Raw genomic sequence first — 72,089 nt, 5'->3', positions numbered from 1 at the left:
TTGGCTTTGTATATAATTGTTGAATAACTCAAAATATGACGCTATATTTTCGATGCACAAGAAGTAGAAACTCTCTTTTTATTATATCCTTTCCTAATATTGTATAATACCAGGAACTTCTAATCCTTTTAGTTGCAAACAAGTGCAAGTATGAACAGTTACAACCAAAAGACAAGCCTCGATAACATTTTCAACAATGTTACCATTCTATCACTGACTGTTACCTGTTCCTCTATACTTATATCTAATAGCCCAAAACAAGTAATGCAGAAAATTCAACCCACTAAGCACACACATAACCCAATAAAACCTCTCTAAATGATAATGGTTAAGGTTAGAACCAGATAACCAAGCTTTATGAGAGGAATTACCAGTAACACTATTAACTATAGATATAATCACTGAACTTAAGTAATAACCTATCGCCAAGGATGTCCAAGTAAGCGACGTTGCCCATGATCGCATTTTAACGGGCGCTTCCGTGAAGAAAAACTCCAACAAACCAGCCATGGTGAAAAGATCGGCTGAACCGAGGAACAGAAACTGAAAAGCGATCCAGAAGAATGATATCGGTATTGGTTTTGTGTGATCGTCTAAGAGATTTGAATCTGTTGCTACTCGTTTTCGTTTCACTTCGACTAATGCTGCGACTGCCATTGAGATTATTGATAGGATTAGTCCGAATCCGATTCTTTGGAGATGAGTTATTCCCATTTCTGATTTTGTGTACTTTCTTGCGAAGGGGATTATAATGTGGTCGTAAATCGGTGCGAGGATCATTATGAAGATGATTGGGAAGATTGGTAATGAGGCGGGTGGGACTTTTAGTGAGCCGATTTTTGTGTTCATTGTTGCGGCTTGTTCGACCGAGAATGTTGAGAGCTGGGCTAAGCAACAGTTTAGGACAATTGTGCAGCAGAATATTGGGAGGATTTTTAGGACTATTTTTACGTCTTCGAGTTCTTCGACCGAGCATTTTATTGATTCGTTTTCGATTGCGCTGTTGAGGAATTTAAGTGTGGTGGATGGAGTTTGAGTTTCTTTGATTTCCTTGATTTCTTTGGATGATGATGATTCTTCTTGTTTTCGGATCGAGTTTGGATTTAATGGACTTGATGTCATGTTTACTACAGCACTGCTGGAGTTTCTGGAGACGAATTTGTTCATTGCTGCAGCAGCCAAAACCTGATCATTCAAAAACTTGTGTTAGTCAAAGATTTCTCATTTTATTTAATGATCTTTTGTTTTTATCGAAAGACGAAATGGTAATACCCATGGTTTTAAATTACGATCGGCAGTCGCACTATGGCCGTGCCACAATATTGTTGATGCAGCAGCCACAATATTACCAATGCGGTAGTCTCAATTACTATGATTTAAAATCACGCATCTTTCACTATTAGAAAGCGTATCAGATAACATCTTAACATAACAATATAGTTCAAACTTTTCTATTACCCGCAGCCGCAATGCGTATCGCAGCAACTACAATGACAACGCAACCGCAACCACAATTTAAAGATAATAACTAATAACTAGTAATTATTAAAAAAACTCAGACACACAATCGTTAGACTCAGAGTTCGAACCGTGATGATATTACCTTCAAAATGGTTGTAAGAGGGCTTCCAGAAGGGATCTTATTCTTGTATCTAGTCGAACCAGCCAAGAAAACAGGAATAGAGAGAAACATGCTAATAGTAGCAATTCCAAAACCCCATTTCCAACCAATATTATCTTCAATCCAAACAACAAAAGTAACTGCAATAAGGCCACCACATGATAAGCAAAAGACAAAGTAGTTGAAGAATGTTGATATATGCTTTCTTCCAGATACACTGTTCTCATCAAATTGTTCAGCACCATGTGGTGCTAATGATCCCTTAATCCCACCAGCTCCAAGAGCAACTAGGTATAGTCCAGCAAATAGCATTAATGCTTTTGCACCATTCACTTCTTCGCATTCTGTTGTTGGGTCACATGTTGGTGGCTGAAGTGAAGTCACACTTGCTTGTGTTGTAAGTATAATCAGTCCCTGCACATATTCAAAACTCTTTTAGTGCATCTTTCTTCTAATACAAGATATCGAATCGAATCGTTTTATAAGTATCAACAATTTATTCACATTATACATCATTCCAAAGCCGAAGCTAAACCCAGACCAAAATCATGAACTCATTTTAAAGTCAAACTAATAATCAAAGTATTCAAATAATTAATGGTGAAGATAACAACTATTAATGTGAAAGCGACGTAAAAAATTATTGATCAAGATTCTCATGTGAGATGAGATTGCAATTTGCAATGCATGTGAATACATTTATTATTGTTGTATTAGTCGTACCATTGATCTTTATTATGCCTCTATTTCTGTCCAACAAGTGAAATATCACATCATCTTAATAACAAAGACTACCAAATGTCTTATACCATTCTTAAAATGTGATCAAGTAACGACACGTCCATATCTCTAGATAAAGGACTAGTACTATAAATGTAAAAAAATTGGAGCGTATTATTATTATTATTATGCCTGGGCATAGCCCTGAGAAAAACTTGACCATAATCATACTCTCTCACATGAGTAATTCATTTGATAATTTTACCTAAATTAAAAAAATAAATAAACAAAATAAGAGAAAGATATTTATATTAAAATATATATTATTAAATATTAGAAATGATAAAAATAATATTCTCTCATCCTTATTGTAAATGAATTAGTTGATTATTTCACACATATTAAAAGAAATAATAAATAAAATATAGAATAATATTTTTATTAAAATATTTTTTCCATTTTTTAAGTGTTATTTTTTATTTTTTACATCTATTAAAACAACTAATAATTATTGTTTTTTTTTTAAATAATGATTATGTTTTTGTCTATAATTCCCTTAATTTCTTTTTGTTTCTCTTTGTAATAATTGACTAGAAATAATTTGACAATAGTATAATTAATACTTTATTAAACTTTAAAATGATAATTAAAAAAGAATAATTTTTTCTAAAAGATAAGACTTAAAAAAGAACAAAATCAACTATCAATTATAAGAAAAATGAATAAATCAAAGAGAGAATTATATTTTTACTAAAATGTCCTTATCATATATTGAAAATAATGAAAGTAATAGGAATATTATCTTCGTCTCATAATAAGTTTCTTATTTATGTTTTTGCGTGATTCTTACAAAAATGATTAGATGTGTTATTTTAATGATAAAATTAATATTATTTACTAAAATATTTTTATTTATTATAGTTAGTTGAATAGTTAAAAAGAGTGAAAGTTAATGAATAGAAGTGTATTAGTGAAAAAAAAATAGTCAATATTATATTGATATTCTAAAAAGACATTTATTTTGAAATATATAAAAAATATAAATAAGATATTTTTTATGAATCGAAAGGAGTATTAATTAAATGATAAAATTGAAACAAATACATTGAAAATTGAAATGTGTCATTAATTTTGAGACATTTTTTTTTATTTCAAAGAGATCGATGAAGTATTATTTAGAGAGTAAAATTAGAAAAAGGGTATTAAAAATTAAAATGAGCTATTGAATGATACAAAGTTATTCATTACAAAACTACATAGTATTATTATTACTCTCTCCGTTCCACAATGAGAGTCACTCATTTGTAATAAAAGATTGATTTTAATTTTTAATAAACTTTTTTTAATTTTATTATCTATTTAATATTATTTTCATCATTCTCAATAATTGATAAAGACACTTTAATAAAAATATCATTCTTTCTTTCATTTATTCTTGTTTCTTAATCTATGTGAAATAGCCAACTGAACGGAAAAAGTATTATTTAGTATACATAAGTAAAATGAATGACTTATTTTAATTTCTAATTTATCTTTTTTTAAATTTTATCCTTTAATTAATATTATTTTTATTATTTTCATTATTTTTAATATATTATAAGAATATTTTAGTAGAAATCATTCATTCTTTAATTTAATTTAATTTTTTAACCTATATAAAATAGTAAATTGAGTCATTTATTATAGACGAAGTAAGTAAGAATTTTTGAAAAGCAAAACAACGTGTTATCAACGTCGTGAACATAAAAACTTGGTAGAATGAAGTTTTAGTACACCTGTACATTGGCACAGAAAACTAGGCTTTCTCGAAAAAACTAAAGACGTGTGCATGAACATAAACTAGTGTGGGCTCCTACTCTATATTTTTTAAATTAATTTCAATCAAGTCTTACCTTCTTTCTTTTTCTTATACGACACCCCATCATAAACAATAAATAATACTAATATATTATTACTACAATTATAAGATAAAAAGATAAATACCCCACTTTAATTATTGTTATTTTGTCTCATATAGCCACTCTTGATTGTCTTTGTTATTTTCTGTGAGGAGACATGAATAAAGCTACCTATAAGCTTTTCGGACTTTCTTCTGTTTTTATTTTCTTCCAACTTTCTCTTTTGAATTATCACCTTAAAATAAGGTAAAGAAATTCCATACATGATTTCAATGATCTTATTTTTAAATTTTTTATTTTAATTTATTTTATATAGCTTTTAAAAAAATATATAAAATATTTATAAAAAGTTTAAGAAAGTAGTACTAGTATTCATACCCAAAAAATTAATTAATTTTTTATTAAGTAATGTAATACTAGTAATCATTTTATATTTTTTTCTTAAAAATCATCCCATTCTTTAAAATTTATCCCATTAGATATAAGAGTTGTTGTATACTCTATATACTTATTATATTGGTAAGGATATATGCATGTATTTGTTTCAAGGAATAAAATCAAAATTCTCAAAATATCATTCTTTATAACATTATTATCTAAAATTTTACTTTTAGTAATGTATTTGATAATTAATAATATCTTTCAAAAATAATTTTTAACTTTTTATTTAAAAAATTTAAATTAAATAAATCAATATGTTAAAATAACGTGAGAATCAGGAGATATGGTCAATAATATTTTATTCTCATAAGTATAAAATTCCAAGAATATGCATGGGAATAAAATATAATAAAATTATGTATAAATTCTATTCCTAAAATAAAAATAGGTTTATTACAATTCTTATCTTCTATTTTATATTCACGAAATTGATGTCCCTATTTTAAATTTAAACAATTTTGATTCTCCTCTATTATTTTTACATTTAAAATTGATAATATTTTTATTTTTTAAATGACATTATTTTTTGAAATATGACAAATCATTGTATATAAATATATTTTGGAACATTATAGATAAAAATATATGTTAAAAAATAAAATCTCATCAATTTTTATTTATGAAAAATCGTGAAAGGAGGATCAAAACTGTTTGAATTTATTAAGTAAAATTGGAAGACCAAAATAAAACTGTAATTTAACATAAAAAATATTTATAAAGAATTATTTATAACTTGGAATAAACATAAAATTCAAGGCCTTCAAAATCACATTTTTTGTAATAATTTAAATTCATGAAACAAACATCTCTTATATTTTACAATTATATAAGAGGAAAGGTATCTCAAAATGTTATAAATTTTTTTAGAGTAAATCAAAAGTAAAATTTTTAAAAATCCTTAAATAAGATTCAATATAAAATTAAATTTATAAGTTAAATAATTTTTTTATCTTATTATAAAATTTTTTTAAAAATTTTACGAGAGCTTCTCAATCTACTCTCCACAACACCATTTTACGAAAGAATTTTGGTAAGTAAATTTTTTATTAGAATAGCATAAAATATTTAAATAAAAGAATGACCTGAGAAATACATTAAATTTATTTAAGTCTAACCTAAATTTTAAGTTGTATCAAAGTCTATCAAAATTTATTGGATAAACAACTATAATTAATGTTATTGGACCACTAGGCTCATGCCTATATAGTCAACTCTAAATTTAAAAGAAAATGTTGAGAGTCTCACACACGAGACTTAAAAATAAATACATAAACGAGAATAATCATCTCATTTTAAAAATGATTTTATAAATATTGAGGTAAGCTCATGAACTATAAAACACTTAAATTTTTGAACATTTAAATTATTCAAAACATATTTTATTAAAATCAAAATAATAATAATATATTGATTCTTAACTTAGCTAGGTTGGTATGTTATTAGTGGGTGGGCGTTTGGTCATGCAATTCATGAGGTTTTGTAAGAGCAAGTGGAAAGAACAAATACATGAAAAAAGAAAAAGATTCACAAAAGTGATAGATAAGACAGTTTTATTTCTTTTCTTAAAACAAAATATCTTTCACATCTTTTCTGTTTTTTTTCATGGATTTATATTGGTTGATGCAACCCCACTTTGCAACTTGTGTTTTGCAACTTGAATTTTACTCAGATTCTGGTTATGACATTATGGGTGTGAAACACACCATTTTATTTGAAAAAAACATCAATATTATATTATTTTACTATCATTGCTATGACTTTGTATTATTATTTAAATAAACGTGGAGGAGATAAGTATACCTTGTTTTTTTTAAAATTAAAACAACGTAGGTTTATTTATGTTTAAAAACAAATAAAAAATATATCTTGTCAAAACTAAAATAAAAGTTAACTTAAAAGATAGATTCAATTTCTCCTTAAATTCCATTACTCCATATTATTAATTTCTAAAGTCCAATAAAAAGTAAATAATGAAAAATAAAATTATCATAAAGTTTTAGTAAAAAAATATGAAATGTTTGACTAATAAAAAAAACCCTTTTAGTATCTGGTTTCTTTTAATTAAAAAATAAAATAAGATAAAAAAATTTGTAAAATATTTTACATAGTTCTTGTATTACAATTAATCATAAGTGATATTTTAATATGATTAATATAAAAGTCAAAAACTATAAAAAAAATTTAACACCTATAATTAATTGACGGTATAAAATATTTTTAGATTATTAATATATATCAATTGAATTCATATTTTATAATATTAAATAAAAAATTAACAATTATATATTGATAGTGGACATCTTTTTACATGTACAATGTATAATTTTTATAAATTAATTTTGAAAATACCTTCACAAATATCTATATTTGTAATATTTTGAATAAAGATAACTCTAAAAAAAAATCCTTGAAATTAATTTTGGTCAAATTTCAGCTCAATTTTAATAGACGTAAAAGAAAAACACAAACAAATGCAACACCGTTCAATAAACAATAATGAAAAAGAAAAATAAACAACCACATAAAAAAATGAAAATTAAAGCAAATTTTAAAAGTAGTGAGAGACAAAGTCTCATGACATTCACATGTGATGATCATAAACAAAGAAAAGGAGAAAAATGATGAAAAATGTGAAGAAGTAAATGTTCATACCAGGAACTCAATGACTGCACTTATCAAGTAGATGCGATAAGTTGTGAAAAATGCATCAGATAAAAACCCACCAAGAAGAGCAAGAAGAAAAGCTGTTCCCATGAAATTTGTAACATTATTAGCCGATTTCGACGGAGAAAAATGCATATATTTCCTTAAATATAACACCAAGTTGCTTGCATTTGCTAGAAATGAAAGATTCTCCAATATCTCCACCACTGCACAAAAGAAAAATATTCCAAAAAATAATACTATTATGTCTCTCCAAAAGTAAATTAAAACGAACAATTTTGACAAAAATAAAAAGAATAATAATAATTATAAATAATTATAAAGCACAGACAGAAACACATAATTTTTGTTTTGAGGTGTCACTGCTATAAAAGTTTTGATTAATGAAAGAGAGAAATTTGTGACATACCCAAAACAAAAGAAGCTGCGATCATTCCACCATGTTTTCCTCTAAGGGCAGGTCTGTTTCTCCAATCGACATAGCCAATCCATCTTGTTGCATGATGTTGTTCAAATTCCTGTAAAAAATAATTTAGTATTTTAATGAAACATTAAAAGAATATTTATATATTGTGAGAGAATAAACATAAAGGAAGAGGGAGGTGTATAAAGAAGAATTTTACTACTCACCATTTTTTTTGTCTCTCTGGTTTGGATCTGAAGAGGGTGATTTATGAAGTGAAAAAGGAAGAAGAATGAGAGAAGATTTAAAGAAAGTGTAAAGGAGAAGGGATGAAAAAGATCCAGCTTGGACACAATTGTCTATACACAAAGCCAAGCCAATATATATCAAATTGACCAATCTTTCTTTCACACACTTTTTAAATTAAATATTATTATTATACTATTATTTTTGTACTATAAAGTTGTTGATAAAATTAAAAGTATTTTCTTAAACAGTAAAATAAATAAATTCGGAACTTAAAGTATTGTTTTTAAATAGCTGGTGCATAAAACTATTGAAAAATATATATGAAAATGTTATCTTTTTTTTTCTACCCTTACTCATCATATATGGAAATATCTTATTTAAAAGGAGAATGAAATCTAGTTTTTCAAATTCAACATAAAGTTTGTGATATATTTTCCTTCGATATTAAAATATTAGAATAGATTCGTGTATAAGTAAAATTAGCTAGCTTCGGGTCTCTGAATATTTTTTTTAGAATAGTTTGATAAGGGTTAATGGGACTATATTTTTTTTAAAATATTGTGAAATTAAGACTCTTCTTTTTAAATATTTGAGGTTGTCTGTTGGGAAAATTCTAAGCCAAGAAGTTACCTGTGACTCCTTGTTATTTTTTTATCTAAGAGACTCCACTCTTGAAAGTATAAGTATAAATAATATATGTTTTGATGCCAATTTCATTATGGTTGTCTGAAGGTCCATTGTGACATCTTAAAAATTAGACGCTTTTATTTTATTATTTTTAAATTAAAAATAATTTATATTTTATCACGGTTGAATATAGTAATCGTGGAGAAATCTTGTAATGGTGTAGAATTTTAATTCCAACGTCCGCAACTTTATGATTTATTTAATATTATAGTGACATTTTTAATTTATTTTTAAACAAAATACAAGTTACTTCTATTCACCGTTGGGATTTTCAACTATGGTGAAATGTTTTCCTTTTTTTTGTAATTTTAAAATTGTTTTAAAAAAATTAGTGTTTTTGCTCAAATCAAAATAAATAAATAAATAGGATTTCACCACGATTGGATTTTCCAAACGTGGTGAAATGTATTACTCATATTCAAAAAATAGACCTTACTTTGTCATATCTTTTCAATTTCCATTGCCTTACGAGAATAACATTTCGCGCTTACGAAAACCAATTTGAACCCTAATAAGTTTATCATCTCCATTAACGAAGAGAATCCCAAACATATATAATCTCCAACTCGTTCACCATTGTATCATCCCTTTTCTCCACCATCATACCTTATAAACCTAGTTCTTCAATAAATGTGGTCGAACTCCATCAATACCGCTACAAGTTGTACAAAGCAACAAAATACGGAGAGAAAAAAACTCGAAGGAGGAACACGAACGATATTTAGAAGAAGGAAAGACGAAAAACATACAATAGCTCTATGACTTCTTCATCACATTTTTGACACGTAAAATATCACTACCATGCATATAATAATAATGTTGTCAAGATATGTTAGGTTTATGTTGTTATTGTTGTTGTTGATGTTTAGTGCCTAAACCCTCACTACGCCAAATAAGGGAAAAGAGGGCGCTTATTTTGGCCTATAACAGCGCTTTTAAGCGCCCTCTAATCTGGCGCTGGCATAGGTAAAGACATCGCTTTGTTTTCCTGGAGAAAGCGCTGTCTATAAGTTGCCACATTATAGTGCGCTTTAAGACAAAAGCGCCCTCTGGAGTGGTCCATAAAGGGACACCTTAGAGGGCGTTTTCTGAATAAAGCGCCCTCTAAAGTTGTCAATGTAAAGTGTTTAGAGGGCGCTTTCAGGAAAAAGCGCCCTCTAAAATTGTCAATGTAAAGTGTTTAGAGGGCGCTTTTAGGAAAAAGCGCCCTCTAAAGTTGTCAATGTAAAGTGTTTAGAGGGCGCTTTCAGGAAAAAGCGCCCTCTAAAGTTGTCAATGTAAAGTGTTTAGAGGGCGCTTTCTGGACAAAGCGCCCTCTAAAGTGTTAGTTATTTTAAAAAAAATTGTTTGAAAAACAGTGGATATATATTTAATTGGTAACCTGTTCGCATGCTGCAAAAGTGTAAAATTCATATTGATTTCATCCTTTAATCCAATGTTATACACCATTAATCCATTGATATATACAACATGAATCCATTTATATACAACATTAATCCTCCATATATACAACATTAATATATGATTCTTTGATCAACAATATACAACAACATATTCTCAAAGTACTACAATTAAGATAATAAAACATAGCAACCAACACCCAGTGACCACTGTATCCAAAAGCTGTCTAGTAGTTCTAACCAATACTAAACAAAAACGCCCATCCACCCATGGTGGCAAACATGTTCTGTATATCCAAAAGCTGTCTAGTAGTTCTATCGCACATCCATACAAAATAAGGCTCAACCAAAATAACAGATGGCAGCATAAGTAGTCCCCTGCAAAAAGAACACGTCCAAATGCAAATAACACAGAACTGTCAAAAGGCGATTGAGCAACAAATAGTAAACAATGGCATAAAGTTAAATGACATAGCTAATATTACCTGAATTCCTGCATGGCTGTTAAGGTAAAAATCAAATTCCCTAGGGTGACAAATGCTGGTGTCTACCACGGTTCCTTTGACAATTTAGAACAACAAAATCAGCAAAAAGTGATAAATTCAAATGATAATATATACCAGCTGCGTTGAGAAATATATTGAAAAAACCTGGCATAATATTTCCACTTCTATCGGTCTCTTTGGGGTTGACAGGAAAGAGACGGGTGTGATGTCTCTTTTGGACCACTACAAAAGTAACTTTAGGTAGATACCCATCCTCTATTGAGACACAAGCCTGATGAAAAAAAATTAAAAATTAAACGCAGAGAATTTAGTGGTGTATTTTATGAACGACAAAGTAACAAGAAATCAACTTTGAGAAGTCCTAAATTCTGCCTACAATACAGGGCTGCAAAGTTGATGCAACAAAAAACATATAACAATATATGGTAAGTACCTGTATCTCCGACCATATTTTTTCTTTGCCAACCTTCAAGTCCGGACTTCTCCAATTATCACATGTAATCGGAATATGTTGTCGAACAAGGAAACCAATGTAACTTGCCAACATTTAACCCTTATCTTTTGAAGATAGAATTGATATATGTTTAGATGGACATGTTCCATTGTCGTAGAGGGATACTTTCAAATATCCAGCATCATCATCTACGCGAATGAGGCTTGACGACAATAGAGCATCTCCATCTAAACAAATATCAATTGATACTTTCGAGCATCCCTTGCCCCTTGCACGAATGATTGACTTCATAATAGCCATTTTACCTGTAAAAAAGAAAACAATTAAAATCAGATGACAAATGTAAAAACAATTAAAATCATAAAAGTCATTTTACCTGTAATAAAGAAAACAATTAAAATCATTTGACCTGTACCTTTTTCACTAAGTTCTCTTTCTTTTCTTGGTTGGAATATGTTCTACATGTCTCTTAACAACACGGACGGTTGGATTGATCCAAATACCCTCATTATGATCATTTCTAATATATGAATCATTTGATATAATATTCTCATCTTGATCATTTCTGGTAAACGATTCAATCTCAACATCAATATCACCTTGATCTCCAGTGTTTTCATCAATTACTTTGTTGGAAAAAAGAACTATAGACCATTTCGTACTTTTCGGATCATTGACATAGAACACTTGTCTAGCTTGAGAGGCTAGAATAAAAGACTCATCTTTGTATCCCACCCTATTAAGATCCACTTGCAAAAATCCTGACTTATCCATTCGAATGCCGTTATTATTTTCAACCCACTTGCAACCAAATATAGGAATCTGAAACTTCTCATAATCAAACACCCAAATGCGCTCGATAACACCAAAATACGACAGATTTGCAAATTTGGGGTTTAAGTCCTTCACACTTGATATGTGCATTGCTTCAGCTACCACGGTGACACCACTATTCTGCATAGTACTTTTATCATCTTGTTCTTTGGTATAAAATGTGTATCCATTAATCGCGTATGCGCTATAAGAAAAAACATGGAAACTTGGACCATATGCTAAGCATCTCAACCTTTCTGTTATTGAAGCGGGATCTGAATAATACTTTGAATAAATATGATCCTTAAACCAATGTATAAAACATCGATTGTGCTCTCGTACTATCCAATTTTCATTTCTATTGGAATTTAAACCTCGGAGAACATCCTTGTGAATTTCAACATACGACTCAACCTCATTCTCATTGTGCAGAACATACAAATGCACTTGATCCCGTTCGACCCTTGATACTGCCACGATTTTATTTCCAATTAGATTTTTTCCTTCTTTCTTTTCGACAAGCTGAGACTTGGGGAGTTCGATTGACTGAACATTAGACAAATATTCAGTACAAAACTCAATCGCTTCTTCAACAATGTATCTTTCAACCATACAACCTTCTGGTCAACTTCGGTTCTTCACGTACCCTTTTAATATTTTCATATAACGTTCAACAGGGTACATCCATCTCATATAAGCTGGTCCACACAATTGTGTCTCTTTCACAAGATGAACAACTAGATGTACCATTATGTCAAAAAATGATGGAGGAAAAAACATTTCAAGCTCACACAAAGTAATAACGATTTCTTTTTGCAACATTGGTAAGATCGCAGGATTGATCACCTTACTGCAAATTGACTTGAAGAAAGAACACAACTTAGTTATAGAGCTTCTTACTTTTTCTGGAAGAATAGAACATATACCTATTGGGAGAAAATGTTCCATTATAACATGGCAATCATGGGTCTTTAAACTCTTTAACTTGAGGTCTTTCATAGACACAAGTCTTCTAATATCTGAAGAGTACCCTTCTGGAACTTTAACTTCACTTAGAAACTTACACAATGTTTTTTTCTCCTTTCTAGATAGAGTATAAGCAGCAGGCGGTAGATATGTTCGTTTTCCTTTCTTCAAAGGTCCTAATTCAGTTCTTATTCCCATCGCTATCAAGTCCTTTCTTGCCTTAAGGCCATCCTTAGACTTTCCTTGTATATTGAGTAACGTGCCAATAACACTTTCAAATACATTTTTTTCAATATGCATAACATCAAGAAAATGTCTCACATACAAGGACTTCCAATACGGCAATTCAAAAAAAACTGACCTCTTCTTCCACCCACTTTTGACAAGTGTGTGGGCAAAAGGCTTGCCAAACTGAGTATCCAAATCTTTCACCTTTTCAAAAATTTGATCACCCGTCAATATAGGTGGAGCTCTGCCTTGTTTTGTCTCTCCATTGAACGCCTTTCTCCATCCACGGTAGTGATGATTTGAATTTAAGAATCTCCGATGACCGAGAAAGACATTCTTCTGACCAAACTCCAAGCGCTTCCAATCTGTTTTATCTTCACAAATAGGACACGCACATTGACCTTTTATGCTATACCCTGATAGATTTCCGTATGCTGGAAAATCATTAATTGTGCCAAACAACATCGCCCTCAAGTTGAAACTTTCTTTCCTATATCCATCATAAACCTCCACACCGGTCTCCCACAAAATCTTTAAATCTTCGATTAAGGGCTTCAAGTACACGTCTATGTCATTCCCTGGTTGTTTAGGTCCAGAAATCAACATAGACAACATCATGTACTTACGCTTCATACATAGCCATGGAGGTAGGTTATAAATCATAATAATCACAGGCCATGTACTGTGTGAGATACTCTGGATACCGTGTGGGTTCATTCCATCAGTAGATAATGCCAAGCGAAGGTTTCTTGATTCTTCTCCAAATTCAGGATAATCATTATCAATTTTCAACCACTGTGGTGAATCTGCCGGATGTCGATACTTTCCATCTATAATTCTTTCATCTGCATGCCAGGTCAAGTGTCTTGAATCGGTTTCACTACGAAACATGCGTCTAAATCTCGGAATAACAGGAAAATACCACAAGACCTTTGCTGGAGACAACTTGTTCTTATATCGCGAGACACCGCATTTAGGACACTCATTTAACGATGCATACTCATTTCGAAACAAAACGCAATCGTTTGGACATGCATGTATCTTATCATAGCTCATGCCAATAGAGCACAACATCTTTTTGGTCTCATATGTTCGATTGGGAAGAACATTATCCTCAGGAAGCATATCTTTCAAAAGGGCTAATAACTCTGTGAAACTTTTATCCGACCACCCATTGCTCGCCTTTAAGTTGTACAACTTTAATACCGCAGACAATCTTGTGAATTTAGTGCAACCATCATACAAAGGTTTCTCTGCATCACTTACCAACCTCTCAAACATTTCGGGACAACCCTTAAGATCTCCTTCAAGTGCTTCTGCAATCTCTTCAACTCGATCACAATCGTATGTATCTGCGCCACTATAGTTTGAGGCATAGGTCGTACTATCCCCCGGTTCAACATTCTCGTTACTTTTCTCACCATGCAAATTCCAACATGTATAACTTCGATCAATTCCATGCCTCATTAGATGCGATGTCAACTGAACTGCGTCAACCCGTTTCCCATAACAACAACCCAAGCAAGGACATATCATTCTACTGGGGTCTTCGGCGTGCGCAACGGCAAACTTAACGAATTCTGATACCCTATTCTCGTACTCTCTCGACAATCGATTGGAAGACATCCATGTATTATCCATTACTAATTAGAATAAACAAAAAACAATTTCAGAAGAGTTCAAACACATTCGGACCTAGGTTTCTAATGATACTGGTGTTGACACAAAATCATATGTTCATAGGTCGTATAACCCATTGCATCCGCTATCATGGTCACTAAAAACCAACCGTCAATTTCCTATTGCATCCGCTATCATGGTCGAAACAAACGTAGAAGGAGGAAACGCGCAGTAATAAGGTAAAACAGAACTTGGGCAAAGCTAAAACAAAGCAATAACATAAAACAGAAATTGGGAAAAGCGTGTACCTTTGATTGGTAGAAGGAGGAAACGCGCATGTAGATCTAACAGAGGTGGAAGGAAAACGCCTCAGAACCCTAACGTGAAAAAGAACGCTAATAACAGATAGTGAAATAACAAAACGCGCAGTATGTTATAATTTTAATGTTTACTAAAGGGGACATTAGAGGGCGCTTGTGGAAAAAAAGCGCCCTCTAAAGGGGGCCTAAGAGGGCGCTTATGAAAGCGCTCTCTAAGGCTTTCCAGAAGCGCTTTATAAGCTGAAAATGCACGTGGACTTATAACAGCGATTTATTAAAAGCGCCCTCTAAGGGTAACCTTAGAGGGCGCTTTCTAAAAAGCGCCATGTATTGTTGTCCCTCTATCTCCTCCTTATTTTTTTGTTTCACCTTAGAGGGCGCTTGTGGAAACAAAGCGCCCTCTAAAGGGGGCCTAAGAGGGCGCTTATGAAAGCGCTCTCTAAGGCTTTCCAGAAGCGCTTTATAATCTGGAAATGCACATGGACTTATAACATCGCTTTATTAAAAGCGCCCTCTAAGGGTAACCTTAGAGGGCGCTTTCTAGAAAGCGCCATGTATTGTTGTCCCTCTATCTCCTCCTTATTTTTTCGCTTCACCTTACAGGGCGCTTTGTTACAAAAGCGCCCTCTAAAGTGCGCTGTCTATTGCTCCTTATTTTTCGCTTCACTTTAGAGGGCGCTTTTGTAATAAAGCGCCTTCTAAGGTGCGCTGTCTATTCCAGTTTTTGGCGTAGTGCCTACAAGGTTTATTTGTTATTATTGGTGAGAATTTCAATAAATTTTTTATCTTAGATGATTTGTTGAGATATGTGATATGTTTATTGTTGTTGTTATTATTGAGATATGGAAGGTTTTATGTTATTGAGATATGAATTTTTTGTTGTTAATGAGCTAATCATGATTTACTATTGTTGTTGTTGTTGTTAAGATATTGAAGGTTTTCTATTATTGATATATTAAAATTTTGTTGTTATTGAGATAATGATGGTTTTTTGTTGAAGTTGTTATTATAATTGAGATATTAAAGGTTTGTGTTATTGAGATATTGAAGGTTTGTTGTTATTGAGATAATGAAGATTTATGTTGTTGTTGTTATTGAGTTACAGATGGTTGTGTTATTGAGATATTTAAGTTTTGTTGTTATTGAAATCATGAAGGTTTAATATTTTCGTTGTTGTTATTGAGTTATTGAAGCTTTATTATTATTTTTTGTTGTTGTTGTTATTGAGTTATTAAAGGTTTAGTGATAGTTTTTTAATGTTGTTGTTGCATTCAATGATTGTGGATAATGTTGTTGTTGTTGTTGTTAAGAGTCTAAACTCTAAAGATTTAATGTGTTGTTGTTGTTTTTCTTTTGTTGTTGTTTTAAATATAGATGGACTATTCATCTAGTGTCACTCATACAAATGAGTGTACTACTAAAGAGGAGAAAAGAAAAAGAAAAACTGGAGGTGCTACAAGATAAATAAATTAACAAAAGTCTATAACTCAGAGTTTGATTATAAAATTTGGACTTGTTCTGGTAAAAATGCTTATATTTTTAGGAGTTATGTGATATTTCTTGGATGTAGCAAAGTGAGTGTTTTTGCTAGATGATTGAAGTCAGATATCAACTGATTTGAAAAAAAAGCATATTGCAAAAATTGAGTTACTAATTTTAATTTACATGATTTGATAGTATTTTTTTAATTACTAATACCTACTTATTGATATAACTGTAGTCAGTTTTTGAGTTTGAAGAAAGTTTTGATGATAAGTTGATGAGTAAGTGGGTCTCTTATGCTGATGAGCATTGGATGGACTTTAAGTCACAACTCACATGTGATTACATTATGAAGCCTAAGCCTGAAATTGAGCATCGAATTGTGGAATATAATTTTAATGCGAAAGATATCTATGAGAAGTTTGTACTGTCTCGTAGTTCTGCTGATTTCTTGGTTAGTAGTAATCTTATTTTTTGAATAATAATATTATTGTGTTTTATGTTGATACTTTTTAGATACTAACTTGTAAATTAGTATTTTCACTATGTTTATAACATGTTGGAAGTCAACCAGGAAAGAAAAATAAGGAAAAATGAAATATCCCTATAGATTGCCTCGTTTGGGGGGGGGGGGGGGGGGGGGGGGGGGGGGGAGGTTTCAAGAAATTGGGGAACAAAATTATTAATGAAAAAAAGACAATATTTGTGAGATGACTCAATAGGTCATGATCACAAACCATATCCACCATCATGACATAAGAAGTAGTAGAGGATTCAACAAAGATAAGGTGGAAAGTTTACTTCAGATGCCTCCTATGTAGTCGCTGAAAAAATTATAAGTATTTTCTTTTGTCAATCTATCTATATAATATATTAAATCTAAAGCGACAAATTATATCACGACAAATCATATGCCACATACTTAATATTTGACACATCATCATTATTCTTATGTGGCACCTCTAGAAATTCACCTTTATTAAAATTTGCAAAAACTAAATTCTAGATATAAAAGTAAAATTACAAACATATATTTTTTCTTTCAAGTAAAATGTTCATTTTTATTGTTGATTAATTTGTATTGTTGTCTATATTATAATTCATAATAAGATGTTATAACATAAATCTGTAACCATATTTTTCAAAATAATATATATAATTTAAAATCAATATTAATCAAATAAAAATTAATTCACGACCGCGCATCGCGCGGGTTCTTATCTAGTTAGAATATTAAATGTAGGATTTATTGTGTCTAGTTTAAATTTATTTGGTAATGATATCTTATTCATATTGTGTGTAGGATTTGTTGGTTGATACGGTCATTCAAGGTTCCCCTGTTCCACATGTACCACATGATATATTAGTAGAATAAATTGAAACAAAGGAGCGTGGTGGATGGTTTGTGGTGTTGGACAAGGCATTGGTTCCTCTGTTCCACATGTACCACATGATATATTAGTAGAATAAATTGAAACAAATGAGCGTGGTGGACGTGTTTGTGGTGTTGGACAAGGAATTACTCTGAGATTATACTTTGGAACATCGAGAAAGATTAATAATTTACGCAAGAAAGAGATGAACGAGTTTGTTGATAAAAAGTTAGAAGAAAGATTAACACTGAATCGGGAATCCAAAAGAAAGAGATTGATATGTAATATGATAAGAAGTTTGAAGAAATATTAACACATGAGTAGGAATTGAAAAAGAAAGATATGTATGTGCTATATGATAAGAAGTTGGAAGAAAGATTAGAAAAAAAGCAAGAATTGCACAAGATAAAGTTGGCCAAGCTTTATGTGGTATGTACAAATTTCATTGTGTGTTGCATTTATTTGTCGTAGGACACATGAATTATGTGTTGTTGTTCTTTTTATGATGTATAAATTGGCACCGATGGGTGTAACCGTCCAAATGAATACAAACATAAATGATCAATTGTTTGAAAAAGTTATTTTAGGTGATGCGAGTACAAAAGGAAGTTGTTCATCCGTCCATACCCAAAATGAGACAGAAGTTTCATACCCCAATGTTGCCCCTCGATTAATAAATCAATGCATTCATCAAGACATTTGCATCATATGCATATCATAACATACATGTCTTTCAGTATAATGATTAAAATGTTGACCAGAATAAAATATCAGTTTTATAGACAAACCGGTTGAATCTATTTTCAAATGTGCATAAAATTTGTGTAGTTTAATCTAGTGTGCTCATTTAAATTTTCGGTCTCGTTTGCGTTCGCGTTGCGATCGACTTAAGCCTTTCCAGCTAGACATTTTTATTGCAAAATCTTATCTTTATATGTCTGATTTTCAGAAGTCTACGCTACGTAGGTCATTTTAGTGCATTTATTTTATTTTTTTGAGCATTTTCACGCTCCATTTTTGTTCATTTTTATTCCTTTTATTTTTAGTTTTTTGCCAAGATGTTTAGAAAAAATAAATAAGATTAATTTTGTATTCATTTTGATTTTATTGTGTTTATTTAGAAATGTTTGAATTTTATTTATGTTAATTGATTTAAACTCATTTTATCTCTTAAAATATCTAAAAGGATATTTTTTGTATTGTTTAAGTTTTGCAACCCTAAATTGAGACATATAAATATTGAAATTAATTGGAGAGAGGCATTCCCCATTGACTAATCTGCGGCGCCCTTACTTGCATATACGTGCGTTATGTGTGGGATTTACTTTGATTTGATTATGGCGTGATGGTCACATTTTTGTTTTATCAACGCTGATGGGTTTTCTTATTCTTACGTGTGACATTCTTCTTTGTGTTTAGTTACGCATAATTAGTTGTGTTACATTATAATTTGAGCACATTAACTTTAAGTTACGTTACGTATTGTCCTTACACGTTAAGTTTCTTTTCTTTATGTTTTCACTTCTTTGAATTTGATTTTTCATACATACTTCGATCCATTTGCGATGATCGTTTTAGGCGTTAGCAAGTTAATGGTTGATTTTCATGAGTTTATGCGCGACATTTCAATTTGGTTGTCGAAACATTCTGCTTAAAAATTTTATGCGCTTCCGATGGTTTAGCATAGGGACAATCCTCATTTTTTCTTTTCACCACTTCACGCTTCGACTTGCGACTTTTTCTTTCGTGTTGTTATATTTTGTTGTGTTTCAATTTATTTGCGAGGAGCATATTATGCGTTAGAAATTTGCAATTCGATTTGTGTTGAGGTACAACGATCCAACCTCGTAACATTTATATCATATTTGAATCCTACCTTTGGCAGCTTTGCATTGCACATCTTTGCGTTACACAACATCGATTCAATTACAATGAATGTGTGCTGTAAATATTATGCATGATCTTATATCCTTTTATTTTGTTGCATGCTTTATACATATTCGATTCGATTTAATTTGTGGCATTAAATTATACCTTATGCTAGAGTTCGCGTCTTCATGCTAGAATTCACACCCCTCGTGATGTCATTCGCGAACTTAGGTTACTATTCTCACTTTCATTTCTTCTCCAACCATCTTTTAATATCGATTCAAATAACTTCAAACCATTTTTAAAACCAAGTTAAACTATTTTCACAAATCATTTTCCACTAACACGATAAACCCTAGATCAACATCGAGTTTTTCTTCTTCGCTTATTTGAAGCATTTAAAACCTCTTTTCTTAATAAAAACCGGTTGAAAAGGGAATGAGAGGTTACATTTTCCTTCTCTTCGAATGATTGAATGATTGACTTACGCCATATTTCTCGATCTTTCGTCATCCGAATAAAACACTTTAATCAAACTTGGATGAAAAAGGAATATGGGGTTTACACTTTCTTGCTCCTCGAATAATCAAATGGATGGCCCATGCCATATTGCTCCCATATTTGTCTTCCACTAATAGTTTTTTGAAATAATTTGCTCAAAAAGGGAATGAGAGGTTTACATTTTCCTGCTCCTCGAATAATCAAATGGTTAGCCTACACTTCATTGCTCGATTACCCATCATCAGCATAAAAGCTATCAAACACCTCCAAACCATTTTGCCTCTTGGCATAAAGTTCAAACTCTTTTTTTTTCATAAACATAACATTGCATTTCACCTGCATACAAATCATTCATACTTCATTTGATTTCAGGGAATCCAAAGAGGTTAAAAATTGTTGACAATTTTAGAAAATATGAGTTCATAAATAAAGAAGAAAGTCTAAATCAAAGTCAAAGTGTCTATTGTGAAGAGTTTGATGTCTTTCAAAGAGGGGTTCACTAGTTTTCTCCGACAAGCCTTTGACCTCAATTATTGAAACATCTTGAATATTTGGTTTGTCCCCATAAAAAAGGAAGCTATCACCGCCTTATCTCAATTCTATGACCCGCAATTAAGGAGTTTCTTTTTTCTGGATTTTCATCTAGCCCCAACTTTAGAAGAGTTTGGACGGATTTTGGATTCCCTAAAAGAGAAAAATGGACCTTATAAAGGAGTGGGTGAAATTCCCGAAGCCTGAGGACCTCACGAAGTCTTGGGCATCCTATTCTATGATTTAGAGCCCAACGTAAAGGCTTGGGGAGACGTTCAGCAAATTCCTAGGGAGTTCTTGGAGAAAAAAGCTCAAGAGTTTGCTAACACCCAAAAGTGGGAACCTTACGAAACCATCATGGCCTTACAAATCTTTGGATTAATATTGTTCCTAAATGTTGAGGATTTTGGTAATATGGTGGCCATCATTGTGTTTTGGGTTATTAACATTAAAGACAAACCTCTAGTGCCTGCACTCTTGACAAATGTATATCATAGCCTCCATCTGCGTCATCAGAAGAAAAAAGGCTTTATTTTATGTTGTGTTCCCTTTCTATATCAGTGGCTCATCTCCCACATATTTAAGGACATGTCCATGGTCGAGAAAATGGATGGATATGCTTGATCTCAATGTCTAGTAGAGCTCACATATAAGTTTATCCTTTGGTATCCTCTGAAGCTTGATAGAGAGATGGTGACATCAACTGTAGGGATTTTCCAAACGTACCACTTATTGGCTCAAGGAGTTTCATAAACAACAATCTAGCCATGGCTATGAGACAATTGGGATACCCCATGCTGTACAAACTCGATGATAAATTGCTAGAATATTTTGTGTGGCATGATAAGGGAGACCCACGTGTGGTGAAGAGGATCATCTAAGCATGGAGTAATGTCTACAAGAAGAGAAGAGACTTTGGAAAGAGCATTCAAGTCCCTAGATATGTTTATAGTCGACGAGTCAGACACAGAAGCAAGGACGTCAAACTACTTTTCATCCTTAGTCCTCCAACTCGACCGTTGTCACCTAAGTCAGTCCATATTTCTCTTGAAGAGGTCAACGAGCTTAGGGAATTGTCTTTAGACTCGAGCGATAAAAGGAAGAGCTATAAGCTAGTCTCCACAAAACTACCTCTGAGAAGAATGAGTTAAGGTTCAACCTTAATGAAAAAGAAAATTTGCTCATAGAGAAGGAAACTGAGGTTGAAAGCGAGCATAACAAGATGCATAGAATTAAAGAGTGCTTATCAGGGGAAGGGCGCCATTTCAGAAATAAGAATCAACAACTCAAAAATTTTAGGCGAGTAATATCGAGTGGAGTGTTCTTTGGAATAAAACCTTGGAAAGCCGAAAAAATATAAGGCTAGGATTTAAGGCTCGAATTAGAGAACTCTTTGAGCTACTATGGGGAGCCCAAGATCACACCACTCATCTCCAAGGAGAGATCAAGCAGAATTCTAGGAATCCTCAGGCTAACCTAAATAGTACCTTGGCAGAAGTTATAAACCTTAGAGCTCGCATCAGAAACATTGAGGCAGTCGGTGAGCAGCAGAAAGCAAGGTCTAAAAACTGGACAACTAGTAATTGCAAGAATAAAAAATTACTCTTCATGCGCGTCTAGAAGCTAGAAAGTGGTATTCTAAATGCGTACAAGTAGTTAGACTCACCAATGATATTCTACACACCTTCCCTCTGAGGTTGAGAGACGGCTTTAAGGACATTACAGTTGAGAACATTCCTCCAGCGGTCTTTGATTTCATCACCTTCTGTCAAGCTATACTGAAGGATCTCAAGGTTGAACTAGAGTTTCTCCAGAGAGCCTGAGAAGAGATGTAGTTTGATTTGTGTACTTTATTTTTTTGTCATAATATTGTACTTATTTCCAAATTCTGAATGAAATGAGAATTTAGTGTCACAAAATTTGCTGTTGTTTTGTTTTCTATTTTCATAATTATGAAATGCTCGCAAATGACCAAAATCTCTGGATTTTCTCAAAAATGAAAGTCGTGCATATTCATACATGCATGCATATTTCATCAAATAAAGACTCATTTCGTCTTCTTTCTCCGATTTCACATTAAGTCCTTACCACTGTTACTTTACCCGAGCCTGCACTCGCCAAAGAATGGAGAATCAAGAATAAGAAAATGCAAGGGTAAGGTTAGAGCTTTATGACCTAAGAGGAAATGTGAGCCAAATATTGAAGATGCTCCAAGTTCTAAAAGCCAAGAAGGACTCTCCTCAAGTAACAATCATTTAAGAGATTTTTGGTGTTACCTTCGACCCTTAACCTTCTAGGGATGTGCCTTCTACATGGCCACCGTTTGGGTTACCTCCTAAATATTCACCAACATTTGAGGAAAACCCATGTGTTGTGGAGTCTACTAAATAATTTGTACCCTTACCACTCACCATTGAGGCACATCCAGTTGTCCATACAATTGTGCAACCAATTATCCTTACAATTGCACCGCCACAATTTGAGGACTCTCGTTATATGTACCATGTTGTTGAATCTTCAAATGGAATGATGAGGGATACGAGGAGATTAAGGGAATGAAGGAGAGATACTAGGTTCTTGAAAAGAGGTTGAGAGCTATTGAAGGAGACAAGGTCTTTGGTGCCGCCGCCAAAGGAATGTGTTTAATGTCCGGACTTGTGAAATATGGACATGGAACCTAATAGAAGGAAGTTGTTGAATATGTCCCAGAAAGACAATGACTCTTTCAAGGAGTATGTGCAACGATGGAGGGAGGTGGCCTTTCAAGTTAAACCACCTATTTCCTAGAGAGAACTAGTTGATTGGTTCATGGAGACAGTACATCATGTCTTTTATGACAAGATGATGGGTAATGTATCTGCAAATTTCTCTGATCTGGTTGTTGTGGGTATAAGAATTGAACATGGTATGAAGAATGACAAGATGGTAATTATTGTCGGAACCTCCAACAATAATGCAAAGAAATTTCCCTGAGGTTTCCAAAAGAAGAAGAAGGGTGAGACAAATGCCTTTTATGCTAACCGAGGAAGAAAATGTTCATGGAAGAAGCAACAACAACTATTCATCTAGCAACAAGAAAAATATCCTGCATAGTTTGTTCATCAACCATATGTGGCCTCCGTTGCACCAACCTTTAATCAACAACCTGCGCCAGTATATCAACCTACCTAACCTACGCCTGTATATCGGCCAGCACTTGCGGTTCCTACCTACTAGAGGTGGGAATAGGCTAGGCCAAGCTAGGATTTTCCAAGCCTGAGCCTGACCTACTAAAAAAAGCCAAAGCCTAGCTTATGGCCTATCAAAGGCTCATTTTTGGCCCAAGCCTGACCTTTTCGAAGGCCTGATTAGCCTATTAGCCTACTTAAAAAGTCTATATCATTTGAACATATGTGTCATACCCTAAATTTTGCCCCGCCTAAAGGCATTCATTTATATTTCAAGCATTTGTTTTTATCAATTTGCATCCACTCATTGACATAAATTATTCCACTTTTTTATTTCACTAGCATTTATTTAATTTTAATTAGAATTTTTTCTATTTATCAATTCACATAAAAAAACACACATGACCTTCATTCATAAGCATTCATATTCATAAATTATTCGACTTTAATGACATTTATTTAATTTTCATTAGATTTTTTTCTATTTACCAATTCACATAAAAAAAAACAAGATCTTCATTTACTATATCATTCAAACATTTGTTTTTCATAAGTGTTATATCTTTGCATTTTCAAAAATTAGGTTCTTTTTTTATTTACCTTGGTTTTGCTTTTATAATTTGGATTGAGTCAAAAGTAATAATCTTGATAATAATGTGCTTGCTTCTTCCAATTTGGATTAAAATAAATTGTATCACATAATCATAATATTATATTTACATTAAAAGTGTAAATAAATTACATTTTTTTATACTTTACATAAATTACATTTTTTATATTTACATTAAAAGTGCAATTTTTTTATATATATATATATATATATATATATATATATATATATATATATATATATATATATATTTATTTATTTATTTATTTATTTTTTCTTTTTTTACTTTACATAAATTACATTTTTCTACTTTACAGTAATATTATATTTACATTAAAAAAGTGTAAATAAATTATATTTTTTTCTACTTTACAGTAATATTATATTTACATTAAAAAGTGCAAATAAATTATTTTTTCTACTTTACATTAATATTATACCAAAAAAAATCAAATAGTGTCAAAAATAACAGAAAGTAGGAAATGTGTTGCAAATTAAGGCATAACCAAGAAACTTGCAAAGAAAAGGAAATAAAGAGTACTGCTGCAGAAAAGTAATGAAATGTACAACAAAGTTTTGGTCACAACAAGACAAGTTCAAAGGTGCAGAAAAATACAACAATACAGTTTCATTAGAATGACAAAAGTATAGCAGACCACTTTGATGCCTTTGCATCCATTCCTTATCCATCATCCTTCAACTTTTCAAATTCCTTCTTCCCTATAAAATTGACAGGCAGTAAGAAGGGGGATTGGATATATATAAAAAAAACATCATAACAAATCGAACAACCACACACATTGAGCGAAATCTATAATCATGTCTTGAACAACCATAATAATAACAGTAAACAATACAAAATCATGCAAAGCAAGTGCATCACTTCAGGTAAGGTTCTCATTGCTTCTGTCTATTTCTTTCTGTCTATTTTATTTTTTGCATTCATAAACAAGTGCATCAGTATTATCACCTCAGAGTTTCATTTCTGTTAGAGTAACACCAAAATCAGTTACCAAAACCAAATCTCGTTACCACATCTCGTTCCCAAAACCAAATCTCATTCCCAAATCTCGTTACCAAATCTCGTTCCCAAATCGTTCCCAAAACCAAATCTCATTCCCAAATATCATTACCAAATCTCATTCCCAAATCTCGTTTCCAAATCTCGTTCCCAACTTATGGCTGTTGGTCATTTTTTTTTGTGTCATTTCTGTATATTTTTTTTCGAGAGAGAAAGGTTATCATAAAGGAGTCACGGTTTTTTAAGGAAGAAGTGTGAGAGAAAACAGAAGATGAAAACGAGCGAGACCGATCGTGAGCGCCATGGTTGGAAGAGTTTCCATTGTCTTTTGTTCCTGAGCATTCGTGAAGAAGAAGTTCAGAAAGGGAGGTGGTGGCTTCGTTTGGATTTAGGGTTTCCAATGTGCTGCCTATTTTGTTTTAGTCCATTGGAGTCGGATCGGGTCCGACCCGCCTCAGGCCATGAGTTTGTTTTTTTATGCGGGCCTCTATCCGCCCACCCCTAGCCCAAGCTCCTTGATTTTTTATTATTTTGGTTTCTGATAGTTTTATATATGTATCATCGAACACGTTAATCTTCCAACTAGCCACTTGTGGCCTGGTGGTTGAAGGATCTGCTGTTTCCCACCAGGCCTCTAGTTAAATCCTTGGCCTTGACAGTTTTTGGTTTCATTAATTTATTTTTTTAGAATCTCCATTTCTTATTTTTGTTAAAACATTGAAAAAAATTAGTTTTTTATTGTTATTAAAAAAATAAAAATTAATTTTGAGTTTTTTTTTTAAAATTAGTTTATTTGAATATTTTTTATTACTAGTTGGATAATACATGTAGTTGTGATTTCTAATTTATTTTTGTTATTCATCCTACATTTCTATTTATCAATCTTTTATTGCAGATTAAATAAATAATTATGTTGATTTGTGATCAAATAAATAGAATAACGAAATCTTGTTTCAATACAAAGTACTTTTCGAATCTGATTAAACAGTTTCTTATCCAAATTCAAACCATTGGAATCTAGCGTTCCGATAAAAACCATAGAATGATGTGTCCCGAGCCTCGCGTTTTGGATTAACCATTCATTCTTTTCTTAAAACATTAGAATCAACTTTTTCATTAAAATTATAATTTTGAGTTTCATTTTCTTAAAACACCAAATAAGATGAATATTAGTAGAAACTTAGATCTTTTTTCTTTATATCTATTTTAATTTTATTTAAATTTTTTTTATAGATGTTTAGAAGTTTTATTTTGTTATATCTTTTTAAATAAAAATAAATAAATAAACACATAGAAATCATAATAATAAAATCAAAAATAGTTTTCCATATATATTCTTGTATTTTAGATTAACTTATACAAATTTTAAAAATAATTTCATTTAGTTATTTTTCATTATTATTATTAGATTATGTCATAAAAATAAAAAAAATAAAAATTAAGTTTACCAATTATTTTATTTTAATTTTAGGTTATGTCACAAAAATATTTCAAAAAAAGAGTTTACCATTTATTTTCTTTTAATTTTAGATTATATCATAAAAAATCATAAAAATTAAGTTTACCATTTATTTTCTTTAAATTTTAGATTATGTCATAAAACATTTTCAAAACAAATAAGTTTTCCATTTTATTTTATTATAATTTTATGTTATGTCATAAATATTCCAAAAAAGAGTTTACCATTTATTTTCTTTTAATTTTAAGTTATGTCCTAAAATATTCCAAAAACGGAGTTTACCATTTATTTTATTTTAATTATAGATTATGTCATTTAAAATTCAAAAAAAAAACAAGTTTACCATTTATTTTATTTTAGTTTAGGTCATGTTATAAAAATCATAAAAAAAATTAATTTAGTTATTTTCATTATGTTTTTTAGATTGTGTTATAAAAGAATATTTAAAGAGTTAATTTAATTACATTTCTTATTATTATTAGATTATGTTAGGAAAAATAAAATAAAAAATATGTTTAATTTATTTTCTTTTGTTATTATTTTAGTTAGATTTTAAAGAGAACAAAAAAAAAGTATTTAATTGTTTTATTATCAGACTTTTTAAATGCATATGTTTAATATTAAGTTGGTCTTATTTTCTCACTTTAATTTACTAGACATAAAAAAATATATAATTGTATTTTTCTCCAACTTTATTTCTTGCTATTTTCTCTAAATATTTGAATAACTATAGAATTATTATTTTTCCAAATAATATCATTTTCTTTGTAGTTTTATTTATTATTGTTAGAATATTATGAATAAATAACTAAATAAATATCTAGTAATGATGTTGATTAATTAATAGAATAAAATACTTATGACTAATTTCTTAAACTTCGATCCTATCCCAAATTGTACCTTTTAATCTGATTAATTTGTTTCTTATCCCAATTCAAACGCTTTATTATTTAAGTTAAAATATTAAAACCTTTTTTCAAATAACTCGAAAGAAGAGGACCATTGGAATCTAGCATTCTGGTGGGAACCCTCGAATGATCGGTCATGAGCCTCGCGTTTTGGATTAACCGTTCATTCTTTTCTTTCGTCACTAAAACACTTTAGTTAACTTAGACAAAATAAGGGCCGTTGGGATCAAGCATTCTGGCGTAACTCTTTGAACAATTGATTCTTATCAAGTGTTTGTTGTCCATCAAACAATTTTCTCAATTAATTCAAATGAAAAAAGGACCATTGGAATCTAGCATTCCGGTGGAACCCCAAATGATTGATCCCGAGGCTTATGTATCGTTCTCATCAAGTGTTCGTCATTCACTTATAAAAAATACCCAACCAATCAAACTATATTTTCGCCGCCCTGCGATCTCAAAACCTTTTCATAAATGAAAGACATCTTGTCTTAAGATGATGCAAAGCAATGCTTCATCCACAATTGTTGAGTTGAGATAAATGACGTTTTCCCGAATGTTGATTTGTAAATCCATTCGATGTGTGGTATACGTCCGCTCCTCATCTATTTTGGGTAAAATAATGTTTTTGTCGATTAATACAACATAGCTTTCGCTAAAATCGACAAACAAACAAACATTTTCTATCAAGAACTACGTAAGCCTTAAATTCTCTATTGCACCCAGAGATACGTAGGAGCAGGATTGCGAAATCTTGTCAGGCCCATTAATAAAGAATCTTTTTTTTGTTCTTTGCCCCCTATTAATAAAAACCTTTTTAGGTCCTTTCTCATTGATAAAAAATCAAAAATATTTCTCTTATCTTTCTTTTCCTATCCCAAATAAGTAGAAGACTAGAAACTAACATAAACTAACATTCAATTCAAAATCAACTTAACGGTTCCCGTTGAATACAACGGACGTGAGAGGTGCTAATACCTTCCCCTTGTGTAACCGACTCCCGAACCCAGATATTGGGTGTGATGACCATATCTTATCCTTTCTTTTAGGGGTTTTATCGATATTTTCCCTTACCCTCTTTGGGAATAAATAAAGTTCGGTGACGACTCTGTTCAGTCCATCCCGCGAGCGCGCGATTGTGCTTCGCTAGGTCGTGTTCTCATTTTTCGAGGTGTGACAGATGACGACTCTACTGGGGAGACATGAACGTCTCCTAAGCGAGTCAACCCTAGTTTAGTTAGGTTTTCGTATGTGAAGGAGAATTGCCATCCAAGGCGCAGCGGAATTTAAAAATTTCTCCATTTAGTGATCCTTACGAATGGGCATGATCAGTGATAGAATCGTTACCTCTTGTGGCGATTCAAACCTTTGGTGCAGATCTCTGATAATGATCAAAAACTTTTGATACAGATCCACAGAGTGATCACGAACGTTGAACGATGACAACGTCTCTACTCAGTCCACACGAACGGATTCCTTCAATCTCAGTGCTAGTTGGTACGAATGAAGGCTTTGAGTGAGAGAGAGGGGGAAACGAAACTCCAAGTCTTCACTTGAGTTTAAGTCTGAGTGGAGTGACAATGCTTCTACCCAAGGGGTTCTATTTATAGAACCACTTGTGTGAGCTTCAAGCTAAAAAGCCCACTTAAGTGCATTTTGGCCCATATCTCATAATATGCCAAAATCACTTAAGTATTTGGTACCTTACCATCTTTCGTATTCTACTTAAGTACATCGTACCTTACGATGTTCCTTAATTATTCTATCTCTCATCAATCCGTCCTTTGTGTGTGACCCTATAGGTTTTCGCGACGTTGGCAATTATATTAAATCACGCATTTAACATAATAAACAGTGAGCGGTATCTAGTAACACAACACTGCTACCCAAGTCACGAAAATGTCATGTGATTTGACAAAACCTCCTGTGATAATAATTATGTATATAATTACCCCTTTGCCCTTATGTCTATATTGAACACAAGGTATAAACCGTGTCACCCTTGTCCAGTTCAATATTGGGCCCATAGACATTTATCCTGTTACGCAGGATAGGATAATTCCATCTAGGACACTCATGTCCCTCAACATGCTTTGTGGAGTACCCATCAACTGTCTTTATGGTTATCCAGTTACGGACAACGTTGGATCAGCAATAAAGCACTCGACTCTACATCTAGGATCCATAGTGGTTTCAGGTCGAAGAGTGGTATACACTATTATCACCATGAGAATAACTTATGACACTTTGCATAACTTTCTATATAGTATTCTCATAGCGGGTTAATCTGGTACAAATATTACTCCTAATATTCATACCTATGTTTAAGACTTGGTAACTCTTTATCCATGATCCATGAGATGTGATCATCAGTCTACAAACATAATAGTCTTAATGTTTTAATGTTATCCCACTTCATACTAAAGCTCGACTACAGATACTTTAAGAATAGTGTCCTTATGTTTAATGTGTTCTCATGATTAAGTCACACTTAACACATTAAACGGACTATCTATTCCAGAGACTTTATTAATCAACCATAATAAAGAAAAATTCTTTTATTATTTATTAATAAATAATTCGATACAAGTACCAAAAGTATTGGCCTCTAGGACCCCCGGCTAACTCTGCGTAGTGTGATCGGTCGTCGAAATTTAATTTGATTTTAATTAATTAAAGGAATTAATAATAATAATAAAAGTGTTTATTATTGTCTTGTGGTGATCGGTTATGGTCTTAGTTTTCCTTTATTTTGCTTTAGGTTTTTAAAATACGACCTGCGTGTCGTGCCTCTCTCTTAATCTCCCAAATGTAACTTCTTTTCTCATCTCACTCCCTCGTATGTAAAACGAGTTTCTTTTATGTAAAGTAATGATATGAAGAAAGCAAAGAAGTCAGTGCCAAAGGAGGACAACCTTGAAGATCTTGCTTGGAGAAGCTTAGATCGTTGTAGGTTAGCTTAGGTTCTCTCGTTGGCTTGGGAGAACAATTGCGCTAGGGGCCATAACTGTTTCATTTTGTTTGTATGTATGTTGATGCATGTGAATGTATGTTGATGCATGTGAGAGACGGTTTATATGATAAACAAGCCGGTGAGATCAAAATAATTGCAATTCCCTCAAATTAAATATAAAGTTTATGCTTTCCAAGTTTTAACACTCATCAAGACTAGTAATGGATAATGTAGGTTTCGCCTACGCGAGATGCATGATCTATATATTAGTAAGGTGCGATGGGATAATTGTAATATCCAACTGTTAAAACAATGGGTCAAACTTAACTAAATAAATTATAATAAGATTATATATATGTTTAGAAGCAAGAGTTGGGAATAATCCATATGATGGATTGGAATAAGGAGTTATTCACCCAACTGAAATTTTCGAGAGTTGTATGAGATACAATTGGAAGGAGTTCCTATCTAAATAACCTAGTTTTGTGTAATCCGCCTACGCGGACTTAGAACGAAGTGAAATATGGATCTCGACCCACTAGAACATCTTCCAACGGGATTTTCCGAATCAAATGATGAGGGTCATTTGTTTTTGAATAAAATAGTGGGAGCATGTTTAATTAAAGGCCTAATTAAATATGTCAATGATACTTATATTTTCATTAATTCTTATGTAGATTACCATGACAACAAACACCTCTAGCAACATCTTGCGATCGATCCTTGACAAAGAAAAATTGTGGTAAGACCGTTGCTGCTTTAAAGCCTAGTGGAGGCATAGCAAAAGAAGGCACTTGCTTCCATTGCGGTAAGACCGGACACTGGAAGAGAAACTGCCCAAAGTACCTGGAAGATAAGAAGAATGGAGTAGGGACTTCAACTTCAGGTATTTTTGTTATTGAAATTAATTTATCTATTTCTGCATCATGGGTATTAGATACTGGATGCGGTTCTCACATTTGTACAAATGTGCAGGGACTAAAAAGGAGTAGAAAATTGGCAAAAGGTGAAGTCGACCTACGAGTTGGTAATGGAGCAAAGGTTGCTGCCTTAGCCGTAGGAACTTATGAATTGACTTTACCTAGTGGTTTAATAATTTAGTTAGATAACTGTTATTATGTACCTGCAATTAGCAGGAATATTATTTCCGTTTCTTGTTTGGACAAGTTTGGTTTTTCATTCATAATAAAGAACAATTGTTGCTCAATTTATTTGAATGATATATTCTATGCTACTGCACAAATGAAAAATGGACTATATGTCCTTGATCTTGAAATGCCTATTTATAACATTAATACTAAAAGGATGAAACCTAATGAGTTAAATCCAACTTACCTTTGGCATTGTCGATTAGGCCACATAAATGAGAAACGCATTTCCAAACTCCATAAAGATGGACTATTGGACTCTTCTGATTATGAATCAAATGAGACATGCAGATCTTGTTTAATTGGAAAGATGACAAAGTCTCCATTCACAGGAAAAGGTGAAAGAGCTAATGATCTTTTGGCCCTCATACATACTGATGTATGTGGTCCACTGAACATACCAGCCAGAGGAGGTTTTCAGTACTTCATCACATTCACTGATGATTTCAGTAGATATGGTTATGTGTATTTAATGAAACACAAATCAGAGTCCTTTGAAAAGTTCAAGGAATTCAAGAATGAAGTACAAAACCAACTAGGTAAGAATATTAAAGCTCTTCGATCAGATCGAGGTGGTGAATATTTAAGCTTAGATTTTGATGACCATATGAAAGAGTGTGGGATCCTATCCCAACTCACTCCTCCTGGAACACCCCAATGGAATGGTGTGTCTGAGAGAAGAAATCGAACCCTGTTAGACATGGTCCGATCCATGATGAGTCACGCCGATCTTCCAAACTCCTTTTGGGGACATGCGCTATTGACAGCAACTTACACACTTAACCGTGTTCCATCCAAAAAGGTTGAAAAGACACCATATGAGATATGGAGTGGTAAGAAACCACATATGTCTTACATGAAGATTTGGGGTTGCGAAATTTATGTGAAACGACAAATTTCAACTAAGCTTGAGCCCAAATATGACAAATGCTTATTTGTGGCGTATCCTAAAGAAACAAGAGGATATTACTTCTACAATCCTTCTGAGGGTAAAGTGTTTGTCGCTCGAACTGGAGTTTTCCTAGAAAAGGATTTTATTTCCAAAGGAACCAGTGGGAGGAAAGTAGAGCTTGAAGAAATTCAAGAATCACAAAGCATCGATACACCTAAGTAGTAGCTTAGGTTTCATCATAGTCAACACCATGAATTAAGTTTAATTCCTCCATAGGTGTATCGATGCTTTGTGATTCTTGAATTTCTTCAAGCTCTACTTTCCTCCCACTGGTTCCTTTGGAAATAAAATCCTTTTCTAGGAAAACTCCAGTTCGAGCGACAAACACTTTGCCCTCAGAAGGATTGTAGAAGTAATATCCTCTTGTTTCTTTAGGATACCCCACAAATAAGCATCTGTCAGATTTGGGCTCAAGCTTAGTTGAAATTTGTCGTTTCACATAAACTTCGCAACCCTAAATCTTCATCTAAGACATATGTGGTCTCTTACCGCTCCATATCTCATATGGTGTCTTATCAACCTTTTTGGATGCAACACGGTTAAGTGTGTAAGTTGCTGTCAATAGCGCATGTCCCCAAAAGGAGTTTGGAAGATCGGCGTGACTCATCATGGATTGGACCATGTCCAACAAGGTTCGATTTCTTCTCTCAGACACACCATTCCATTGGGGTGTTCCAGAAGGAGTGAGTTGGGATAGGATCCCACACTCTTTTAGATGGTCATCAAACTCTAGGCTTAAATATTCACCACCTCGATCTGATCGAAGAGCTTTAATATTCTTACCTAGTTGGTTTTGTACTTCATTCTTGAATTCTTTGAACTTTTCAAAGGACTCTGATTTGTGTTTCATTAAATACACATAACCATATCTACTGAAATCATCAGTGAATGTGATGAAGTACTGAAAACCTCCTCTGGCTGGTATGTTCAGTGGACCACATACATCAGTATGTATGAGGGCCAAAAGATCATTAGCTCTTTCACCTTTTCCTGTGAATGGAGACTTTGTCATCTTTCCAATTAAACAAGATCTGTATGTCTCATTTGATTCATAATCAGAAGAGTCCAATAGTCCATCTTTATGGAGTTTGGAAATGCGTTTCTCATTTATGTGGCCTAATCGACAATGCCAAAGGTAAGTCGGATTTAACTCATTAGGTTTCATCCTTTTAGTATTAATGTTATAAACTGGCATCTCAAGATCAAGGACATATAATCCATTGTTCATTTGAGCAGTAGCATAGAATATATCATTCAAATAAATTGAACAACAATTGTTCTTTATTATGAATGAAAAACCGAACTTGTCCAAACAAGAAATGAAAATAATATTCCTGCTAATTGCTGGTACATAATAACAGTTCTCTAACTGAGTTATTAAACCACTAGGTAAAGTCAATTCATAAGTTCCTACGGCTAAGGCAGCAACCTTTGCTCCGTTACCAACTCGTAGGTCGACTTCACCTTTTGCCAATTTTCTACTCCTTTTTAGTTCTTGCACATTTGTACAAATGTGAGAACCGCATCCAGTATCTAATACCCATGATGCAGAAGTAGATAAATTAATACCCATGTATTAATATATAGATCATGCACCTCGCGTAGGCGAAACCTACATTATCCATTACTAGTCTTGATGAGTGTTAAAACTTGGAAAGCATAAACTTAATATTTAATTTGAGGGAATTGCAATTTTCTGATCTCACCGGCTTGTTTATCATATAAACCGTCTCTCACATGCATCAACATACATTCACATGCATCAACATACATACATAATGAAACAGTTATGGCCCCTAGCGCAATTGTTCTCCCAAGCCAATGAGAGATCCTAGGCTAACCTACAACGATCTAAGCTTCTCCAAGCAAGATCTTCAAGGTTGTCTTCCTTTGGCACTGACTTCTTTGCTTTCTTCATATCATTTTATTACAAAAGAAACTCGTTTTACATATGAGGGAGTGAGATGAGAAAAGAAGTTACATTTGGGAGATAAAGAGAGAGGCACGATACGCATGTCCTATTTTAAAACCCAAAACAAAATAAAGGAAGACTAAGGCCATAACCGATCACCACAAGACAATAATAAACACTTTATTATTATTATGAATTCCTTTAATTAATTAAAATCAAATTAAATCTCAACGACCGATCACCACATTTTAATGAACAATTCATTTAAAATCGATGTCGCTTTTCGTATCAACACTTGATACTTTTAAAGCACTGAGTTAGCCGAACGGGTGAAAATTTCCTTGCGTTAACCGGTTAACCATATGCGTTAACCGGTTAACACTGTTTGAAATATGAAAAAAATTGTTTTCTGCCTTGCGTTAACCGGTTAACACTGTTTGAAAATGTCTTGGAAAACTGTTTTCCGCCTTGCGTTAACCGGTTAACACTGTTGAAAAACTCAAAAAAAAAAATTATTTCGTATTTCGTTAACCGGTTAACCATACGCGTTAACCAGTTAACACTGTTCCAAAAAGTGTTTAGAAAGCACAACTCTTGTGCAGTCAAACCCCAATCGCATAACTCTCTGACAACACAACCCTTGTGCCGTCACTAACCCTGATGCACCAATTTCAGACCGTCAAACACATCTCGATTGTTAATTCAGTATGATTGATCAACACGTCATTGCTTCACCATACTAATATCGGATCAAGAAGCAAATTGATCGCTCAAAGGAAAACAATCATTGAGTGTTTGAATGAACGAAACGAGAACACTATATCATATATAATGTATTTTGCATCAGGATTACATATATCACATATATGTAACTTGATCGATCTCAATTTAATCTTTGATTCATTCTGTCTTTAATCATATTAATACAGAACAAAAACAGTTATCAGATTCATGGTTTCGTAGGTGGCTCTGATACCACTGAAGGAGAATTGCCATCCAAGGTGCAGCGGAATTTAAAAATTTCTCCATTTAGTGATCCTTACGAATGGGCATGATCAGTGATAGAATCGTTACCTCTTGTGGCGATTCAAACCTTTGGTGCAGATCTCTGATAATGATCAAAAACCTTTGATACAGATCAACAAAGTGATCACGAACGTTGAACGATGACAACGTCTCTACTCAGTCCACACAAACGGATTCCTTCAATCTCAGTGCTAGCTGGTACGAATGAAGGCTTTGAGTGAGAGAGGGGGGGAAACGAAACTCCAAGTCTTCACTTGAGTTTGAGTCTGAGTGGAGTGACAATGCTTCTACCCAAGGGGTTCTATTTATAGAACCACTTGTGTGGGCTTCAAGCTAAAAAGCCCACTTAAGTGTATTTTGGCCCATATCTCATAATATGCCAAAATCACTTAAGTATTTGGTACCTTACCATATTTCATCTCCCACTTAAGTGCACCGTACCTTACGGTGTTCCTTAGTTACTCTATTTCTCATCAATCCGTCCTTTGTGTGTGACCCTGTAGGTTTTTGCGACGTTGGCAATTATATTAAATCACGCATTTAACATAATAAACAGTGAGCGGTATCTAGCAACACATCACTGCTACCCAAGACACGAAAATGTCATGTGATCTGACAAAACCTCCTGTGATAATAATTATGTGTATAATTACCCCTTTGCCCTTATGTCTATATTGAACACAAGGTATAGATCGTGTCATCCTTGTCCAATTCAATATTGGGCCCATAGACATTTATCCTGTTACGCAGGATTGGCAAATTCCATCCAGGACACTCATGTCCCTCAACATGCTTTGTGGAGTATCCATTAACTGTCTTTATGGTTATCCAGTTACGGACAACGTTGGATCAACAATAAAGCACTCGACTCTACATCTAGGATCCATAGTGGTTTCAGGTGGAAGAGTGGTATACACTATTGTCACCATGAGAATAACTTATGACACTTTGCATAACTTTCTATATAGTATTCTCATAGCGGGTCAATCCGGTATAAATATTACTCCTAATATTCATACCTATGTTTAAGACTTGATAACTCTTTATCCATGATCGATGAGATGTGATCATCAATCTACAAATATAATAGTCTTAATGCTTTAATGTTATCCCACTTCACACTAAAGCTCGACTACGGATACTTTAAGAATAGTGTCCTTATGTTTAATGTGCTCTCATGATTAAGTCACACTTAATACATTAAACGGACTATCTATTCCAGGGACTTTATTAATCAACCATAATAAAGAAAAAGCCTTTTATTATTTATTAATAAATAATTCGATACAAGTACCAAAAATATTGGCCTCTAGGGCTTACACCAACAGTATGTGTGTTAGTTTTGTTTATTTCCTTTTCTTATATGTTATATGTTTTTCTTTATCTTTGCTTTAACACATTCTTATATCTGTATATATTTATGTGTGGGCTTTGGGTTTGGATATCATGAATAAAGCTCTACACCCGAGCTTTGGAAAAAGAAGAGAGAACACATAAGTTAGAATTGTAAGTTGTGTAGTGTTAGTCCCCAATGGCTACTCCTTGCGTGTCTAGCATGAAGACTCCCCTAGAGTAGACCTGTTTGTAGATCTCGTTATAAGACAACTAGCATGTCGCATGACGTTGATTCATGAAGGGTGCATGACTCTAGGATCCCCTCTTAGAACCAGTTTCTGCTTTGGTGGTTGCGTAATGTTGGACTCCAAGGGCTTCTCCTTGTTGCACCCAACATGAAAACCCCACTCAGAAGAGACCTTTCGTCACTCTTGTCATAAAGCGGCTAGCTTGTTGCATGATGTTGATACGATTATGGTCCATGACTCTGGGAACCTTATCAAAAATGTAGAAACTATCCCGTGAGTGGGTTTATGGGTAACCAACTTAGAACTATCTGTTAAGAAGCCTACGAAATAGGGTGTTTTGAGTTACCTTATGACATCCCAAAACCAAATACCATGCATTCTTGATCATTTGCATAACATCATGACACTCATACTGATTTTGTTTTCAGGGAATTCTTGAACACGCAGTTGCTAGCATAAAAAGTTTGTACTGGGTTTAGAAAGAAGGAAAGCATTACCATTCAAAGCTAAAATGCCAGATACCGCTAACATATCAAGACTTTTGAATGAACTTCCCGCATGCTTCAGGGTTACTTTGCAAGAAAAGTTTGGCCAGATTTTGGATCACCTCTTAGTAGATGTTCAAACACCATCCATCACCGCTTTGGCTCAGTTCTATGATCCTCCACTTCGAAGTTTCTTATTCCAAGACTTTCAGTTGACTCCAACCTTGGAGGAATTCGACCGACTCTTGGGATTTTGTATGAAAGGAAAGACACCGTATAATAGGATTGGTCAGGTACCTGAGGTAGAGAAGTTGGCCTTTGCACTCCACATCCCCATATCTGATGCATTGTCTAATTGGAAGAAAAGGGAGAATCTCTTTGGTTTTTGGAGGGCTTACCTAGAAGAAGAAGAAGAAAGGTTGTTTGTGATACATCATTGGGATGCATTGGCAAATATATTAGCTCTTCTCATATATGAGCTAGTATTGTTCCCAACCCATGAAGGTTTTATAGATTCAACTGCCATAAGTATCTTTTGGGTCGTTTGGAAGGATAAACAAAGTTTGGTTCCTCCACTACTAGATGACACTTTTCATAATTTGCATACTCGACATCAAAAGAAGAATGGAATGTTGATATGTTGCCTTCCTTTTCTCTATAATTGGCTTATCTCATATGTGTTCAAGCCTAATGCTCACATCAGTGAAATGTCCAATGAGGATTGGGCAAGAACTCTGGTGTCTTTGTCTAGTAAGGATATCCTTTGATACCGACACAAGCTGAATGTTGAAGAAATCATTGTCAATTGTGGTAGTTTCCCAAATGTACCACTAATAAGATCTAAAGGTTGCATCAGCTACAACCCCATGTTAGCTCTACGATAGTTTGGATACCCTATGTGTGGGAAGCCCGATGATAAAGAGTTAGAAGAGATGGTTTTGAATGATATAGGAACCAATGATCCTTTTCTACTCCGTAAGATCATCCGATCTTGGGAAAAGGTGCATACCATAGGAACAAAATTAGTAAATAAGAATGGTGCAGCAAGGGTTCCTTATCAACAATGGGTCTCAGAGAGGATCAAAGTTGTGAAGCTCCCTTTTTCTATAGAGATTACTCTAAAGTCTACCTCACCAGAACCAATCCCTGTCTCTCTTGAAGAGGTGGAAGAACTTCGAGCCATGGTAGCTAAACTGGGATAGGAGAAAGAGGATCTGCAATCTGAACTCTACAGAGAAACTGGGTAAAATATGATTCTCAAGAGGAAGAGTAACCAAAGGAAGGAACTTTTGGAGGAGAGTCGTAAAAAGAACAAAATTGAGAAAGATCTCAAGGAAAGAGTCTTGGAGTGCCTAGATCAGGCGGATAGTGGATTAGGTTCACTCCATGATCAGTTAGCTAAGGCCAAAAGAGATGGACAAGAGTGGAAGCGTTGGTTGGACCTAGCCACTAAGCAAAAGAAGGAGGTAAGGGAGGAGCTTGAATCCCAAATCCAAGAACTGAAGGAGAAACTTTGAAGCTCCGAAGATGAAGTGGTGTGTGAAAGACGTCTTAAGGAACGAGCCCAAAGAGCCTCTCAAATATGCCCTAAAGCCTGGGAAGAGAAGTGTGATGAGCTGAATACCAACAAGGAGATAGCTAGTTATTGGAAGGAACAATATGAGTCTCTAAAGAGCCAAATCATGGGTTGGCTAAATCATAGGAAGCATTTGAATGAGATATTGGATGAGTATGAACGCATCATCAACCTTCTGCAGCCAAGTGTTGTTGCATACCGTACGAAGTTGGCTAACCTCATAGAGTTTTGTAATGGTGTGGCCATAGACTTACCATGAAAATTAGAAAATGCTCTAGAGGACATGGATGAAAGCAACACTCATCCATCGGCTCGTGACCTTGTTTTGCTTTGCGAAAGGATGATGCGAAGATTCAAAGAAGAATTGAAGGCCCACAAAGAGTGAGTTGCTAAGAAGACTCTTTAAGTTGTTTGCTTCGTGATATTTCCAATTTTTGTATTTGGATTAATATTTTGTACCCACTTTGACTGTATACTTCGTACTTTTTGGCTTCATTGAATGAATGGGTATTGAATTTTTGCATCAACTTCTGACTATTTTCTTCTATTTCTGTTCACATTACTTTCAAAGTGTGTGCTCAACAACTGCAAAGTTTATAAGAATCCCTAAAAATAAATAAACATATAATTTCATAATGCATTCATACATACATTCATGCATTCTCCAAATAAATAAATAAAAACTCATTCTGTTTTCTCACTTCAGTTGTTACATACTGAGTCCTTAACACCACTACAACACTAGAGTCATCGCTCGTTAAAGAATGGCAGATCAAGAACAAGAATTGGAGAGAGTAAGCTCAGAACTTGAGGACCTACGAGGAAACATGGGTCATGTCATGGAGATACTACAAGTCATTAAGGCCAAATTAGACACTCAAACGACGGTCATTTCAGAAATCACTGGTCCTACGATTGAACCCCAACCTGCAAGGACAAAGCCTACTACTTGGCTAGTCTTCGGTTTACCTCCCGGTTTCACACTTCCAGGTGAAGGCGCCCCTGGAGTTGTACAATCCACTTAGCAGACGGTTCCTCTACCAATTATCAATGAAGCTCATCCCGTGGTCCACACATTTGCACCACCCCTTATCCATGCACATGTGCAACCTTATTTTGAAGATCTATAACATGCTCCGGATTTTTCTGATGAAGATGATGAAAGGCATGAAGACATAAGAGGAATGAAGGAAAATTTTCAGAGTCTTTAGAAAAGGTTAAGGGTTATGGAAGGTGACCAAGTCTTTGGTGTTGCTGCTAGGGAGATGTGCCTAGTGTCTGGTTTCGTGGTTCCCTCGAAATTCAAGACCCCAGATTTCGATAAGTACGAGGGTCACTCATGTCCTAAAAGTCACCTCATTATGTACTACCGAAAAATGGCGGCTCACGTGGAGGATGATAAACTTATGATACATTGCTTCCAAGACAGCTTGAGGGGTGCTCCTTCTAAGTGGTACTTAAGCCTTGATCAAAGTAGAATTCGCTGTTTCCAGGACTTATCTCATGTATTCATCCAGCATTATAAGTATAACATGGATATGACCCCGGATAGGAGGCAATTGCTCAGCATGTCCCAGAAAGATAACGAGTCTTTTAAGGAATATACACAACGATGGAGGGAAGTGGCCTCGCAAGTCGAACCACCCCTTGTTGAGAAGGAGTTAGAAGATTGGTTCATGGATACAGTAAAGCCCATGTTCTATGAAAGGATGGTGAGTAACGTATTAGCAAGTTTCTATGACTTGGTTGTCGTGGGCATAAAAGTCGAGCTTGGATTGAAGAATGGCAAAATGATAACCACCACTGAAACATCCGGTAACAATGTCAAAAAAAATTCTGGAGGTTTTCAAAGAAAGAAAGAGGGTGAAGCAAACGCAGTGTCAACCAGTCAAAGAAGGAGTCACTCGTGGAAGAAGCAACGTCAATTTTCTCAGCAACAATCAACTTATCCAGTGCAGTATATTCAACAACCGTATGTGGCAGCAGTCACACCGGCTTTCAACCAATCACAAGCTCATGCCTATCAACCTATTCAACAAGCACCAGTATACTAGCAAGTACCTACATCACCCGCTTATCAACAACCAAGGGAATAAGCTCCACGTCCACAAAATCTTCCAAATCAGAATAGGGTACAAAGAGGTAGACCTCCTTTCGCTCTGATCCCTATGACGTACACTGAGTTGTATCCATCATTACTACAGAAAGGATTGGTGACTCCCATACCTTTGGGTCCTCCACCTAATCCTTTTCCTCCGTGATGCAATCAAGATGCCCATTGTCCTTTCAATGAGGGCGCCCCTGGGTATGATTTGGAAGGATGTTATGCTTTGAAGCATATCGTGTGAGAGTTGGTTGAGAAGAAAATCCTTTCATTCCGAGATGTTGGACCCAACGTAAAGAGTAACCCTCTGTCGGCGCATGGTGCTGTTAATGCCATTGAAGATGTATCTGACATTTGTATAATAAAAAATGTTGAAGATGTTAAAACTCCGTTGCTAGCACTCCATGTAAGATTGGTGGGAGTTAGTTTGATTGATGTCAGTCATAACAACTGTGAAGAATGTGTCGTTTATCCAAGAGGGTGTAAAGTGGTACGAACTGATATTCAAAACTTGATGGATCAAGGTGTCTTACAAGTTTTTGGTCCTGCAACAAACGAGGAAATTTCAGTAATTGAACCCTTTTTCAATCTACCAGAGCCTGTTGAGATAACTTATCAAAGAAAAGATGTTGTTCATCCATCACCCGTGGTAGTTTGTATGCCTACCCCCTTTCCATTCGAAAGCACCAAGGTTGTGCCTTGGAAATATGACATAACTATGGTAGATGGAGTGGTAGATGAAGAACCCAAAGATGTTGAAGATGAGAAAAGCTTGGAGAATGTTGACACCAATATCACGAACATCGTAGGGACCAGTAGAATGACCCGGAGTGGTCGGATTTATACTCCCGATTTCAATATAATCCCTCAAGAACCAACAAAGGAAGCTACAACTATAGTTTCTACCCCAGAACATGGAGGGGTACAGTCAGCGGTGCAATCAGGTGAAGTGATTGAATTTCTGAAAATGATAAAGAAAAGCGACTACAAGATAGTCGATCAGTTACATCAAACACCGTCAAAAATATGTATCTTGTCCTTACTTCTGAATTCCCAAGCTCATAGGGAGGCTCTACTGAAAGTTCTTGCTCAAGCTCATGTTACCCAGGATATAACAGTTGGCCAATTCGATGGGGTGGTCGGCAAATCACAACTTGCAACACTCTAAGTTTCAGCAATGAAGAGTTACCCAAGGAAGGGCAAAATCACAACCGTGCCTTGCATGTATCCATAAAGTGCCAGGAAGATGCTTTGGCCAGGGTTTTAGTTGACACTGGATCTTCCCTTAATGTCTTACCAAAAAGGGCGCTTGCTAAATTATCTTACCAAGGTTCGGAGAAGAAACCTAATGCACTTGTGGTAAAAGCATTTGACGGTTCCCGGAGGACAGTAGTTGGGGAGGTAGAGCTACCAATCCAAATCGGACCGCATGTATTCCCCATCAATTTCCAAGTCATGGACATAAATCCCGCTTATAGTTTCCTTTTGGGACGTCCGTGGATACATGTTGTTGGGGCAGTGACTTCTACTTTGCATTAGAAAATGAAGTTTGTCGTCAACGACAGGCTCGTCATTGTCTCCGGTGAAGAAGATTTTATCATTAGTCAACTCTTCTCTTTCTGTTATATCAAGGTTGATGAAGATGCCTTAGAGACTTCTTTCCAAGCACTTGAAATAGCCAATGCCACACTTGCGAAAGTAAAGGATCCTATTGAGAAAACCAGTTTTTCGTTCGCCTCTTTGAAGAGCGGGAAGTCAGCAGTTGAAAGTGGAGGTCCGGCAGGTTGGGGGAAAGTCATCGATGTCAGGAAGAAAAAGGATCGTTTCGGTTTGGGGTACAAGCCTTCTGCTAAGGAAGAAGCCCTGGTCCCTGCAAAGGACCGCATACGGAGAATACAATAAGTTTTCCTAAGCACAGGGTTTATTTATAGGGATCAAGTTGGTGTAGTTGAGCACGACACTGAAGATGAAGAGGCATCAAATCTGATATACTGATGTGAAACAACCTTAACAAATTGGGAGGCAGTTGAGATTCTAGAAGTTTTTCCCGTGTCAAAGTAATTGTGTTTCTTTTTGTTTTTCAAAATCCTTAGCTCTGCCCAAGGCTAACGGATCATTTGTAGGGCCACTTTAAATTTCAAAATCATTATACCAAAATAAAGAGCATTTTGTTCAAATTCTTATCGTTCATTTATTTGTTTTTCTTTCCTTAAAATGCCGATCCTTTCAAAAACTACAAAAATATTTTTATTTATTTTGCATTTTATTTCCACTTTTCTAAAAAATCATCAATTAAAAAACATGCAGAATAATCAATAAACCAGTTGAATTTGATGACCCCATTACTTCCTATAACTTTGAATTCCCCATCTACCAAGCGGAAGAGGATAGTGAGGAAGATTGTGATTTCCCTGAAGAAATGGAAAGGCTGCTCGAGCATGAGTCAAAGGCCCTTCATCCGCATCAAGAACCGGTGGAGACAATCAACCTAGGCACTGAGGAAGAGAAGAAAAAGGTCAAAGTTGGGACTACACTTGGGGCAATCATCAAAGACAGATTGATCAAGTTACTACAAGAATATGTAGATGTATTTGCATGGTCATACCAGGATATGCCAGGTTTAGATACTGATATTGTTATCCACAAGCTGCCACTATATCCAGATTTCCCGCCGGTGAAGCAAAAACTCCAAAGAGCAAGACCCGACATGGCTCTAAAGATTTGTGACGAGGTGAAATGCCAATTTGATGCCGGTTTTATAGCAGTTGTGAAGTACCCTCAATGGGTAGCTAATATTGTACCAGTGCCCAAAAAGGATGGCAAAGTCAGGATGTGTGTTGATTACAGGGATCTAAACAAAGCTAGTCCAAAGGAGGATTTCCCCTGCCACATATTGACACTCTGGTAGACAACACTGCTAGGTTCGTGGTCTTCTCCTTTATGGACAGATTCTCGGGTTATAATCAAATTAAGATGGCTCCAGAAGACATGGAAAAAACCACATTCATCACCCCTTGGGGAACATTTTGCTACAAGGTAATTCCATTTGGTCTCAAAAATGCTGGGGCAACTTACCAAAGAGCAATGGTCACTCTTTTCCATGATATGATGCACAAGGAAATTGAGGTTTATGTAGATGATATGATCACAAAATCCCAAAGTGGAGAGGATCATATAGATCACTTGCCAAAGCTATTTGAGCGTCTATGAAAATTCCGACTACGGCTGAATCCTGCTAAATACACCTTTGGTGTCCGATCTGGAAAGTTGCTTGGTTTCATTGTTAGTCAACGAGGAATTGAGGTAGATCCAGACAAGGTTAGAGCAATACAAGAAATGCATGTTCCATGTATAGAGAAAGAAGTTAGAGGATTCCTGGGACGTTTGAACTATATCTCTAGGTTTATATCTCATATGACTGCTACGTGTGAACCTATATTCAAGTTGCTTAGAAAAGATCAAGCAGTTGAATGGAACTCAGATTTCCAAAGGGATTTTGAGAAGATCGGACAATACCTGCAAGAGCCCCCTATTCTAATTCCACCTGTTCAACGGAAGCCACTCTTTATGTATTTGACTGTGCTTAAAAAGTTGATGGGATGCGTGCTGGGATAACATGATGAAACCGTCCGAAAAGAACATGCCATCTACTATCTGAGCAAGAAGTTTACTGATTGTGAAACTCGACATTCACTCTTGGAGAAATTTTTTTATGTTTTAGCATGGGCTGCTCGCCGTCTAAGGAAGTACATGATTTGTCACACTACTTTGTTGATCTCAAAAATAGATCCAATAAAGTATATCTTTGAAAAGCCTGCTTTAACTGGGAGACTCGCCCGTTGGCAGATGTTACTGTCTGAGTATGACATCCAGTATGTATCCCAGAAAGACATTAAAGGAAGTGTGTTGTCTGATTACCTGGCACACCAGCCTGGTGAAGACTACCAGTCGTTGAAATCCGACTTTCTGATGAAGATATTATGGTAGTAAAAGATTGTAAAATCCCAGGACTTGATGAAGGACCTGAACCCGGATCTCGGTGGAAGCTCATGTTCGATGGTTCCTCTAATTACATGGGGCATGGCGTAGGAGCTTTTCTATTGAATCTGAATTGTGGATACACTCCTTTCATAGTAAGGTTGTGTTTTGATTGCACAAATAATATAGCAGAATATGAGGCGTGCATCCTAGGCATTGAAGCAGCAATTGACCTCCGAATCAAAATCCTCGAAGTATGTGGAGACTCAGCCTTGGTGATATACCAAGTCAAAGGAGAATGGGAAACCCGTGATACCAAGTTGATCCCATATCGTGCCTATGTCATGGAACTAATAAAATACTTTGACGAAATCACTTTCCGTCATATCCCGAGAACTGAGAATCAAATTGATGATGCTTTAGCTATGTTGGCTTCAATGTACCAAGTTAGATTCCATAATGAAGCGCCTCTCATTCAGATAGAGCAGAAAGTTGAGCCTACCTACTACCAATTGGTTGAAGAGGAAGCCGATGGTAAACCTTGGTTTCACGACATCAAATACTTTTTTGCAAAACCAAGAATATCCAACAGATGCAACAACCCTTGACAAGAAAACATTGAGGAAGTTAGCATCCAAATTCTTCTTAAGCAATGTGTAATACCCCAAAATTTACCCTTCATTTTTCCTGGAAGCATACGCTTTACACCTCATGCATGCATTCATTTTTAGGTCATTTAGCATTTGCATTTCATCATGGCAATCGGAATCGGATCCAAGAAGCTTGAACATCATCCAGGATACTTTGTGGGCTCTATTTAGATGATCAGTCAACACAAGGGAAAGACTTGAGTTACTTCCAACAGGGTCTATTCGTCAGTCAAAACGTTAATCTTGAAGGAGCAAAGGTTTGTTCATGAGCTGTCATGCTCGCTAGGCGAAACCCACGTGTTTTGAAAAAAAAAACGAAAAAAAAAAACGAAAAAAAAACGAAAAAAAAGAAAAAGAAAAAGAAATAAATAAATAAATAAATAAATAAAAATAATAAAATAAATAAATAAATAAATAAATAAAAGAAAAAATCTTGGACTTGGACCTCTCTCATTTGAGCCCACAGGTCCACAAAAATCAGGTTATAAACACTAGAGTTTCAGTGAAACAAAGATTCATTCTATTCCTATTACCCTGTCTGGGAAAAAGATAGTGAGAGAAGAAGCCTAGGGAAAAAGATAGTGAGAGAAGAGCTAACAAAGTTCAGAGGAGCCTCCAAACCCTGAAGGGAACTCAATTGCACAGAATCACCTCTGCCTCACATAAACCCTAAAGATTGTTTTGTAAACCTCACGGGTGCAACTCAATTTCAATCAAGCTCTCCAATCAGGTTTGCCCTTATTCCCATTACCTTTGAGCTTTGAATTTGAATACTCTGAATGTTTGAGGTATTATGGGTGAATTTGATATCCTTTTGATGCATGTCTTTTTTGTGAATTTTAATGGCATGATTCATGTGGTTACATTTTGATTTGGGGGCAACCCTTGATTACCCTATTTTTTTGTCTCTAACCTGTTTGTTGAGTTTTTGTGAGGGCTCACATGACTTTTGCAGGGATAACTTGCGTGTTTTTCCACTTTATTTGTGGGATACCCCCTGGAGGTTTTATTCTGATTACCTGTACTGACTCACTTTCTTTGATGGTGTTTAGCTTGGAAGGATCCCTGGGTTTCCCATTCCTCTAATTGTTGTTACTTCGGATCTTTATCCGCGTGGTACTTTTACATTTTTCCCGCATTTTACTGCTTTCCTAGCTAGAAGACCTCGATAGGAGGCAATGTTTTTGTGTGTTTTTTTTTTACAGGTTCCTTCGTCCAGGACTCTTTTTGCATGAGCAACCAAACCCTAACCCTTCATTGATTTTTCTTCTCCTAAACACACGTTTACTCGTTCTACTACAGGTGAGTAAGTCTCCAAAGGTCGAGCATCCGGTAGATTGCGTAGTAACGTCGTCCGCCCCAAAAACATAATCCTTAACCCCGTAGTTAGCCGAACTACGACTTGCTCTGATTCTCATTCCAGATGAGATACGTAGGCATAAGACGCGATGTCTTAGCGAGCACACATCCCCCAACCCATAGGTCAGCCGAGCTACAAAGACTCTGATTCTCATATTCAGATGAGATACGTATGCAGTGGATGCGACATCCGCGCGAGTCATTTTCATTTAACCCCTTTTTTTAGTAAACAGCACAAGATAAACTCACACCCTTTAGACAAGAACTACAAAAGTGGATCCCGTAAAGTACTACGGATGCGTAGGGGTGCTAATACCTTCCCTTCGCATAACCGACTCCCGAACCCAAGATTTGGTTGCGAGACCTTGTCTTTTCCTTTCCTCTTTTCAGGTTTACTTTGAGCGTTTCCTTTCCCTCCTTTGGGATAAATAACGCATGGTGGCGACTCTTCTGTCATTTTCTTTCACCGGTTGTTTTTTTCGCACACTGTATTTTTCAGGTTGCGACAGCTGGCGACTCTGCTGGGGACCCAGTTTCCCTAAGCGAGTCCCTCCTAGCTTTTGTAGTTTGTTTGTTTATTGGGTGTTCATGCTTTTGTACAGTTATTTATTTACCTGCTTTACCTTATCGCATTGTGTACATATCATTGATGTATCTGTTGGCTGGCTATGGCAGCTTGGTGATCTTTGTGAGATGAGTTCTATACCCGAACTCGAGTGCACTTAGGATAGGAGAATGACATAGTCTTGTCGACTTGTGTGGAGTTATTCCTTAGCAAGTTGACTTGTAAGCCCATTCACTTGGTGGAGGTCATGTTGAGATCAATAATGTCACACAAGTAAGTTGTGGTTAGACATTACTTTTTCCAATATAGACCTTAGAAGCCGAGGACCTTAGTTTACCAAACCCATCTTGGCCTATTCGTAGGACGTAGTGCGAAAGTCGTTCAAGTGTAAGATTTGATACGATTGTTATGCGATACTACACTCATAAGAGTCTCTCTTGAGAATATTTTTGGAATACGAGTAGTATTTCCTCCGATAATATCCGAAAGATGGGATTATGACTATGGGAACCTTTTGTAGAACATGTTTGGCAGGTTTAAACCTTAGTACACTCCTTTTGGGTGGTTCTTAACCTAAACTCCATGCTCGTGACTTGCAACAAACCCTTGATTCATGGTTGATCCGATCAGGTATCCTTAATATCAATGAAACTTGGGTGTTGATAAGGTGTAAACCATAATCCACCAAAATGGGTGGTTGATATTAAGGATAACATGATCCATCCCATGACCTTTGTTTGGCGTGCTCTTAATTTCTCTCCAGACAGTGCAACCTGACAGATGTTCAAGCAGATACAGCGATCCTGATTCCCATGCCACTGCACTGCATTCACATCATTTTGCATCACATCATTTTGCATTCATAATCATTCACACATGTTTATCCATTTCTGTGGGGTTTATATCTTCTACTTGATTCTAGTAGGAATTTTCTTGGTTCTCATCAACGGCTTAGTTTTTTTTTTACATCGTTTATCTATTGAGAGACTGGAATCAAGGGGTAGAATACCTTTGGAATTGATAAACATGTCATTGCATTTACATATTCATTAGCATGTCTTGCATAACAGGTACCGCCACAGTGTTCTCAGTTTGTTTGGTGTTCCATCAGCAGGATAGCTGACCCAGGCATTCACCGGTACGGTACCCACAAAAACCAACAGAGAGTAATGGAAAGCATACAGGCAGAGTTCGCCGAGATGAAAACCCACATGAATCAATTCATGGATGTGGTTCAAGGGGTGGCTCAGGGACAGCAAGAGCTCAGACAGATGATACAGAGGAATCCCCCTGCTCAACCAGAGACGGCGACTGATCCTCCAGCTGGAGAGGCTAATGGACCCAATGGACCGGGGCCTATCCCAATCCTACATGTCACCTCCGGTCAACAGCCCGTTCATGATGATCAGTGTCGCATCCGCGAAAAACAACCGGCGGGCTAAAACAAAACAACACAGAGCCGCCACCGTGCGTTATTTATCCCAAAAAGGGAAAGGAAACGCTCAAAGTAAACCTGGGAAAAGCATGGTCTCGCGACCAAAGAGAATGGGATCGGGAGTCGGTTATGCGAAGGGAAGGTATTAGCACCCCTACGCATCCGTCGTACTCGACGGGATCCACGCTCAAAAAGATAGGTTAAGGTTGCTAAAACAAAACATCACACACACACACTGAAGACAACACAGGTGGAGGAAGAGGGGAGAGGGCTCGCTAGGATATCGCATCCTATGCCTACGTATCTCGTCTGGAACGAGAATCAGAGCTGCCGTAGTTCGGCTCACGCACGCCGAAACAAAACACACGCACAAAAAGGCAAACGTAGAACCCGAACGCCAATTGCTGGACTTACATCGGCTTCCGAACCAAACAAACCCACACTGGAAACCAGATGCCACTTGATGGACTTATACCGGACTCCAAGCACACAACAATAGGATACGGAATGCCAATTGCTGGGCTTACATCCGTCTCCTAACACACTCAAGAAGAAACAAGCAACAAGCTACTAAGGAGTCGGGAACTCGAGCCTAGCAACTGTCAAGCAAACACACACAAAAAAGAAAAAGGGTGCCCGGAGAGACCTCGCACGGCCTCCTGCCTATGTACCTCATCTGGTATGAGGATCAGGGCGACGTAGTTCCCCTGAACGGGAAAGAAATTCTCACCTAACCAGATACAAAGGGAGACACACTACTAGGGAGCTGTACTCGAGCCTAGATGTTATCATACATATCATCCCTAAGTTATGGTTTCTATCCTAACTTGCACAGGCAGCAAGCTAATCCTAAACAGGCAAAGCAATCAAAGCAAACAATCACAAATAGCACACACTATATCCAGACAAAGTGGGCTCACACAAGGGGTTAGGCTGCAAAAGCAAGCCAACTGTATCAGGTGATGTTAGCTCTTAACCCTGACATTGAGAGTCAGGGTGAAGCCAAATGAAGTGGAAGTGAGGGGTGTGCCTCACAACTCTTATCCCTGGCCAGGGAGAGCTTCAGACAAAGGAAGTGTGGGTCCAAAAAGTGGGAACCCTTCTACACTTATGACACTGACTCAACTGTACAACTGTACATGGATCTTGGGTTAATGTCCTCAAGGCATCAACATGTAATGTGAGCCAAGGGATAACTCAACAAATTAGCAGGAGGTGGACTACACACCTCTTGTATTTGCCAATTGCCTTAATCAAGGTCTTTTCCTGCTTGGGGACAAAAATAAACAATCACAAACATTGCCTCTTAAGGAGGACTTCAGACAGGTGCCTGGCCAAGTAACAGGCCAGGTCTTCCAGACTACATGGAGTTAGTGATTCTACCTCAATTGGTTAACACAACCAAGCAGCAGCACAAGCAAGTTCAAAATGAACTATAGCAACTAAGGTACCTGAAATCAATCCAACATAATCAGTATACCAGACAAACAAAAGTCAAACAGAAAATTACAAGTCCACAACACAAACAGATAACAAGCATCAATGCACAAAGGTGCAAGCCACAAGGCCTAAGCATAAGTCTCAATGCCTACAAAACAAACTCAAGTTAGTCATAAACAAGAAATAAACCAATCCCAATTGAGTGCACATCATCAAGTATAAGCAATTGTGCTCTTTGACCTGAAACAAAGCTCAAATGTGAGAACACAAACCACTAGTACAAGACTAGGGTCAAAATAGGATCAATAAGTCAAAACAGAACATGAAACTTATCAAAAATCAAGATCAATCAATTAATAATCAAATCCAATTGGTCTCATGTTCATATCATCAACCATTATCATTTCATGAAAGAAATAGTGCAAAGCATGCAATTTAGAACCTCATAGGATCAAACAGAAAGATCCAATTCAAATCAATTCACAAACATTTCAATAAACTCCCAAAATATTCATGGTCAAATAGCATTCAAAACATGATCTACACACCAAATTTCAGGCCATTTGGACAAAGGGAAGCAAGTCAATTAAATTCATCAAGCCAAAGCATACTCAAACAAGCTCATACAAGGCATTAAATCATGTATCCACTTCAAGCAAGCATAAAACATAAACTACACATGATAAATGAACCAAATTAAAGACATGACAAACTTCCATATGTCTACAATACACATGCCAAATTTCAAGTCCATCCAATAAACCACCAGAATTTCACAAATCATATAAAATCATGACTCACAAAAGGTTCACAATTGGTCAAACAGAGGAGAAATTCTCAATCAAATTGGAAATGCATTCAAACATTTCCAGGAAAATTCACAAGACATCCTAACATCCCCAAGCATCATCATGCAGAAACTCAGCTCAAAATCAAATTCAATAGGCATGGCAACAAAAATCAGGAAGTTGGACATGAAATGGTGTGACACAAATTGTCACACCTCTAAAGATCATAGCATATCTCACAATCCAGAAACTCAAAAATCACAAACCATATACCAAAATGCTCCTTAAGGTGTCTAGAATATGCATACAAAATTTCAGGAATTTCCAATTAAGCATCATCATTTCATGATCAAAATACCAAGCAGTGTGCATGAAACCACATACATGAACAAACCCTAGGCCATGTTAAAAACCACACGTGCACAATTTCCACAAAAATCACCAAAAAATACTAGAGGTTACAAGGATCATGGTGAAAAAAATCTCATTCAATTTGGATTAATAGTTTGTGAGTTATGGAATTTTGAATGTTGAGGAAAAATAAAAAAAATGAAAGGGAAGCATGTGAAATCATGTAAGGCATATGAAAATAAATGGCAAGGCAACATGTGAAATTGCTATAGCACGGAATCGAAGCCTGGCGCGTGCTACAGTAGTGACAAACATCAATCATCATGGCAAAACGCGCTATTATGGATCAAAAGGTGGTTTCTGGAAATTTTTCAAACCTTCATCTATGTTCTTCATACATTCATACGTCCAAGAACAAATGTTCACCAAATTTGACAAACCATACATCAATGGAAAGGTCTTCCAACGTTCATCAACAATATCACATTAATTAAACCTAACTCTTCCTAATCTAAGAGAATCGAAGCAAAACATAATCATGCATGAAAGTTCAAATCAACATAATTCTCTCATTTCTCAACCAAAATCAGTGAAACAAATTGCAGAATTATCTACTAAGCACGATCTATCCAAATCCTACATCAATTGCAAGAATCATTGAATTCGAAAACTGACCTTAACTTGATGACAGTTGTGAATTCGTGTGTTGTAAGCCTTGCAAGGTGAAAACAGAACTTCTATGATGATGTGGAAGATGAATGGAACAAGGTTTGTTGCTCAATTACGCACGATCTAGCTCAAATCTTGAATTGCCATTGATGACCTTCACTTTAACAGTCCACGATTTGGCTTGCAAATGATGATTCCTTGCTTCAATTCCACTCAATTATGCACATGGATCATGGATTGATGAAGAACAATGCTATGTTTATGCAAATTTTTGGAAAAAAAGTGAGAGAGAAAGTGAAGAGGTTTTGTGATTTTCATATCTAGATTTGCAATTCTGTTATGATTATGATGAAAACAGTTACAATTATGTTTATATATGCTATGTTAATGATGTTTCTAATCCTAATTAGTGTTAATGCAATGGTTAAGTGAAAAATGCATTTTCATGCTAAATGGCAATTTGGTCAATTCACCTCCCTTGTGCCAAACCAATGTAACAGTATAATTTTTTTGTTGCAGCAAGTTTCAAATGACATTTGTGAGCTAATGCAAGTGGAATCATGTGTATGCCATGCTTAATTCTCAAAATCACCTTTTTCCCTCCAAATTCAAAATTGTTCACTTGAAAAATGGGCTTTTTGTGTGATGATTTTTGATGAAATGTGATGATGGATTATGATAGAGGGGATCAAAAGAATTTTGCTCAAAAAAACCTCACTCCATTTGGCCTTGTGAATCAAAAGTTATGCAACTTTAAAATTCAACTTTTTTGGACAATGATCAATGCATAACTTGCCAACCACACATGATAAATTCATGTTCTTGGACTTTTTGGAAAGGTGAGAGCAAGATCTACAACTTTCATGTTGAACAAAATTCATTTGAAGCATTTTTGGACATGTAATTTTGAGGAGAAAAACTTTCCATTTTTGGCAATTTTGAATTACAAGTCACTTTCTATTTTTGGAAAGTTTTCATCTGACTTTATTTTCTTCATTCTTGATCTTTGAAATGTCAAATGAAACTTGTTTAGACATGAATGAAGTGTCTCTAACCCTCTCCCGCCTCCAAATCCATCAGTTGAGCTTTGGTTGACTTTTGTTGACTGATAGATGAATTGGCCATGCATAGATGAAATTGAGCTTCAAACTCCCGATGAAATGGCTCAATGATGAAACCATAGCTTCCATAAGCTCAATATAACCATATGATGATCCCCCTATCCATTGAAAACCTCATCTCCTTGCCAAGCCCTGATTGGCACAAAGCAACTGATTAGGGTTGACCAGAGGCCAAAACCCTAATCCCAAGGAAACTGATCAAGCATAAGGAATCTCTTGGTGATGACAAGACCATGATGATGATGATGTACCATTTCTACCAAGATGAAGCTCAATCCCCTTGAGGAACCATGAAACCCTAATTTGAATCACACATCCTCAGATGGTGAATGATCAATCCAATGAAACCCTAGCTTGCACCTTAACCTCTTTATCTTCTGATCAAGACTTAGGAGGATGACTTGCTCAATGTAGCCATATGATATGCAAATATGTAATGACTAATGACCTAAAAATGCGATGCAATATGTTAAGCTAGTCCCAAGAGAGGAGGGCAAATTTTGAGGTGTTACAATCAGGACGATCAGTTCCCCCTGCTGCAGGAAGACTTTGGTATGGGTCATGGTGTGGACCCCATGTTTAGAAGATTGGAAGAAAGTTTGAAGGCAGTGGAAGGACAGAATCCTCTGGGAGTAGATGTTGCTGACTTGGGGCTGGTCCCAGGTGTAAGAGTGCCACCGAAATTCAAGGTCCCGATATTTGACAAATACAATGGCAACTCTTACCCGAAGACCCATGTGCAAGCCTATTTCCGTAAAATGGTTGCATACTCCGATGACGAAAAGTTGCTTATGTACTTTTTCCAGGACAGCCTAGCTGGGGCATCCCTGGAATGGTATATGAGGCTGGACAGAGCCCACATCCGTTGCTGGAGGGATTTGGCTGAGGCTTTCGTGAAGCAGTATCAGTATAATGTAGACATGGCTCCGGACAGAACTCAACTTCAAAATCTGTCTCTTAAAAGCAATGAGTGCTTCAGAGAATACGCTTAACACTGGAGAGAAACAGCTTTCCGTGTTCAACCTCCTATGTTGGAGAAGGAAATGGCTAACATGTTCATGAACACTCTGCCAGGACCTTATTTGGAGCGCCTGGTGGGTTGCAATGCCTCCAATTTTGCTGATATAGTCTCTACCGGAGAGAGGGTGGACAATTACCTGAGGACATACGAGACCCAAAGTGGAGGTGGATCCTCATCAGGGGTGAAGAAGCCGTTCATTCAGGGACAGAAGAGGATAGAAGGGGATGCAAGTGCCATATCTTCTTATCAGAACAAGGATAACCGGAGGAATAACTTTCAGAACTATCATCAGCAACCGTATGTTGCGGCTGTGACCATTCCAGCTGCAACACCACTACAACAACAACAACCACAAAGTCAACCAGCTCAGTACCAACCACAACAACCGGGTAACAGACCCGCCTATCAACCGAGGCCAAGGATGATGGACCGGCGTTTCGACACTCTTCCAATGTCGTACGCTCAGTTGCTTTCTAGTCTTCAACAACTACAACTTGTGCAGTTGCGCACTATGGCTCCTCCCGTTGGTAGGCTTCCGGTGGGTTATGACGTCAACGCTAGGTGTAGCTTTCACTCTGGGGCACCTGGACACAATATTGAGAACTGCAAAGCTTTTAAGCACGTAGTTCAGGACCTCATTGATTCAAAGGCCATTAACTTTGCACCAGCTCCTAATGTCGTCAACAATCCCATGCCCTAGCATGGTGGAGCCAACGTTAACATGGTTGAAGGAGAAGTCAAATTAGTCTTTGTGGTCAACAATGAAGATGGGGATAGTGATTGCGACATCGATAACTGGGTGCGTCCGAGGATCCCGGGTGAAGTTCTCAACAATTGGTCTTCTGAGGAGATTGTCCAAGCCACTTGTCTGGAGGAGTATTTTCTTTGTTTATTCATGCATATCCAAGTCTTACGTTCCGCTAGGGCGTAATGACTCATTGTAGGGCTCATCTATGTGACACTTGCATTTTTTATCATAAATAAAGGACGTCTTTTTGCATTCAAATATTTCGTTTCCTGTCTTTCTATTTTTGCAGTTTTTCAAAAAAAAATGGCAATGTTTTGTTTAGTTTCCACTTTTTTTTCTTCTTTCACACTCATAAGCACATACCATCACTCATGCAGATGCACATCACCGGATCCTATTGATAACAGTTCTGCTATGGCTCGCTTCGACTTTGAAAATTCAATCTTTCAAGCTGAAGAAGAGGGTGATGAAGACTGTGAACTCCCTGAAGAACTTACCAGGTTATTAAAACAAGAGGAAAGGGTCATTCAACCGCATCAAGAGTCTGTTGAAGTGATTAATCTCGGCACCGAGGACGCCAAGAGAGAAATCAAGATAGAGGCTGCTTTGGAAGACAATGTGAAGAAGGGGTTGATTGAATTGCTGCAAGATTATGTTGACATCTTCGCTTGGTCTTATCAGGACATGCCAGGGCTTGACACAGACATCGTGGTACATCGCTTGCCGCTCAAAGAAGGTTGTCCTCCGGTCAAGTAGAAGCTCAGAAGAACAAGACCAGAGATGGCTGTCAAGATAAAGGAAGAAGTGCAAAAACAGTTGGATGCGGGGTTTCTAGAAGTCACAAATTATCCGCCATGGGTTGCAAATATCGTTCCGGTACCTAAGAAGGATGGAAAGGTACGGATGTGTGTTGACTACCGGGATCTGAACAGGGCTAGTCCTAAAGATGATTTCCCCTTACCTCACATTGACGTTTTGGTAGATAACACGGCTCAGTTCTCGGTATTCTCCTTCATGGATGGCTTTTCTGGATATAATCAAATTAAGATGGCACCAGAAGACATGGAGAAGACAACATTCATAACCCCATGGGGCACCTTCTTCTACAAGGTGATGCCGTTTGGTCTGAAAAATGCCGAAGCAACATATCAGCGAGCGATGGTGACTCTGTTCTATGATATGATTCATCATGAAATCGAGGTTTATGTTGATGATATGATTGCCAAATCTCAGACAAAAGAAGAACATTTGGTGAATTTGCAGAAACTGTTTGAGCGTTTGAGGAAATTCAAGTTGAGGCTTAATCCGAACAAGTGTACTTTTGGGGTGGGATCTGGAAAACTACTGGGTTTTGTTGTTAGCGGAAAAGGGATTGAGGTGGATCTGGCCAAAGTGAAAGCGATACAGGAAATGCCTGAGCCAAGAACGGAGAAACAAGTCCGTGGTTTCTTAGGGAGGTTGAACTACATTGCAAGGTTCATCTCTCACCTAACAGCCACGTGTGAGCCAATATTCAAATTGTTGAGAAAAGATCAGGCTATCAGGTGGAATGATAATTGTCAAAGGGCGTTCGAGAAGACAAAAGAGTATTTACAGAATCCTCCTACCCTTGTGCCTCCGGTCCCAGGGAGACCGCTGATTATGTATTTGACAGTACTAGACAATTCCATGGGTTGTGTTCTCGGTCAACACGACGAGACAGGTAGGAAAGAGCATGTCATCTACTACCTGAGTAAGAAATTCACAGATTGCGAGTTGAGATACTCAATGCTTGAAAAAACATGTTGTGCACTTGCATGGGCTGCTAAGCGATTGAGACAATACATGATGTCTCACACAACCTTACTGATCTCCAAAATGGATCCAGTCAAGTATATATTTGAGAAGCCAGCTCTCACCGGAAGAGTTTCTCGTTGGCAAATGGTACTGACAGAGTACGACATCCAGTATACTTCCCAGAAAGCCATCAAGGGGAGTATTCTGTCAGACTATCTTGCTCAACAGCCGGTTGAAGATTACGAGCCGATGAAGTTTGATTTTCCAGATGAAGACATCATGTTCCTCAAGATGAAAGACTGTGAAGAGCCAGTTGTTGAAGAGGGACCTGATCCAGACGAAAAGTGGACTTTAATGTTTGATGGGGCCGTCAACGCCAGAGGAAGTAGAATTGGTGCTGTCATTACAACTCCGAAAGGTGCCCACATGCCTTTCACCGCTCGTCTGACTTTCGAGTGCACCAATAATGAAGCTGAGTATGAAGCCTGTATCTTGGGTATTGAGCAAGCCATTGATTTGAGAATCAAGACTTTGGACATCTTCGGAGATTCAGATCTGGTAATCAATCAAGTGAATGGTGATTGGAACACTCTCCAGCCTACTCTGGTCCCCTACAGAGATTACACGAGAAGACTGTTGACTTTCTTCACAACAGTAAAGCTGTACCATATACCTCGTGATGAGAACCAGATGGCAGATGCTCTTGCTACTCTATCCTCCATGATCAACGTAATTCGTTGGAACCATGCTCCCAAGATCGACGTGATGCGCCTTGATAGGGCCGCGTATGTGTTTGCTGTTGAACTGGTAGTTGATGACAAGCCCTGGTATCACGACATCAAGTGCTTTCTGAAGAATCAAGAGTACCCTGCAGGGGCATCCAACAATGATAGAAAGACTTTTAGAAGATTGGCAGGCAGTTTCTTCTTGAACAAAGACGATGTTCTGTATAAGAGGAACTTCGACATGGTTTTGCTCAAATGCCTGGACAGACACGAAGCAAACATGTTAATGCAGGAAGTTCATGAAGGCTCCTTCGGTACTCATGCCGGCGGACATGCAATGACTAAGAAATTGTTGAGAGCAGGTTATTACTGGATGACCATGGAATCTGATTGTTTCAAATATGCTCGGAAGTGCCATAAATGCCAGATTTATGCTGATAAGGTGCATGTGCCGCCGAATCCTTTGAATGTGATGTCTTCGCCGTGGCCTTTCGCTATGTGGGGCATCGATATGATTGGAAAGATTGAGTCGACCGCTTCCAATGGGCATCGCTTCATCCTTGTTGCCATCGACTATTTCACCAAGTGGGTCGAAGCAGCGTCATTTGCGGAGGTCACCAGACATGCGGTTGCCCGATTCATCAAGAAAGAAATCATTTGTCGCTATGGGATTCCCGAAAGAATCATTACTGATAATGGTTTTAATCTCAACAACAAAATGATGAAGGAGTTGTGCCAGAACTTCAACATTCAGCATCACAATTCTTCCCCTTACCGCCCTAAGATGAACGGTGTTGTTGAAGCGACAAATAAGAACATAAAGAAGATTGTGCAGAAGATGGCCGTTACGTACAGAGATTGGCATGAGATGCTACCCTTCGCCTTGCATGGGTACCATACTTCAGTACGTACATCGACCGGGGCAACCCCTTACTCCCTTGTGTATGGTATGGAAGCAGTCCTACTTGTTGAAGTGGAGATTCCTTCTCTAAGAGTCCTGTTGGATGCCAAGTTAGACGAAGCTGAATGGGTTCGGACAAGGTTTAATGAGTTGAGTCTTATCTAAGAGAAGCGAATTACAGCCATTTGTCATGTGCAGTTGTATCAAAGTCGGATGAAGAGAGCCTTTGATCAGAAAGTGCATCCTCGATGCTTCCAGGTCAGAGATTTGGTGTTGAAAAGGATCCTTCCTCCTCAGACAGATCACAGGGGCAAGTGGACCCCTAACTATGATGGACCGTATATTGTCACCAAGGTTTTTGATGGTGGGGCCTTAATGCTTGCAACTATGGATGGTGAGAACTTCACTTCCCCGGTGAACTCAGACGCAGTTAAAAAATACTTCGCATGAAATAGACCCGCTAGATAATAAAAAGAGTAGTCCAGGCAAAAATGGGCATCCCGGCGAACCAAGAAAATGAAAAAGGTTCGGGCAAAAATTAGGGATTAAAAGTGAAAAGATTGTACACCCGGTAAGTTGAAAACCTGAAAAGGCAACTTAGGCAAAAATGGGTATCCCGGTGGATTGAAAACCCGAAAAGGGCGATCCAGACAAAAGTTAGGGATTAAGCGAATGACTGCGTTCTGAGTAGTTCTGAATCTCATCTCATGTCAATGACTGGAAACTTTTGAAGGATAGGAAACAATCCAATCACTCTTTCAGAAAGCTGATCATCTGGAGGATCTTGAAGACGAGCAAGTCATAGCAGAATTGGAACCCAATAGAAATCCATTTCACATTGCCATTAGATTAATGTCTGTTTTTATCTGTTGTGCGATTACCTCTTTCCAGGGATTGCTTCCTGATGTAAATGCCTATTCAGAGGTCGTTCAATCAATAAAATCATGTTATTCAGTATATCTCTGTTTTCATTTTCATTTTTCTGTTTTGTTTGCAAAAATGATGTCCGAATTTTTTGATAAACATTGCATCATGACACATAAGAGCTTTACAGATACATGCTTAATAAACATTTAAATTTTTTTGTAAATTTTAAGTGCTTTGGATCGTCTATTCAGAACAGGTACCCTCGGGGCATTTCCTTAAAATCCCCTGCAGATGATCGTGAATGTTTTCCCAAACGACGAATTCGGTATCTTATCCCTACAGAGCTGATCAGAGTGTTGGATTCTTCAATCCCCAGCAGGTTCTCACCACTGTACCTCCCCCCAAGCAGTGGTTTCAGATTATACACTCCCTAGTAGAGTTGACAATGTCAGACTGTATACCCCCAGCGGAGTTGACAGTGCCAGACTTTATCTTCCCAGCAGAAGCGGCTGCTCTTTAGAGTTCGAGGCCAGATCGATAATCCCAATGCCAGATACTTGGTTTCTTTCCTTGAAGCAGCACCTCGGTACCGTATCGGTGTTTGCTTCCCCTGCTGAGTCATCTCTCGCAGATCGTGGTTACCAGAACCACTATCGCTTTCCCCAACAGCAGGTTTTCAGTGCCGTTCTCTCCCCAGTCAGAATCTCGATATTTCGTCATTACTAGAACACCGTGTGGCGGGTCATTTCCCCACAGAATTCTTTACGCTGTGCATCTCTAGCAGCCTTGCCAGGGTCCAGAAGATGGTGATCATTTCCCCAACAAATCCCCTTGCCTCAGCTTGGCATTCTACCCAGCATTTCGCATCCCTGCATGTAGAATCATGTTGCATTGCATCCCCCCAAATCGCGTAGCATTTCCATTTTCATGGAGCATTACGCCATTGAAAAATTCAAACATACGCATGTAAGCATAAAACACTCTCGGTATCCCAAGTGATAAGCCATAAGTTGTTTCCAGTACTCAGACTGAAGATTGTTCATGACTTACCTTTGTTATCCCCAGTAAGTGTCATTGGCCCTGTTGGTGTAAGCCCTAAAGGCCAATACTTTTTGGTACTTGTATCGAATTATTTATTAATAATAAAAGGCTTTTTCTTTATTACGTTTGTTTAATAAAGTCCCTAGAATAGCTAGTCTGTTTAATGTATTAAGTGTGACTTAATCATGAGAACACATTAAACATAAGGACACTATTCTTAAAGTATCCGTAGTCGAGCTTTAGTGTGAAGTGGGATAACATTAAAGCATTAAGACTATTATATTTGTAGACTGATGATCACATCTCATGGATCATGGATAAAGAGTTATCAAGTCTTAAACAGAGGTATGAATGTTAGGAGTAATATTTATACCAGATTGACCCGCTATGAGAATACTATATAGAAAGTTATGCAAAGTGTCATAAGTTATTCTCATGGTGATAATGGTGTATACCACTCTTCGACCTGAAACCACTATGGACCCTAGATGTGGAGTCGAGTGCTTTATTGCTGATCCAACATTGTCCGTAACTGGATAACCATAAAGACAGTTGATGGGTACTCCACAAAGCATGCTGAGGGACATGAGTGACCTAGATGGAATTTGCCCATCCTGCATAACAGGATAAATGTCTATGGACCCAATATTGAACTGGACAAGGATGACACGGTCTATGCCTTGTGTTCAATATAGACATAAGGGCAAAAGGGTAATTATACACATAAGTATTATCACAGAAGGTTTTGTCAGATCACATGACATTTTCGTGTCTTGGGTAGCAGTGATGTGTTGCTAGATACCGCTCATTGTTTATTATGTTAAATGCGTGATTTAATATAATTGCCAACGTCACGAAAACCTACAGGGTCACACACAAAGGACGGATTGATGAGAGATAGAGTAACTAAGGAATACCGTAAGGTACGGTGCCCTCAAGTGAATTATAGAACATCGTAAGGTACGGTGTACTTGAGTAGAATACGAAATATGGTAAGGTACCATGGGCTTAAGTGATTTTGGGCATATTATAAGATATGGGCCAAAATACACTTAAGTGGGCTTTTAGTTTGAAGCCTACACAAGTGGTTCTATAAATAGAACCCTTGTGCAGAAGCATTGATTGCGGTTGCATTCTTTTCGTTTTCTCTCTCTCTCTCTCTCTCTCTCACTCAAAGCCTTCATTCGTACTAGCTAGCACTGTGATTGAAGGAATCCGTTCGTGTGGACTGAGTAGAGACGTTGTCATTGTTCAACGTTCGTGATCGCTTCGTGGATCTGGATCAAAGGTTTTGATCGTCACAAGATATCTGCACCAAAGGTTTCAATCGTCACAAGAGGTAAATATTCTATCACTGATCATGACCATTCGTAAGGATCTCTAAAGGAGAAAATTTTAATTTTCGCTGCGTTTTGGACCGCAATTCTCCTTCAGTGGTATCAGAGCCACTTACGAAACCATGAATCGGATAGCTGTTTAATTTCTGTATTAATATGATTAAAAGACAGAATGAATCAATTAATTAAACGGGTAATTAAATTTGGCATCATGAGTGTACGAGTTGGATGATTGATGTTGACTATGCTTCGGTACCGACATTAGTATGGTGAAGCAGCGATACATCGATCGTCCATAGGTTACGCAATTGAGACCGATCAGCCTATATATGATATAAGTAATCCTAATGCAAAGTACGATATATGTGATATACTGTTTCTGTTTCGTTCATTCAAACACTAAATGATTGTCTTCCTTTGAGCGATCAATGGTCATTTGCTTCGGAATCCGACATTAGTATGGTGAAGCAATGACCTGTTGATCAATCATACTGAATCAATAATCGAGGTGTGTTTGACGGTCTGAAATTGGCGCATTAGGGTTGGTGACGGCGCAAGGGTTGTGCCGTCAAGGAGTTGTGAATTTAGGGTTTTTGGAACAGGTCTGTAGACTGTTTCAAAGTTCTGTTATTTTGGATGCGTAACGGTCGTAACAAGACGCGTGACATTCGTAACAGACCCATGACGGTCGTAACAAGAACGTGACGGTCGTCACGTGCTTTGTGACGGTCGTCACACTCACAGATCCAAAATTCTAGGCGTTTCTGTTTTGGCCCCGTGACGGTCGTAACATATGCCTGTGACGGTCGTAACATGCTTATGACCTGTGACGGTCGTAACATGCTTGTGACGGTCGTCACACTCACAGGGTCAGAATTCTTGGGGTTTCTGTTTTGTGACTACGCAAGGGTTGTGTTGTTGCAAAACAATGTCCATTTTAAATGAATTGTTCATTAAAATTTTGGACAGGGGCGCTGCCCCTCCAACCCCGCAAGGGCGCTGCCCCTTGACCCCGTCAGCGGAACCCCCGGCTAACTCTGCGTAGTGTGATCGGTCGCCGAAATTTTATTTGGTTTTAATTAATTAAAGGAATTAAAATTAATAATAATAATGTGTTTGTTATTATTGCCTTGTGGTGATCAGTTATGGCCTTAGTTGTCCTTTATTTTGTTTTGAGTTTTAAATACGACCTGCGTGTCGTGCCTCTCCTTTTAATCTCTTAATGTAACTTCTTTTCTCATCTCAAACCCTCGTATGTAAAACGAGTTTCTTCTGGAATGTAATGTTATGAATAAAGAGAAGAAGACAATGTTATGAAGAAAGAGAAGATTTCAATATCAAAGGAGGACAACCTTGAAGATCTTGCTTGGAGAAGCTTAGAGAAGAATTCAATATTAAAGGAGGACAACCTTGAAGATCTTGCTTGGAGAAGCTTAGATCGTTGTAGGTTAGCTTAGGTTCTCTCATTGGCGTGGGAGAACAATTGCGCTAGGGGCCATAACTGTTTCATTTTGTTTGTATGTATGTTGATGCATGTGAATGTATGTTGATGCATGTGAGAGACGATTTATATGATAAATAAGCCGGTGAGATCATAACAATTACAATTCCCTCAAACTAAATATTAAGCTTATGCTTTCCAAGTTTTAACACTCATCAAGACTAGTATCAGATAATGTAGGTTTCGCCTACGCGAGGTGCATGATCTATATATTAGTAAGGTGCGATGGGATAATTGTAATATCCAACTGTTAAAACAATGGGTCAAACTTAACTAAACAAATTATGAGAATATTATATGTTTGATTTCCAAGTTTTAGCACTCATCAAGACTGGTATCGAATAATGTAGGTTTCGCCTACGCGAGGTGCATGTTTTGTATTAGTCAAGGTGCGATGGGATAATTGTAATATCCAACTGCTAAAACGATGAGTCAAACTTAATTATAATTTTCTTATATATGTTTAGAAGCAAGAGTTGGGAATAATCCATATGATGGATTGGAATAAGGAGTTATTCACCCAACTGAAATTTTCGAGAGTTGTATGAGATACAACTGGAAGGAGTTCCTACCTAAATAACCTAGTTTTGTGTAATCCGCCTACGCGGACTTAGAACGAAGTGAAATATGGATCTCGACCCACTAGAAAATCTTCCAACGGGATTTTCCGAATCAAATGATGAGGGTCATTTGTTTTGAGTAAAATAGTGGGAGCATATTTGATTAAAGGCCTAATTAAATATGTTAATGATACTTATATTTTCTTAATCCTTATGTAGATAACCATGACAACAAACACCTCTAACAACATCTTGCGATCAATCCTTGACAAGGAAAAATTGTCTGGGACATATTTTCTGGATTGGCACCGAAACCTGAGGATTATCCTCAAACATGATAAAAAGCTGTATGTCTTGGAGACACCTGTTCCTGAAGAGGAACCTCCTAGTTCTGCACCTAAGGCAGAAAAAGATGCTTATAAGAAGCATGTCGATGATGCCAATGAAACTGCTTGTCTCATGCTGGCTACCATGAACTCAGAATTACAAAAGCAACATGAGAACATGTCAGCGTTCGATATGATCGAACACCTGAAGCTGCTCTATCAAGAGCAAGCAAGGCATGAGAGGTTTGAAGTTTCAAAAGCCCTTTTCCAAAGCAAGTTAGCTGAGGGAGCCCCTGTAGGTCCCCATGTACTCAAGATGATTGGGTATGTGGAAAACCTTGAGAGATTGGGTTTTCCCCTCGAAAAGGAACTTGCGACTGATTTGATCTTGCAATCGTTGCCAGATAGTTTCAGTCAATTTGTCCTAAATTTCAATATGATTGATATGGACAAATCTCTTCCTGATTTTCTCGCCATGTTAAGAACTGCCGAGCAGAATCTGAAGTCAAAAGGGAAGTCCATTCTGATGATCGGAAATGGAAAGAGACAGAACAAAAGACCCACTAAGCAGGGTGACAAAGGGAAGGGCAAGGAAGTTGCCAAACCCAAACCCACCGTTACTGCTTTAAAGCCTAGTGGAGGCATAGCAAAAGAAGGCACCTGCTTCCATTGCGGTAAGATCGGACACTGGAAGAGGAACTGCCCAAAGTACCTGGAAGATAAGAAGAATGGAGTAGAGACTTCAACTTCAAGTATTTTTGTTATTAACTTATCTACTTCTGCATCATGGGTATTAGATACTGGATGCGGTTCTCATATTTGTACAAATGTGCAGGGGCTGAAAAGGAGTAGAGATTTGGCAAAAGGTGAAGTTGACCTACGAGTTGGCAATGGAGCAAAGGTTTCTACTTTAGCCGTAGGATCTTATGTATTGACTTTACCTAGTGGTTTTATAATTCAGTTAGAGAACTGTTATTATGTACCTGCAATTAGTAGGAATATTATTTCCATTTCTTGTGTGGACAAGTTTGGTTTTTCATTTATAATAAAGAACAATTGTTGCTCAATTTATTTGAATGATATATTCTATGCTACTGCACAAATGAGCAATGGACTATATGTCCTTGATCTCGAAATGCCTATTAATAACATTAATACTAAAAGGGTGAAACCTAACGAGTCAAAACCAACTGGGTAAGAATATTAAAACTCTTCGATCAGATCGAGGTGGTGAGTATTTAAGCCTAGAGTTTGATGACCATCTGAAAGAGTGTGGGACCCTATCCCAACTCACTCCTCCTGGAACACCCCAAAGGAATGGTGTATCTGAGAGAAGAAATCGAACCCTGTTAGACATGGTCCGATCCATGATGAGTCACGCCGATCTTCCAAACTCCTTTTGGGGACATGCACTATTAACAGCAGCTTACACATTTAACCGTGTTCCATCCAAAAAGGTTGAGAAGACACCATATGAGATATGGAGTGGTAAGAAACCACATATGTCTTACATAAAGATTTAGGGTTGCGAGGTTTATGTGAAACGACAAATTTCAACTAAGATTGAACCCAAAATCTGACAGATGCTTATTTGTGGGGTATCCTAAAGAAACAAGAGGGTATTACTTCCACAATCTATCTGAGGGCAAAGTGTTTGTCGCTCGAACTGGAGTTTTCCTAGAAAATAAATTTATTTCCAAAGGAACCAGTGGGAGGAAAGTAGAGCTTAAAGAAATTCAAGAATCACAAAGCATCGACACACCTATGGAGGAATTAGAGCAGGAAACACAAGTAGTTGTGTAAGAGCAACCTGCTCAAGTAGAACAAGACCAGCGTAGGTCAGGCAGGATACGTCACCTACCTGAGATATATGGATATCTGATCAAGGTGATGTATTACTCATGGATCAAGATGAGCCTGTGACCTACTCATGGAATCTTCGTTTTGATGAAACAGTAAAACAATATGGATTCATCAAGAACGAAGATGAGCCTTGTGTCTACAAGAAGGTTAGTGGGAGCATGATCGTATTCCTGGTATTATATATAAATGACATATTACTTATTGGAAACGATATCCCTACCCTGCAACAAGTAAAGTCTTGGGTGGGGAAATACTTTTCTACGAAGGACCTAGGTGAAGCAGCCTATATATTAGGAATCAAAATCTATAGAGATAGATCATAAAATGCTTGGCCTAAGTCAGAGTACATAGACAAGGTGCTGATACGCTTTAATATGAATGATTCCAATGGTTATGTGTTTCGCTGAAATGGTGGCGCTGTGAGCTTGAAAAGTTCAAAGCAAGATACAGTTGCTGATTCTACAACCGAGGCCGAGTATATTTCTGCCTCAAATGCAGAAAAGGGAGTTGTTTGGATCCAAAGTTCATTAGTGAACTTGGCATAGTCCCTAGCATTGTGGATCCCATTGGTCTCTATTATGATAACAATGGTGCTATCGCACAAGCTAAGGAGCCTAGATCTCACCGACGATCCAAACACATACTTAGGCGTTATCATCTCATTCGAGAGATAATAGATAGAGGAGATGTGAAAATATGTAAAGTACCTACACTTGACAATATAGCTGACCCACTGACAAAGCCTCTTGCGCAGCAGAAGCATGATGGCCATACTAGATCAATGGGCATACGGGGTATGCTTGATTGGCTCTAGTGCTAGTGGGAGATTGTTGGCGTAAGCCCTAGAGGCCAATACTTTTTGGTACTTGTATCGAATTATTTATTAATAATAAAAGGCTTTTTCTTTATTACGTTTGTTTAATAAAGTCCCTAGAATAGCTAGTCTGTTTAATGTATTAAGTGTGACTTAATCATGAGAACACATTAAACATAAGGACACTATTCTTAAAGTATCCGTAGTCGAGCTTTAGTGTGAAGTGGGATAACATTAAAGCATTAAGACTATTATGTTTGTAGACTGATGATCACATCTCATGGATCATGGATAAAGAGTTATCAAGTCTTAAACATAGGTATGAATGTTAGGAGTAATATTTATACCGGATTGACCCGCTATGAGAATACTATATAGAAAGTTATGCAAAGTGTCATAAGTTATTCTCATGGTGATAATGGTGTATACCACTCTTCGACCTGAAACCACTATGGACCCTAGTTGTGGAGTCGAGTGCTTTATTGTTGATCCAACGTTGTCGGTAACTGGATAACCATAAAGACAGTTGATGGGTACTCCACAAAGCATGTTGAGGGACATGAGTGACCTAGATGGAATTTGCCCATCCTGCATAACAGGATAAATGTCTATGGGCCCAATATTGAACTGGACAAGGATGACACGGTCTATGCCTTATGTTTAATATAGACATAAGGGCAAAAGGGTAATTATACACATAAGTATTATCACAGAAGGTTTTGTCAGATCACATGACATTTTCGTGTCTTGGGTAGCAGTGATGTGTTTCTAGATACCGCTCACTGTTTATTATGTTAAATGCGTGATTTAATATAATTGCCAACGTCACGAAAACCTACAGGGTCACACACAAAGGACGGATTGATGAGAGATAGAGTAACTAAGGAATACCGTAAGGTACGGTGCCCTCAAGTGAGTTATAGAACATCGTAAGGTACGGTGTACTTGAGTAGAATACGAAATATGGTAAGGTACCATGGGCTTAAGTGATTTTGGGCATATTATAAGATATGGGCCAAAATACACTTAAGTGGGCTTTTAGATTGAAGCCCACACCAGTGGTTCTATAAATAAAACCCTTGTGCAGAAGCATTGATTGCGGTTGCATTCTTTTCATTTTCTCTCTCTCTCTCTCTCTCTCTCTCTCTCACTCAAAGCCTTCATTCGTACCAGCTAGCACTGTGATTGAAGGAATCCGTTCGTGTGGACTGAGTAGAGACGTTGTCATCGTTCAACGTTCGTGATCGCTTCGTGGATCTGGATCAAAGGTTTTGATCGTCACAAGAGATCTGCACCAAAGGTTTCAATCGTCACAAGAGGTAAATATTCTATCACTGATCATGACCATTCGTAAGGATCTCTAAAGGAGAAAATTTTAATTTCCGCTGCGTTTTGGACCGCAATTCTCCTTCAGGCCCATGCGCCGCCTCTATTATCGTCCCCTATTTGTGGCGTTCAGGCCAGTTTTCCGATGTTCAAATTGAAGAAGTTTCCGACGTTCAGGTCGATGCAACTTGTGGCGTTCAGGCCAGTTTTCCGATGTTCAGATCGAAGAAGTTTCCGACTTTCAGGTCGATGCAACTTGTGGCGTTCAGGCCAGTTTTCCGATGTTCAGATCGAAGAAGTTTCCGACGTTCAGGTCGATGCAACTTGTGGCATTTAGGCCAATTTTCCGATGTTCAGATCGAAGAAGTTTCCGACGTTCAGGTCGATGCAACTTGTGGCATTTAGGCCAATTTTCCGATGTTCAGATCGAAGAAGTTTCCGACGTCCAGGTCGATGCAACTTGTGGCATTCAGGCCAATTTTCCGACGTTCAGATCGAAGAAGTTTCCGACGTTCAGGTCGATGCAACTTGTGGCATTCAGGCCAATTTTCCGATGTTCAGATCGAAGAAGTTTCCGACGTTCAGGTCGATGCAACTTGTGGCATTCAGGCCAGCCTCTCGGTGTTCAGACCGATATTAATAATCTCATATCTCCTGATGTTCAGATCGAAGTCATTTCCAGTATTCAGACTGATGAGCGGCATTCAGGCCATGGTTATTTCTGTGTTACCATTTATTTTGGTATCCACGTTAACATTCTTTTTCGGTATTCAGACTGACTCTCACCGTACCAGATGGATTCTTCTTTCAAGACCACCTCTTTGCCGATTCTGACAGGCATTGTTACTTCACTTCACTTCAGTGCAAATTTTCGGGCTTTTATTGTATTCAATCCCTTGATACCTCGAAAGCACGAAAGCCGCTGCTATCTTCTTTCCAGGTCTCCAGTTGATTGAATAGGGGCAGCTGTAATACCCCAAAATTTACCCTTCATTTTTCCTGAAAGCATATGCTTTACACCTCATGCATGGATTCATTTTTAGGTCATTTAGCATTTGCATTTCATCATGGTAATCGGAATCGGATCCAAGAAGCTTGAACATCATCCAGGACACTTTGTGGGCTCTATTTAGATGATCAGTCAACACAAGGGAAAGACTTGAGTTACTTCCAACAGGGGTCTATTCGTCAGTCAAAACGTTAATCTTGAAGGAGCAAAGGTTTGTTCATGAGCTGTCATGCTCGCTAGGCGAAGCCCACGTCTTTTGAAAAAAAAAACGAAAAAAAACGAAAAAAAAACGAAAAATAAATAAATAAAAATAAATAAATAAATAAATAAAAGAAAAAATCTTGGACTTGGACCTCTCTCATTTGAGCCCACAGGTCCACAAAAATCAGGTTATAAATACTAGAGTTTCAGTGAAACAAAGATTCATTCTATTCCTATTACCCTGTCTGGGAAAAAGATAGTGAGAGAAGAACCCTGGGGAAAAAGATAGTGAGAGAAGAGCTAACAAAGTTCAGAGGAGCCTCCAAACCCTGAAGGGAACTCAACTGCACAGAATCACCTCTGCCTCACATAAACCCTAAAGATTGTTTTGTAAACCTCACGGGTGCAACTCAATTTGAATCAAGCTCTCCAATCAGGGTTGCCCTTATTCCCATTACCTTTGAGCTTTGAATTTGAATACTCTGAATGTTTGAGGTATTATGGGTGAATTTGATACCCTTTTGATGCATGTCTTTTTTGTGAATTTTAATGGCATGATTCATGTGGTTACATTTTGATTTGGGGGCAACCCTTGATTACCCTATTTTTTTGTCTCTAACCTGTTTGTTGAGTTTTTGTGAGGGCTCACATGACTTTTGCAGGGATAACTTGTGTGTTTTTCCACTTTATTTGTGGGATACCCCCTGGAGGTTTCATTCCGATTACCTGTACTGACTCACTTTCTTTGATGGTGTTTAGCTTGGAAGGATCCCTGGGTTTCCCATTCCTCTAATTGCTGTTACTTCGGATCTTTATCCGCGTGGTACTTTTACATTTTTCCCGCATTTTACTACTTTCCTAGCTGGAAGACCTCGATAGGAGGCAATGTTTTTGTGTGTTTATTTTTTTTTACAGGTTCCTTCGTCCAGGACTCTTTTTGCATGAGCAACCAAATCCTAACCCTTCATTGATTTTTCTTCTCCTAAACACACGTTTACTCCTACTACAGGTGAGTAAGTCTCCAAAGGTCGAGCATCCGGTAGATTGCGTAGTAACGTCGTCCGCCCCCAAAACATAATCCTTAACCCCGTAGTTAGCCAAACTACGGCTTGCTCTGATTCTCATTCCAGATGAGATACGTAGGCATAAGACGCGATGTCTTAGCTAGCACACATCCCCCCAAACCATAGGTCAGCCGAGCTACGAAGACTCTGATTCTCATATTCAGATGAGATACGTATGCAGTGGATGCGACATCCGCGCGAGTCATTTTCATTTAACCCCTTTTTTTTAGTAAACAACACAAGATAAACTCACACCCTTTAGACAAGAACTACAAAAGTGGATCCTGTAGAGTACTACGGATGCGTAGGGGTGCTAATACCTTCCCTTCGCATAACCGACTCCCGAACCCAAGATTTGGTTGCGAGACCTTGTCTTTTCCTTTCCTCTTTTCAGGTTTACTTCGAGCGTTTCCTTTCCCTCCTTTGGGATAAATAACGCACGGTGGCGACTCTTCTGTCATTTTCTTTCGCCGGTTGTTTTTTTCGTACACTGTATTTTTCAGGTTGCGACACAATGGTGTGTTATACAAGAGAAACCACGACATGATTCTGCTCAGATGCATGGATGGACATGAAGCGGACTTGTTGATCAAGGAGGCTCATGAAGGATCCTTTGGAACTCATGCCAATGGGTGTGCCATGGCTAAGAAGATTTTGAGAGCTGGTTATTACTTGTTGACCATGGAATCCGACTGCTTTAATTAAGCTAGAAAATGTCATAAGTGCCAAATCTGTGCTGACAAGGTACACGTGCCTCCGACCCTATTAAATGTTTTGACATCACCTTGGTCGTTCTCAATGTGGGGCATCGACATGATTGGCGCCATCGAGCCTAAAGCTTCCAATGGTCACCTCTTCATCCTGGTTGCCATTGATTACTTTACCAAATGGGTAGAAGCCACCTCTTATGATAATGTGACAAAACAAGTGGTCATACGGTTCCTCAAGAAGGAGATTATTTGCTGATATGGAGTTCCAAGCCGAATCATTACAGACAATGGGA

At 36.7% G+C, this 72,089-nt stretch overlaps 1 protein-coding gene and 2 long non-coding RNA genes across 4 annotated transcripts; 1 reads left to right on the top strand and 2 right to left on the bottom strand.

Moving 5' to 3' along the window:
* Positions 1–64: 64 nt before the first annotated feature.
* LOC127075215 (protein NRT1/ PTR FAMILY 4.6) lies at positions 65–8,140 on the bottom strand. Of its 2 annotated transcripts, XM_051016702.1 has the most exons (5): positions 7,975–8,140; positions 7,754–7,862; positions 7,333–7,550; positions 1,604–2,035; positions 65–1,185 (listed from the first exon to the last, which is right to left on the bottom strand). In XM_051016702.1, exons 1-5 carry the CDS (start codon positions 7,975–7,977, stop codon positions 211–213), a joined length of 1,737 nt encoding a protein of 578 aa, XP_050872659.1. In that variant the 5' UTR covers positions 7,978–8,140; the 3' UTR covers positions 65–210. The 2 variants fall into 2 exon arrangements, with proteins under 2 accessions (XP_050872659.1, XP_050872661.1); XM_051016704.1 differs by lacking the exons at positions 7,333–7,550; positions 7,754–7,862; positions 7,975–8,140 and adding an exon at positions 2,126–2,293.
* A 16,924-nt stretch (positions 8,141–25,064) lies between these two features.
* Positions 25,065–26,187, bottom strand: LOC127075213 (uncharacterized). Its single transcript, XR_007786256.1, has 2 exons — positions 25,494–26,187; positions 25,065–25,243 (listed from the first exon to the last, which is right to left on the bottom strand). It is a non-coding gene; the product is annotated as an uncharacterized LOC127075213 (long non-coding RNA).
* LOC127075214 (uncharacterized) lies at positions 25,229–32,022 on the top strand. Its single transcript, XR_007786257.1, has 3 exons — positions 25,229–25,411; positions 31,542–31,750; positions 31,840–32,022. It is a non-coding gene; the product is annotated as an uncharacterized LOC127075214 (long non-coding RNA).
* Positions 32,023–72,089: the final 40,067 nt, after the last annotated feature.

The sequence above is a fragment of the Lathyrus oleraceus genome, chromosome 4 (genome assembly GCF_024323335.1).
Source record: "Lathyrus oleraceus cultivar Zhongwan6 chromosome 4, CAAS_Psat_ZW6_1.0, whole genome shotgun sequence".
NCBI classification, from domain to species: domain Eukaryota; kingdom Viridiplantae; phylum Streptophyta; class Magnoliopsida; order Fabales; family Fabaceae; genus Lathyrus; species Lathyrus oleraceus.
Note: the sequence above shows the minus strand (reverse complement) of the source record. Positions and strands in the feature narration are given on the sequence as shown.

Bases quoted from the DNA above. Each gene is read 5' to 3' on its own strand.
- LOC127075215 (XM_051016702.1), bottom strand. The intron at 7,551-7,753 runs GTATGTCACAAA...TCTTTTGTGCAG, and splicing joins CGCAGCTTCTTTTGTTTTGG to TGGTGGAGATATTGGAGAAT. The intron at 2,036-7,332 runs GTATGAACATTT...GAATATGTGCAG, and splicing joins GTGCAGTCATTGAGTTCCTG to GGACTGATTATACTTACAAC.